The following is a 65,821-nucleotide window of genomic DNA, read 5'->3' as shown; positions in this document are numbered from 1 at the left end:
TTTGTGAATTGTGTGCGCAGTAGCCGCACGTGCATCAACAAAGTAGTGCCAAGCGTGCGCCTGTGTCATAAGTAAAGGGCCGGCTGGCTTGACCGTTAAAGGGTGCTGTAACCCCCAAAGTACACTCCAAACCAAATAACAAAATATTTTTTCTGTGTTTGTGAATTGTGTGCGCAGTAGCCGCACGTGCATCAACAAAGTAGTGCCAAGCGTGCGCCTGTGTCCCATAAGTAAAGAGCCAGCTGGCTCATTTCTTAAAGGGTGGTGAAACCCACAAAGTGCACTACTCTCCAGCAAAAATAAAAAAATATTTTCTGTGTTTGTGTGCGCCTTAGCCGCACGTATATATCAAATCGATATAACATAAATGAAGGACCAAACTTTCTCCGATAAAAATAAAATAGGGAAAGATCAAGAACCACTTCCTCTTAGTGCTGAAGCTGCTGCCACTAGTCATGACATAGACGATAACATGCCATCAACGTCGTCTGCCAAGGCCGATGCCCAATGTCATAGTAGAAGCCACATACAATCCCAAATGACAAAGTTCAGGAAAATGACCTTAAAAAAAACATTTAAATCATCTGAAGAGAAACGTAAACTTGCCAATATGCCATTTATGACACGGAGTGGCAAGGAACGGCTAAGGTCTTTCCCTATGTTCATGACTAGTGGTTCAGCTTCACATGACGATGGAAGCCCTCCTCCCACTAAAAAAATCAAACGAGTTAAGCTGGCAAAAGCACAGCGAAGAACTGTGCGTTCTAAGAAGATATCACAAATCCCCAAGGAGAGTCCAAGTGTGGTGGCGGTTGCGATGCCTGACCTTCCCAGCACTGGACGGGAAGAGGTGGCTCTTTCCACCATTTGCACGCCCCCTGCAAGTGCTGAAAGGAGCACCCACAGTCCACTTGCTGATATGCAAATTGAAGATGTCACTGTTGAAGTACAACAGGATGAGGATACTGGTGTAGCTGGCGCTGAGGATGAAGTTGGCGAGGAGGATTCTGATGGTGATGTGGTTTGTTTAAATCAGGCTCCGGGGGAGACGGTTGTTGTCCGTGGGATGAAAAAGCCCATCACGGTCATGCCTGGGCAGAAGACCAAACATTCCACCTCTTTGGTCTGGCAATATTTCTATCCAAATCCGGACAACAACTGTCTTGCCATATGTACCTTATGTCAGGGCCGGATTTCACGCTGTCCATCTTAGGCGCTCGCCTAGGGCCCAGCGGGATCCAAGGGGCCCGTGGACGGGCCCCTTTTCCTGAAGATATCCCCGATCACAGCGCTCCCAGAGGAGCACTGTGATAGTACCGCGTGACGTCATGACGTCACGCGGTCCCGCCTCCACTCCCAGAGAGTGCCGCGCGGCTGACGGAGAGAGAGCCTGTGTGTCCGCTGCCGCTTGCGCGCGGCAAGAAGGAATAGTGTGTGTGCACACTGCAAAGGTTAGCTCAACGGGGACCCGCCGCCCTGTCCCTCCCAGCTGATCCATGCTCATCTAGCTAGCCCCGCTGTGACCCGCCCCAGCAGCCACTCTGTCAGCCTTCCAGGCCCTCCGCCGCCCACCAGCAGCAAACAGCAGCAGTGGAGCACCCAAGGCCAGGCAGGTAGGGAACTGTATTACATATACAGTATATATGTACTGTATGTATATATATATATATATATATATGTGTGTACTGTATGTATATACCTATATTAATGTGCACTGTATGTGTATATGTATATATACATATGTATATATTTATGTGCATATATATATATACATATATGTGTGTGTATGTATATATATATATATATATATATATACAATGTGTACTGTATGTATACACATGTGTACTGTATGTATGTATATGCATATATGTATATGTGTACTGTATGTATTATGTATATATATATATATGTATATGTGTACTGTATGTATGTATATATATATATGTGTGTGTATATATGCATGTACGTGTGTATGTATATATATATATATATATGTGTGTGTGTGTGTTTGTGTATATATGTACGTATATATATTTATATACAGACGGATAGAATCCATTAAGTGCATGGAGTGCTGCACCATCCGTCTGTATTTGTGAGTAACATGCGCACCCTGCCACTTAGATGTTCGTTTAGGAGAGCTGGACCACACGACTATGTGTATGTGTATATATGTATATATATATATATGTATGTGTGTGTGTGTGTGTGTGTGTGTGTGTGTATGTGTATATATATATATATATATATATATATATAATGTTTTTGTTTTTTTTCTCTCATCTAGTGACATTGTAAAGACCGTGTATATCCAGTAGGTATCACTAGGTCAAGACTTAACCTAGTGACACCTACTGGATATAGGCACAGTTTTTACATTGTATAAATATATACATATATCACACACACATAATATATAATGTTTTGATGTCCGTAATGTTTAAATCTTTAAAAAGTTCAATATAAGGAGGAAATGCTAAAAAAATTATGTAAGGGCATGAATCATTAGCTCACAAATAGTGGTATGGATTGTTTGAGGGAGGGGGCCCCAAACTAGTACCTTGCCTAGGGCCCCATGAGGTCTAAATCCGGCTCTGCCTTATGTAAAGGTGGAATAAGTAGGGGTAGGGACGGTAACCACCTAGGAACATCCTCCCTTATACGGCACCTGCAGCGCGTTCATAATAAGTTACTGTCAAGTTCAGAAACTTTGGCTAAGACCGTAAGCAGTCCAGGGACACCTAAATCCCATTGTCCTGTTGTATCCAAGCGCCTGCAAACCACACCGTCAACTCCCTCCTCGTCAATTTCCTCCTTAGTCAGGATCGGAAGTAGTCCTGCAGGCCATGTCACTGGCATGACTGACTCTCCTATCCGGGATTCCTCCGGAGGATCCTGCATTGCTACGCCTCCTGCTGCTGCTGCTGCTGCTGTTGCTGCTGCTGGGAGTCGTTCATCAACCCAGAGAGGAAGTAGGAACACCACTACTTTTACTAAACAATTGACCCTCCAACAGTCCTTAGCGAGGAGGATGAAGTACGACAGCAGTCATCCTGAAGCAAAACGTATAACTGAGGCCTTGACTGCTATGTTGGTGTTAGACGTGCGTCCGGTATCCGCCATTAGTGCAGTGGGATTTAGACAATTGATGGAGGTAGTGTGTCCCCGGTTCCAAATCCCGTCTAGATTCCACTTCACTAGGCAGGCGATACCGAGACTGTACAGAAACGTCAGAAAAAGTGTCCTCAGTGTCCTGAAAAATGCCGTTGTACACAATGTCCACTTAACCACGGACATGTGGACAAGTGGAACAGGGCAGACTAAGGACTATATGACTGTGACAGCCCACTGGGTAGATGTATCACCTTACGCAGCAACAGCAGCAGCATCACCAGTCGCAGCATCTCAGAAACGCCAGCTCGTTCCAAGGCAGGCTACACTGTGTATCACCGGTTTCAGTAAGAGGCACACCGCCGACAACCTCTTAGAGAAACTGAGGGAAATCATCGCCCAGTGGCTTACCCCACTTAGACTCTCCTGGGGATTTGTGATATCTGACAACGCCACCAATATTGTGCGGGCATTACATCTGGGCAAATTCCAGCACGTCCCATGTTTTGCTCACACAATAAACTTGGTGGTGCAGAATTTTCTGAAAAGCGACAGGGGCGTGCAGGAGACGCTTTGGGTGGCCCGAAAAATTTCTGGCCACTTTCGCCATTCAGCGACTGCGTGCCGAAGACTGGAGCGCCAGCAAACACTCTTGAACCTGCCCCGCCATCACCTGAAGCAAGAGGTTGTGACGCGGTGGAACTCAACCCTCTATATGCTTCAGAGGATGGAGGAGCAGCAAAAGGCCATTCAAGCCTATACATCCACCTATGACATAGGCAAAGGAGGGGGTATGCACCTGACTCAAGCGCAGTGGAGAATGATTTCCGTGTTGTGCAAGGTTCTCCAGCCCTTCGAACTTGCCACACGTGAAGTCAGTTCAGACACTGCCAGTTTGAGTCAGGTCATTTCCCTCATCAGGCTTTTGCAGAAGCAGCTGGAGAAAGTGAAGGAGGAGCTAAGATGGAGCGATTCCGCTCGGCATGTGGGACTTGTGGCTGAAGCCCTTCATTCGCTTTGCCAGGATTCCAGGGTGGTCAATCTGTTGAAATCAGACCACTACATTTTGGCCACCGTGCTCGATCCTAGGTTTAAAGCCTATGTGGTGTCTCTCTTTCCAGCCGACACAAGCCTGCAGAGGTGCAAAGACCTGCTGGTGAACACACTGTCAGCTGAAGCGGAACGTGACACGTCAACAGCTCCTTCTTCATTTTCTCCCGCAACTGGGGCTGCCAGGAAAAAACTTAGGTATCCTAAGCAACCCGCTGGCGGTGATGCAGGGCAGGTAGGACCAAGTTTGGACATCTGGTCCGGACTGAAGGACGTGGCAACAATTTCTGACATGTCTACTGTCACTGCATATGATACTGTCACCATTGACAGAATGGTGGAGGATTACATCGGTGACAGCATCCAAGTAGGCATGTCAGACAGTCCATACCTGTACTGGCAGGAAAAAGAGGCAATTTGGAGGCCCCTGTACAAACTGGCTCTATTTTACCTGAGTTGCCCCCCCTCCAGTATGTACTCCGAAAGAGTGTTTAGTGCAGCTGGGAACCTTGTCAGCGAAAGGCATAGGAGGTTGCTTCCACAGAATGTGGAGAAGATGATGTTCATCAAAATGAATTATCAGCTCTTCCAGGGAGACCAGCCTCCAGAACGTACAGAGGGACCTGTGGTGGTGGATTCAAGTGGGGACGAGTTAATACTTTGTGAGGATGAGGATGTACACACTGAAGAGGGTGAGGAATCGGTGGATGAGGAGGATGAGGATGACATCTTGCCTCCGTAGAGCCAGTTTGTGCAGGGACAGATTAATTGCCAGCTTGTTTTGTGGGGGCCCAAACGAACCAATCATTTCAGCCACAGTTGTGTGGCAGACCCTGGCGCTGAAATGATTGGTTTGTTAAAGTGTGCATGTCCTGTTTATACAACATAAGGGTGGGTGGGAGGGCCCAAGGACAATTCCATCTTGCACCTCTTTTTTTTCTTTGCATTATGTACAGTTTGGGGCCTAGTTTTTCAAACTGCCATCCTGTCTGCCACTGCAGTATCACGCCTAGATGGGTCACGTGTTTGTGCCGCCCACTCGTGTCGCTTAGCATAGTCATCCAGCTACCTCAGTGCAACCTTTTGGACATAAAAACACTATTGTGAGGTGTGAGGTGTTCAGAATAGACTGGAAATGAGTGGAAATTAAGGTTATTGAGGTTAATAATAGCATAGGAGCAGAAAAACCTACAAATTCTGTGATTTTAGCTGTTTTTATGCTTTTTTTCAAAAAAATACAGATCCAAAACACAAAACCCAGAACCCAAAATACGGAAGGGTGGTTTTGGCAAAACCAATCCAGATCCAAAACACGAAGAAAGATCCAGATCCAAAACCAAAACACAAAACACGAAAAGTGGCCGGTGCACACCCCTAATATATATATATATATACACATATACATATACTGTGTATATTATAGTCAATAGCACATTGAAATCTTGTAATACTTTCTAGTACTTTGAGTGCAGATTTTAATGAAGCTGGAAGCTGTTTTGTTTATCAGGCCATGAGAATTGTGCAGGAGGGACATATACAACCATGGCCAAAAGTTTTGAGACTAACACAAGTATTGGTTTTCACAAAGTTTGCTGCTTCATTGTTTTTAGACCTTTTTGTCAGATGTTACTATGGTATACTAAAGTAAAATTACAAACATTTCATAAGTGTCAAAAACTTTTATTGACAATTACACTAAGTTTATGCAAAGAATCAATATTTGCAGTGTGGAAGATAGCAATTTCTGAGTAAGGTCAGAGCTTGTGCAAGTGTGCATGAGGCTGCGATGGTGCTCGATTGTACCGATGGTCTCGCAGTCTTGCTAAACATTACGGATGTGTGCTAAGTAGATTGGCCGTCCTTGTGTAGTGCTGCGATGGCATAGTGATCGCAATGGATTAGCATACTATTGCAGTTGAACTGCGAGCGTAATCACAATTGCATTCGCAGTTGCGTTCTGTAGAGTATCAGGCCCAGTGTCCCCTGCTAGGAACTGCAGCGCCACCTTCTGGTACACCTAAGAATGTTTGCAGCAAATGATTTTCTTGTGTGATGCAGGAAAGCTGGATTTATTCTTTAAGAGGAACTCCTATGTGTCTGGACAATACTCAGATGAAGCCCTTTTTCAAAAATCTTGATCGACATCTGCAGTCACTGCCCAATGGGTCAAAAGCTAACCGCCTGTTCTATTTAGCAGTACCACCCAGTGTGTATCATGACTTGACATGGAACATCAGAGTGACCTGTATGAACATGATGTAAATGATTCAGGGGCCTATTCATCATAACTAAAGTTTCCCAGGAGGTAATTAGGTTTAGAACTCGCATGGAGTTCTACCTAATTACCGGTGGAATTCATCATTCCTCCTCCCTATAACTATCTATTCTGAAAAGCTGTCATTTTTGCGATGACAGCTTTTCGGGAAATAGATATTTATCCCTCACTACTCTAACTTACCGCAGCTGGAAGCAGTTACATCCATAAAACCAGCGCATGCGCAGCACTGCCTACAGATGCGGTAAGTTTGTGTCTCCCCCTCTGCTCACCTGCCCCCCCTCCCCCCCGCTCACCACCCCCCCCGTTCAGCACTTACCTGCTCGCGCAGCAGCCTCTGGCTCCATCTGCTATGTGGTCATGTGGTCTCCCAGCAGAGCACACAGTACTGCAGTAATTTTTTTTTTTTTCTAAACTTTATTGTGTTCTGCCGGTAGAACACATTACCGCATAGCAGACGGAGCCAGAGGACGCACCAGAGCGCCGGAGGGAGACGTCGGGGGACCTGTCCAGCTGTAAGCAGGTAAGTGTTACCTGCTATTCGCCACCTCACATAATTTTCGGAATTTAATGAATACCATAATTTCCATATCCCCATACTAATGTATGGGGAGTGTGGAAATTAACGCAGGGGGACTTAGCAAGGAGATATCAGTGTTATCTCCTGTGCTAAGTGTCATCATGAATACTAAAATAACGTTAATTAAGGAAAATGTCCTTAAAACGTTATTTTAGTGTTGATGAATAGGCCCCTCAGTTCTATAATTACCCTTTATTTTATTGTCTTTATTAATTGCTACATGGTTAAGAAATAACGTTTTTGTAAGAGAACAGTGCGTAATAAACTACAGGTGTCAAGTGAGGTCTATTTTAGTCAAATCTATGTCAAATCTATGTCATTGCTTTTATAATGACCCAATGGGTAATTTTAAACATATCTCTGATAAGACTTTGGGGTCTATGCACTAAGCCTTGGAGAGAGATAAAGTGGCTGAAGATAAAGTACCAACCAATCAGCTCCTAACTGTCATTTTTCAAACACAGCCGGTAAAGTGACAGTTAGAAGCTGATTGGTTGGTACTTTATCTCTCTCCAAGGCTTAATACATAGACCCCTTTATGATTTAAACTTTATGGCAACGACAATGCATACTCTGTTGTGATATCGACGAATATTCAAACTATATGACACATGCAGATCCTCACTCATCTGTTACAGTAATAATCATATTTCCACATTTGTTAACTTTTCCTATTTATCTTATTGTGTTTCTGGTCCTGCGGCGGTTGGAATCGGGTGATTGTGGAAAAGCTGTTTGGGAAGGACCTGGACAGTTCAAACAAGTTATCTGAGCACATCTCCTCCCTCTACCAGGAGAACCAGATCTACCGTATTGACCATTATTTGGAGAAAGAAATGGTGCAAAACTTCATGGTGCTCAGGTTAGACCCATGCACTATTGTTCTACTTTTACTGACTTAGTGTAACACTTTCCTATGCTTACTCTAGATTTAGCAACTGGATATATATCCCCCTGTGGAACCGAGATCACATCGCCTCTGTGGTTTTGACTTTTAAAGAACCGTTCGGCACCCAGGGGCGCGGAGGATACTTTGATGAATTTGGTATTAGCAGGTACAAATAATATCACTGAAACTATTCTATGAGCCCGTCTGGCATTTGCATGATCCTCTCTCTGTGTTAAGTTCATCCCACCTTCTCCTGAAGATTAGAGAATACAGGTATGTTACTGTAGAAGATCCATGTGAGGAATAGTAGTAGATGGAAAAGTTCCCCTAGATTTCCGGATACACATGGGAAATAGTTTGTTTGTCTTGTTGTATAAATGAAGCCAAGGAGAAAAAGACAACCCCTTGTGCTGGAACTGTGATATATCTTTCCTGCACAGAATCGGATTCCTGCATTGGTCTAATTCATTTTTTACCTTTCAAAAAGTTGCCTTGGCTGGGTTTTAATTCTACTGTGATCTCTCTGCATATGAAGGTACGGAAGTGCATGCCCACGCTGTCCCTTACCAATATTGTTTTGGGCCAGTATGTAGGGGATCCAGAGGGGCAAGGAGAGGCTCAGAAGGGCTATCTGGTTGACCCCACAGTACTGAAAGGATCCCTCATCCAAACATTTGCCACTGCTGTGATGTAAGTGGAGAACAAGCGATGGGACGGTAAAAAAGTCCATTAGTTAAACTGGTTAGAAAGTACAAAAAGATGGAAGTTGGTTCATGCATGGCCGTAACTAGGGGTATGCGGGTGGTGCTGTCACACAGAGCGCAGGGACCTGTGGGTGGTACCATTGCTGCCTCACAGTTTTTGCTTCTGGCTAGCGTGGCCTTGAACGGCACCCTACAGCCAGGAACGCTGCTGCAGTGCCACCCGGAACGTCCATGGAGTGGTATATAAGGCAGATATTCATCATGTTGCCATAAACATAAAATGTCGACATACTTAGCATGATGTCATACATACTGTGGACATCGCTGAAAAGACATGATAGCAGGTTGCCAAACCATGTCCTGGTGGTCTAGCAGTGACTTGCCTTCCTCCAGCGGTCACATGTGGAGCAGTTTCTGGTGCAGACCTCTGCTGGGGCAGCAGTTCATGTTGCCTGTCGACATTTCAACAATGTAAGAACTGTTAACATTGTGGTGTCGACATTGTGACTGCATCCCATGGAATAGTCTCACAGGAGTTGTAATGGCTAGCAAACCTATTTGTATTGGTAAGATTTGAAAATACTGGAGGGTACAGTTCATCCTTCATAATACATCTTTGAGGTTTCAGAGTCAATGGAGTCCCGATTATTTTGAGGAGCAAATGACGCTCTCTCCCCCCCTATAGGAGTAGACGGCTCAAGCCTCTAGTTGTGAGTATAATGAAAGGTACATGGTACCTGCTCACATAGAACCCTTACTTCCAGTTGATTTACATTTGGGGAAAGATTACTGTCACAATATACGTTTGAGGCTGTCCCCTTTACACCATCATGTGGCCATCACATTGTCTGATAATTGAAATAGACACACTGATACTTTTATGTTTTGTTTTTTTATTATTATTATTATTATTATTATTATTATTATTATTATTATTTGTTTTTGTTTTATAGGAGTGTGAGTGATGTATAATGTTCTGCTATATCTGCACTTCCCTTCTTTTCTCTTTCTGCTCTGTGTGACTAATTCTCCTGTCTACAGGTGTTCCATTCAGGGCCGTAACTAGGGTAGTGCGGCCTGTGCCATGGCACAAGGCACCACAGGACAAGGGGCGCTGTTTGGACCTGTCAATTTTCTGTTTATTATCATTCTCACTTGTAGCTTCCTCTTATTTTATCCCCAGCGTCTCCTGGCCATTTCTATCTCTTCCCTGGCCCTTCTCCATGAGGCTAGGACCCTTTTTTTGGGTGCGTTATGTCCCTATTTGAAAAATGGGTGCCGCCCATGCTCTTTCTGGCATAGGGCACCAAAAAGTCTAGTTGCGGCTCTGGTTCCATTCATCATGCGCTGCGGGAAGGCTCTGAATGAGAGAAAGGCCGAGGTAAGGCTGCTATTCCGCGAGGTCCTAGGCGATATTTTTTAAGGACTGTGTAAGAGGTACGAACTGGTGATACGAGTTCAGCCAAACAAAGCCATCTACACTTAGATGATGACCAAGAAACTGGAATGTTCTTCAATCCTGAGGAGTCTGAGTTAGACCTTACTTATGGGAACAGATACAAGGTAACTGGGGACCCTACAACATGTACAGACAGGGCTGGATTAAGGTCTGTGGGGGCCCCTGGGCAACAAACATGTGGGGGCCCCTATTACGTGCCCTTTATGCAGTGCACCCAGTAGTAGTGCCCCAGTAGTGTTGCCCCTTATGCAGTGCCCCCTATGCAATGCCCCCTGTAGTTATACCCCCAGTAGTAGTGTTCCCAATAGTAATGCCCCCTGTATAAATACCCCCAGTAGTAATACCCCTGTAGTTGTGCCCCCAGTAGTCATGCCCCCTGTGTGTGCCCAATAGTAATACCCTCAGTAGTAATACCCCTGTAGCTGTGCCTCCTGTGGTAGTGGCACCAGTAGTAATGCCCCCTGTTTTAGTGGCACCAGTAGTAATGCCTCCTCCCCGAGTAATGTCACCTGTAGTAAGGTCCCCCCTGAGTAATGTCCCCTGCAGTAATGTTCCCCTCAAGTAATGCCCCCAGTAGTAATGTCCCCCCCAGCAGTGGAAAAGCCGCTTGCGGTAAAGAGAAAAAAAAAATCATACTTACCTTAAGCCCCGCTCCCGCTGCCTTCTGATCCGCTCGGCTGGTACTGCTCCTCTGCACTATGGGAGAGACGCATGACGTCTCTCCCATAGTTCACTGCCTGAGCCGGAGCTCACTAGTGAGCTTTAGTCTCCGGCTCTGGCTGCCACTGCAGGGAGGGAGCCGGGTGCCCGCTGGTTACAATCTCAGCGGGTGCCTGGTGTCTCCGTGCGGCACCGGGGTTAGGTGTCCGGAGGAGGCGGAACTGGTTCCATCTCCTCCGGTTCACTTTAACCCTGATGGCTGGGTATGAGGGCCCTTCAGGTTTGGGGGAGCAGGGACGATCGCCCCTGTTGCCCCCCCTTTAATCCGGCCCTGTGTACAGAACAGGTCATAGTAAATACAGGACAGATATAAAGTGCATAGCGCTCGCACAGTTTGTGTAGGACATGTCATTCTAAGTTCACAATTTACAATGTCCCTTGAAGTCCTGATGTCTGTATACAACAGGTGCCACATTAGAACATACAAACTGGTGACAGCAGTGAGTTCTGCAGACCGCGCTGGAGGCTGAAGACAGAGATGAATCTTGAACAGCGCTGTCCTTGCTGTGGTGGTTGCCAGCTCCAGGGCTGCACGCGGGATCTTGCAATGTTTGTGGATCCCGTGCATGCTCAGTAGAGCCGGCCGGCTCTGAGACACAACGCATCAGTGCTAGGCTGTTGCGCTGTGGTCTCTAGCGGGGATCGCCAGAGAGGGGAGTTATCACTCCCCTGCTCCAGCTGATGAGAAGGTAATACATCTCATCATTAGGGCTTCCTGCTTTGCCTTGGTAAAGAGGCGAAGCGGGAAGCGTTATAGCGGCATGATAAGTGCCGCTATAATACATCTCCCCCACTGTTCCATACCAGAGACACACTCCATACGTTACATAGACCAACCAATCATACTGGAAAGTAGACAAGATTTAGCAGTCCTTTAATATTTAAAAATATTTATTAACATAAACAAAAGGAAAGACAAATCGTTACCAAGAAAAGAGACCATATTATGAAGGAAATGAAAAGATTAAATTAATTGCATGGCCTTTACACAAGTAACCCCACCTGCAGGGATTACAGATCAGGTATGTCACCCTTGGCTCTGCAGCACAGCTTCAGAGGGAACATAACACTGCATAGCTGCATATGCTGTACTGGGAACCTGCACACAGAGGACACTATAATGCACATGCCATGAGAAATCCTAGACCAGAGTATAGCAACATCCCGGGGGTCCCCCACCCCCCTGGAGGGGGCATGGCCACTGCATGTTGGGGATGGCTGCACCTCTCTGTGGGTGGTCCTAGCATGTAAGAAGCACCTACTCACAGGAGCAGGGCATAGCATCCAGCAGCCGGGACTATAGTAGGGGTGAGCGGGTTCGGATTTCTGAAATCCGAACCCCCCGAGCCCCCCCTGATCCGAGGCCGATCCCAGTCAGGCTCGACTTTTCCCGCCTGACTCGGATCTGAAATCGAGGCAAAACGTCATCATCCCGCCTTCCGGGTCTCGCGGGTTTTGGATCCTATATAAGGTACCCGCGTCGGCGCCATTTTCTCACTCGGCTGTGGACAGTGAAGAGGGAGGGTGGGAGTTAGGGCTGGCTGGGCTGTGTAGTGTAGTGTAGTGTTGTAGTGTAGTGTAGTGTTGTGTTGTGTAGTGCAGTGCAGTGTAGTGTTGTGCTGTGCTGTGCTGCGCTGTGCTGCTGTTGTTCATAGGGGCTGTGTCCACTACTTCAAAGTCCATAGGGGCTGGCTGGCTGTGTTGTGCAGTCAGTTGTCCATAGGGGCTGTGTCCACTCCAAAGTCCTGTGCAGTGTCCCAGTCCTAAAGGGGTGCTGTAGTGTTGTCCAGGGGGTGCTCTGTCCGTCAGGGGTGCTCCCCCCAAGTGCTAAGAAAAATAATATTTTTTCTGTGTTTGTGAATTGTGTGCACTGGGGCTACAAAGGAGCAGCGCCAAGCGTGCGCCTGTGTCCCATAAGTAAAAGGCCGGCTGGCTTGTCCGTTAAAGGGTGCCTTAACCCCCAAAGGGCACTCCAAACAAAATAAAAATATATATTTTTTTGTGTTTGTGAATTGTGTGCGCAGTAGCCGCATGTGCTTCAACAAAGTAGTGCCAAGCGTGCGCCTGTGTCATAAGTAAAGGGCCAGCTGGCTTGTCCGTTAAAGGGTGCTGTAACCCCCAAAGTACACTCCAAACAAAATAAAAAAATCTTTTCTGTGTTTGTGAATTGTGTGCACTGTGGCTGCACGTGCATCAATGAAGGAGCAGCGCCAAGCGTGCGCCTGTGTCCCATAAGTAAAAGGCCGGCTGGCTTGTCCGTTAAAGGGTGCTGTAACCCCCAAAGGGCACTCCAAACAAAATAAGAAAATATATATTTTTTGTGTTTGTGAATTGTGTGCGCAGTAGCCGCGCGTGCATCAACAAAGTAGTGCCAAGCGTACGCCTGTGTCATAAGTAAAGGACTGGCTGGCTTGACCGTTAAAGGGTGCTGTAACCCCCAAAGTACACTCCAAACAAAATAAAAAAATATTTTTTGTGTTTGTGAATTGTGTGCACAGTAGCCGCACGTGCATCAACAAAGTAGTGCCAAGCGTGCGCCTGTGTCATAAGTAAAGGGCTGGCTGGCTTGTCCGTTAAAGGGTGCTGTAACCCCCAAAGTACACTCCAAACCAAATAACAAAATATTTTCTGTGTTTGTGAATTGTGTGCGCAGTAGCCGCACGTGCATCAACAAAGTAGTGCCAAGCGTGCGCCTGTGTCATAAGTAAAGGGCTGGCTGGCTTGTCCATTAAAGGGTGCTGTAACCCCCAAAGGGCACTCCAAACAAAATTAAAAAAAATATTTTTTTGTGTTTGTGAATTGTGTGCACAGTAGCCACACGTGCATCAACAAAGTAGTGCCAAGCGTGTGCCTGTGTCATAAGTAAAGGGCTGGCTTGTCCATTAAAGGGTGCTGTAACCCCCAAAGGGCACTCCAAACAAAATAAAAATATATATTTTTTTGTGTTTGTGAGTTGTGTGCGCAGTAGCCGCACGTGCATCAACAAAGTAGTGCCAAGCGTGCGCCTGTGTCCCATAAATAAAGGGCCGGCTTGATTGACCGCTAGACGGGTGCTGTAACCCCCAAAGGGCACTCCAAACAAAATTAAACAAAAAATTCTGTGTTTGTGAATTGTGTGCACTGTGGCTGCACGTGCATCAACAAAGGAGCAGCGCCAAGCATGCACCTGTGTCCCATAAGTAAAGGGCCGGCTGGCTCATTTCTTAAAGGGTGGTGTAACCCACAAAGTGCACTAGTCTCCAACAAAAATAAAAAAATATTTTCTGTGTTTGTGTGCGCCTTAGCCGCACGTATATATCAATATAACATAAATGGAGGACCAAACTTTCTCCGATAAAAATAAAATAGGGAAAGATCAAGAACCACTTCCTCTTAGTGCTGAAGCTGCTGCCACTAGCCATGACATAGACGATAACATGCCATCAACGTCGTCTGCCAAGGCCGATGCCCAATGTCATAGTAGAGGGCACATACAATCCCAAATGACAAAGTTCAGGAAAATGACCTTGAAAAAAACATTTAAATCATCTGAAGAGAAACGTAAACTTGCCAATATGCCATTTACGACACGGAGTGGCAAGGAACGGCTAAGGTCTTTCCCTATGTTCATGACTAGTGGTTCAGCTTCACATGACGATGGAAGCCCTCCTCCCGCTAAACAAATCAAACGAGTTAAGCTGCCAAATGCACAGCAAAGAACTGTGCATTCTAAGAAGATATCACAAATCCCCAAGGAGAGTCCAAGTGTGGTGGTGGTTGCGATGCCTGACCTTCCCAGCACTGGACGGGAAGAGGTGGCTCTTTCCACCATTTGCACGCCCCCTGCAAGTGCTGAAAGGAGCACCCACAGTCCACTAGCTGATATGCAAATTGAAGATGTCACTGTTGAAGTACAACAGGATGAGGATACTGGTGTAGCTGGCACTGAGGAGGAAGTTGGCGAGGAGGATTCTGATGGTGATGTGGTTTGTTTAAATCAGGCTCCGGGGGAGACAGTTGTTGTCCGTGGGATGAAAAAGCCCATCACGGTCATGCCTGGGCAGAAGACCAAACATTCCACCTCTTTGGTCTGGCAATATTTCTATCCAACTCCGGACAACAACTGTCTTGCCATATGTACCATATGTAAAGGTGAAATAAGTAGGGGTAGGGACGTTAACCACCTAGGAACATCCTCCCTTATACGGCACCTGCAGCGCGTTCATAAAAAGTTACTGTCAAGTTCAGAAACTTTGGCTAAGACCGTAAGCAGTCCAGGGACACCTAAATCCCTTTTTCCTGTTTTATCCAAGGAATCGGTGGATGAGGAGGATGAGGACGACATCTTGCCTCCGTAGAGCCAGTTTGTGCAGGAACACATTAATTGCCAGCTTGTTTTGTGGGGGCCCAAACGAACCAATCATTTCAGCCACAGTCATGTGGCAGACCCTGGTGCTGAAATGATTGGTTTGTTAAAGTGTGCATGTCCTATTTATACAACATAAGGGTGGGTGGGAGGGCCAAAGGACAATTCCATCTTGCACCTCTTTTTTCTCTTTGCAGTATGTACTGTTTGGGGCCTAGTTTTTCAAACTGCCATCCTGTCTGCCACTGCAGTGTCACTCCTAGATGGGCCACGTGTTTGTGCCGCCCACTCGTGTTGCTTAGCATAGTCATCCAGCTACCTCGGTGCAATCTTTTGGCCATAAAAACAATATTGTGAGGTGTGAGGTGTTCAGAATAGACTGGAAATGAGTGGAAATGAAGGTTATTGAGGTTAATAATTGCATAGGAGCAGAAAAACCTACAAATTCTGTGATTTTAGCTGTTTTTATGCTTTTTTTCTAAAAAATACAGATCCAAAACACAAAACCCAGAACCCAAAACACGGAAGGGTGGTTTTGGCAAAACCAATCCAGATCCTAAACACGAAGAAAGATCCAGATCCAAAACCAAAACACAAAACACGAAAAGTGGCCGGTGCACACCCCTAGACTATAGTACTATTAGGATGGCGGAGCAGTCCCATAATAGCCACATTTTAGCTGGATGTATTCTAAAATGTAACAGACAAAAAATTAAAGGGCAACAACTCTATTTTGTACATTTCTCATGCAAATAACACATAAATAAAATCTATATTTGTCATAGAGATAGATGAATGAAGGACTTCATTTTGACATAACACAAGGTCATCTTATACACATTCCGCGGCATATATCCTAACCCACTGCTCCATGCACCTTCCTCACTATCTACCCCATCTGTGTTGCCCCTGTCTGTCTGCCCCCCCCCCCCCCCTAGAATGTAAGCTCTCACGAGCAGGACCCTCATCCCTCATGTGCTTTTCCTTCCTCACTTATAGTATCATGTACTCGTAACTCCCCAATTGGCACCTAACATTTGGCTGCTTATGCCCAGCTGCTTGTGGTATGCAGCTATGTTTATAAACCATGTACTTGTCCTGCATGGTTTTGTACTACTATTACTGTTTTTTCTTGTGTGCTCATTTATGTACTGTGTAAGGCGCTGCGGAACTTTAGTGGCGCAATATAAATAAAGGATAATTATAATAATAATGCTGTGCAGGAAACCCACTACATCCAGCATAGGGAGCCCACTACACACCACCACTGAAACCTGCCTATGGAAAGGCTAAGCCAGTCCTCACCTGCTTGGTTATGTGCACCCTATGCACGGCTATGAGGACCCCGAGTGCCACCATCATGGACAGCAAGCTTCACCTTTCCCCCTGCATTGTGGGGACGTGGTATAATGACAAGCAGCCAATCGTACTGCGTAGCACACTGCTGACCACGGCTGGGCTGGCCTGGCACCTTAGGTGCAGGAGTCAGTGCAGGACCCATAGCAGCCACACCCCTGCAACCTACGGTAGTTACGCCGGTGATTAGCCAAATTAAACTTTTCCACAGGACTAATGCAGATGGTCCATCATTTGATTTTCAGCAAAGCATTTCTAATAGTGATGGGTGTAATTAAAAAGAAGTCCATTATTGTTCCACCTTCAGTGGACCCTTAACTAATGTGTGATTACCTCCTCTCCAGCTGAGGGCCCAGCAACACACCCAGTGGCCCTTAAAATCTGAAAGCAACACTAGGTATACAAAATGCAGAGGCATCAAGAAAAGTGAATACAACTTTTATTTTTAAGTAATGACCTTGGCTAGTAATACTATTATAGACCTATAGACATATTAGAATGTGTAAGGTAAATACAACTACATCTTTAGCTGTGTCTTTTGTACAAAAAAAATAATTATATATATATTAGGGGTGTGCACCGGCCACTTTTCGTGTTTTGTGTTTTGGTTTTGTATCTGGATCTTTCTTCATGTTTTGGATCTGGATTGGTTTTGCCAAAACCACCCTTCCGTGTTTTGGGTTCTGGGTTTTGTGTTTTGGATCTGTATTTTTTTGAAAAAAAGCATAAAAACAGCTAAAATCACAGAATTTGTAGGTTTTTCTGCTCCTATGCTATTATTAACCTCAATAACCTTAATTTCCACTCATTTCCAGTCTATTCTGAACACCTCACACCTCACAATAGTGTTTTTATGTCCAAAAGGTTGCACCGAGGTAGCTGGATGACTATGCTAAGCGACACGAGTGGGCGGCACAAACACGTGACCCATCTAGGCGTGATACTGCAGTGGCAGACAGGATGGCAGTTTGAAAAACTAGGCCCCAAACTGTACATAATGCAAAGAAAAAAAAGAGGTGCAAGATGGAATTGTCCTTGGGCCCTCCCACCCACCCTTATGTTGTATAAACAGGACATGCACACTTTAACAAACCAATCATTTCAGCGCCAGGGGCTGCCACACAACTGTGGCTGAAATGATTGGTTCGTTTGGGCCCCCACAAAACAAGCTGGCAATTAATCTGTCCCTGCACAAACTGGCTCTACGGAGGCAAGATGTCATCCTCATCCTCCTCATCCACCGATTCCTCACGCTCTTCAGTGTGTGCATCCTCATCCTCACAAAGTATTAACTCGTTCCCACTTGAATCCACCACCACAGGTCCCTCTGTACGTTCTGGAAGAGCTGATAATTCATTTTGATGAACATCATCTTCTCCACATTCTGTGGAAGCAACCTCCTACGCCTTTCGCTGACAAGGTTCCCGGCTGCACTAAACACTGTTTCGGAGTACACACTGGAGGGGGGGCAACTCAGGTAAAATAGAGCCAGTTTGTACAGGGGCCTCCAAATTGCCTCTTTTTCCTGCCAGTACAGGTATGGACTGTCTGACATGCCTACTTGGATGCTGTCACCGATGTAATCCTCCACCATTCTGTCAATGGTGACAGTATCATATGCAGTGACAGTAGACATGTCAGAAATTGTTGCCACGTCCTTCAGTCCGGACCAGATGTCCAAACTTGGTCCTGCCTGCCCTGCATCACCGCCAGCGGGTTGCTTAGGATACCTAAGTTTTTTCCTGGCAGCCCCAGTTGCGGGAGAAAATGAAGAAGGAGCTGTTGACGTGTCACGTTCCGCTTCAGCTGACAGTGTGTTCACCAGCAGGTCTTTGCACCTCTGCAGGCTTGTGTCGGCTGGAAAGAGAGACACCACATAGGCTTTAAACCTAGGATCGAGCACGGTGGCCAAAATGTAGTGGTCTGATTTCAACAGATTTACCACCCTGGAATCCAGGCAAAGCGAATGAAGGGCTTCATCCACAAGTCCCACATGCCGAGCGGAATCGCTCCATCTTAGCTCCTCCTTCACTTTCTCCAGCTGCTTCTGCAAAAGCCTGATGAGGGAAATGACCTGACTCAAACTGGCAGTGTCTGAACTGACTTCACGTGTGGCAAGTTCGAAGGGCTGGAGAACCTTGCACAACACGGAAATTATTCTCCACTGCGCTTGAGTCAGGTGCATACCCCCTCCTTTGCCTATGTCATAGGTGGATGTATAGGCTTGAATGGCCTTTTGCTGCTCCTCCATCCTCTGAAGCATATAGAGGGTTGAGTTCCACCGCGTCACAACCTCTTGCTTCAGGTGATGGCGGGGCAGGTTCAAGAGTGTTTGCTGGCGCTCCAGTCTTCGGCACGCAGTCGCTGAATGGCGAAAGTGGCCAGAAATTTTTCGGGCCACCCAAAGCGTCTCCTGCACGCCCCTGTCGCTTTTCAGAAAATTCTGCACCACCAAGTTTATTGTGTGAGCAAAACATGGGACGTGCTGGAATTTGCCCAGATGTAATGCCCGCACAATATTGGTGGCGTTGTCAGATATCACAAATCCCCAGGAGAGTCTAAGTGGGGTAAGCCACTGGGCGATGATTTCCCTCAGTTTCTCTAAGAGGTTGTCGGCGGTGTGCCTCTTACTGAAACCGGTGATACACAGCGTAGCCTGCCTTGGAACGAGCTGGCGTTTCTGAGATGCTGCGACTGGTGACGCTGCTGCTGTTGCTGCGTAAGGTGATACATCTACCCAGTGGGCTGTCACAGTCATATAGTCCTTAGTCTGCCCTGTTCCACTTGTCCACATGTCCGTGGTTAAGTGGACATTGGGTACAACGGCATTTTTCAGGACACTGAGGACACTTTTTCTGACATTTCTGTACAGTCTCGGTATCGCCTGCCTAGTGAAGTGGAATCTAGACGGGATTTGGAACCGGGGACACACGACCTCCATCAATTGTCTAAATCCCACTGCACTAATGGCGGATACCGGACGCACGTCTAACACCAACATAGCAGTCAAGGCCTCAGTTATACGTTTTGCTTCAGGATGACTGCTGTCGTACTTCATCCTCCTCGCTAAGGACTGTTGGAGGGTCAATTGTTTAGTAAAAGTAGTGGTGTTCCTACTTCCTCTCTGGGTTGATGAACGACTCCCAGCAGCAGCAACAGCAGCAGCAGCAGCAGCAGGAGGCGTAGCAATGCAGGATCCTCCGGAGGAATCCCGGATAGGAGAGTCAGTCATGCCAGTGACATGGCCTGCAGGACTACTTCCGATCCTGACTAAGGAGGAAATTGACGAGGAGGGAGTTGACGGTGTGGTTTGCTGGCGCTTGGATACAACAGGACAATGGGATTTAGGTGTCCCTGGACGGTCTTAGCTAAAGTTTCTGAACTTGACAGTAACTTATTATGAACGCGCTGCAGGTGCCGTATAAGGGAGGATGTTCCTAGGTGGTTAACGTCCCTACCCCTACTTATTCCACCTTTACATAAGGTACATATGGCAAGACAGTTGTTGTCCGGATTTGGATAGAAATATTGCCAGACCAAAGAGGTGGAATGTTTGGTCTTCTGCCCAGGCATGACCGTGATGGGCTTTTTCATCCCACGGACAACAACTGTCTCCCCCGGAGCCTGATTTAAACAAACCACATCACCATCAGAATCCTCCTCACCAACTTCCTCCTCAGCGCCAGCTACACCAGTATCCTCATCCTGTTGTACTTCAACAGTGACATCTTCAATTTGCATATCAGCAAGTGGACTGTGGGTGCTCCTTTCAGCACTTGCAGGGGGCGTGCAAATGGTGGAAAGAGCCACCTCTTCCCGTCCAGTGCTGGGAAGGTCAGGCATTGCAACCGCCACCACACTTGGACTCTCCTTGGGGATTTGTGATATCTTCTTAGAACGCACAGTTCTTCGCTGTGCTTTTGCCAGCTTAACTCGTTTGATTTTTTTAGTGGGAGGAGGGCTTCCATCGTCATGTGAAGCTGAACCACTAGTCATGAACATAGGGAAAGACCTTAGCCGTTCCTTGCCACTCCGTGTCATAAATGGCATATTGGCAAGTTTACGTTTCTCTTCAGATGATTTAAATGTTTTTTTTAAGGTCATTTTCCTGAACTTTGTCATTTGGGATTGTATGTGGCTTCTACTATGACATTGGGCATCGGCCTTGGCAGACGACGTTGATGGCATGTTATCGTCTATGTCATGACTAGTGGCAGCAGCTTCAGCACTAAGAGGAAGTGGTTCTTGATTTTTCTCTATTTTATTTTTATCGGAGAAAGTTTGGTCCTCCATTTATGTTATATCGATTTGATATATACGTGCGGCTAAGGCGCACACAAACACAGGAAATATTTTTTTATTTTTGCTGGAGAGTAGTGCACTTTGTGGGTTACACCACCCTTTAAGAAATGAGCCAGCTGGCTCTTTACTTATGGGACACAGGAGCACGCTTGGCGCTGCTCCTTTGTTGATGCACGTGCGGCTACTGCGCACACAATTCACAAACACAGAAAAGATTTTTTTATTTGGTTTGGAGTGTACTTTGGGGGTTACAGCACCCTTTAATTGTCAAGCCAGCCGGCCCTTTACTTATGACACAGGCGCACGCTTGGCACTACTTTGAAGATGCACGTGCGGCTACTGCGCACACAATTCACAAACACAGAAAAAATATTTTGTTATTTGGTTTGGAGTGTACTTTGGGGGTTACAGCACCCTTTAACGGTCAAGCCAGCCGGCCCTTTACTTATGACACAGGCGCACGCTTGGCACTACTTTGTTGATGCACGTGCGGCTACTGCGCACACAATTCACAAACACAGAAAAAATATTTTGTTATTTGGTTTGGAGTGTACTTTGGGGGTTACAGCACCCTTTAACGGTCAAGCCAGCCGGCCCTTTACTTATGACACAGGCGCACGCTTGGCACTACTTTGTTGATGCACGTGCGGCTACTGCGCACACAATTCACAAACACAGAAAAAATATTTTGTTATTTGGTTTGGAGTGTACTTTGGGGGTTACAGCACCCTTTAACGGTCAAGCCAGCCGGCCCTTTACTTATGACACAGGCGCACGCTTGGCACTACTTTGTTGATGCACGTGCGGCTACTGCACACACAATTCACAAACACAGAAAATAATTTTTTTTTTGGTTTGGACTGGAGTGTACTTTGGGGGTTACAGCACCCTTTAACGGTCAAGCCAGCCGGCCCTTTACTTATGACACAGGCGCACGCTTGGCACTACTTTGTTGATGCACGTGCGGCTACTGCGCACTCAATTCACAAACACAGAAAATATATATTTTTTTGGTTTGGAGTGTACTTTGGGGGTTACAGCACCCTTTAACGGTCAAGCCAGCTGGCCCTTTACTTATGACACAGGCGCACGCTTGGCACTACTTTGTTGATGCACGTGCGGCTACTGCGCACACAATTCACAAACATAGAAAATAATTTTTTTTTTGGTTTGGACTGGAGTGTACTTTGGGGGTTACAGCACCCTTTAACGGTCAAGCCAGCTGGCCCTTTACTTATGACACAGGCGCACGCTTGGCACTACTTTGTTGATGCTACTGCGAACACAATTCACAAACACACAAAAAATATTATTTTTTTAGCACTTGGGGGGAGCACCCCTGATGGACAGAGCACCCCCTGGACAACACTACAGCACCCTTTTAGGACTGGGACACTGCACAGGACTTTGGAGTGGACACAGCCCCTATGGAGAACTGACTGCACAACACAGTCCAGCCAGCCCCTTTGGACTTTGAAGTAGTGGACACAGCCCCTATTAACAACAGCAGCACAGCACAACACAGCCAGCCCCTATGGACTTTGAAGTAGTGGACAACAGCAGCACAGCGCAGCACAGCACAGCACAACACTACTCTGCACTACACTACACTACACTACACAGCCCAGCCCAGCCAGCCCTAACTCCCACCCTCCCTCTTCACTGTCCACAGCTGAGTGAGAAAATGGCGCCGACGCGGGTACCTTATATAGGATCCAAAACCCGTGAGACCCGGAAGGCGGAGCCTGTTATCCCATATGTTTATTCACACATGAACTATTGTTGTGACATGGGACATATTTTACATTGTGCACATTAGCCTGGTTATTTATGTTATAGTACTGTGCGCTGCTGCATGTTTGTTACATTGCTCTGTTGAGCCTATTTCCTGTGTTGTATTAGGTAGTCATGGTGATGGCACTTGGTGATTGGACCACGCCCCCCAGGCCTACACGCGCGCTGGTGTTTCCCGACGGTGACGTCATCAGCTAGAGCCGCGGCTGGGGTGATCGTGGAGGTGATGGACACCTGGGTGAGTGATCTGCTATATATTACACTACATTTTTGTTCTTATTCATGTCTTGATAAAAGCACCTTCTGCTGAAACGTTGACATTATATCTGGCTCTGCCTGGTTTCTTGATTGAATCTACATAGGCTGTGGAAGTCCTGTTGCGTGCCCCTCAGTTCTGTTTTCCCGTGTATATTCTACCTTATTGGTTTGTTGTGGCACCGGGGCAATACATATATCTTTAGGAGAGTGCCGGACTCCTACATGTTTTATATATATATATATATATATATATATATATATATGGATTCGGTATGATGCGGCCGTCGGTTCCAATCCCGGCAGCGGCAGCCCGACACAGGTGGAAATCCCGAACGTCGGAAGGTAGGTAAAAACTAACCTATTCTACCCCCTAACCCTCTCCTCCCCCCCAAGTACCTAATCCCCCCTCTAAGTGCCTAAACCTAACCCCCTCTTCCCCACCACCTAAACCTAAGTCCCCCGGAGGGGGGGCCTAACCCTAACCTCCCCCCGGGGGTGCCTAACCTTAACCCCCCTTCCCCTAGCCTGACCCTAACCTCCCAGGGGGGGTGCCTAACCCTAAGTCCCCCCGGGAAACCTAAGCCCCCCCCGCAGCGGTCCACACCCGGCGCCCGACATCCCTTCGATCGGGATATATATATATATATATATATATATATATATACAGGTTGAGTCTCCCGTATCCAAAATGCTTGGGACCAGGGGTATTTTGGATAACGGAATATTCCGTATTTTGGAATAATTGCATATCATAATGAAATATCTTGGAAATGAGACCCCAATATTCACACAGAATGCATATATGTGTTATATGCACCTTATACACACAGCCTGCAGCTCATTTTATACAATATTTTCAATAATTTTGTGGCTCAAGCAAAGTTTGTGTACATACATGAAATAAATTTATGTTTCATTTACACCCTATACACACAGCCTGAAGGTAATTTTATACCATATTTTTAAGAATTTGTGCCTCAGACAAAGTTTGTGTACATTGAACCATCAAAAATCAAAGGTTTTATTATCTCAGTCATGCCAAAATTATTCCGTAATTCAGAATATTCCGTATTTCGGAATATTTGGATATGGGAGACTCAACCTGTATTATATATACAGGTGCTGTGGGGCAGCACAGATGGTGTAATGGTAGCATTACTGCCTCACAGCACTGAGGTCGTTGGTTCGATACCCACTACGGCCCTAACTGTGTGGAGTTTGTATATTCTCCCTGTGCTTGCGTGGGTTTCCTCCGGGTGCTCCGGTTTCCTCCCACACTCCAAAAATATACAGGTAGGTTAATTGGCTCCTAACAAAATTACCCCTGGTGTGTATGTGTGTGCGCAAGTGGTAGGGAATATAGAGTATAAGCTCCACTGGGGCAGGGACGGATGTGAATGGCCAAATATTCCCTGTAAAGCGCTGCGGAATATGTGTGCGCTATATAAATAACTGACAATAATAATAATAATATGTATAGAGATATATATATAGAGAGATAGATATACATACATACATACATACACACACACGAAAAAGGATCAGTAAAGGACCTGAAACTTCAGAATATACTGCTGGCTGTTTGACTATTGTTTTGATTTATAGTCCCAGGAGTGCCGTCCGTGTTGCTTTGTGTATGTATATATATATATATATATATATATATAATATAACAGCAGAAACGGACGGCACTCCTTGGTTTTCTTACAAAAAAAAATCACCAATTATGGTCATACGTGATTCCAACGTTTGAAATGTTTAATCACATTTTTCATCAGGTACAAAGTATCAAGTAAACTTCCCTCTTTAAATATCATACACCCGATGCACAGTTCGCCCAGAAGTCTCAACTGACGCACGGGTCATGACGCACAGTGTGCGACGGGAATCAGGTGGTTCCCCTGGTAGCCATAGAAACAAGTGATAATCATCACCATAGAAATAGTACAACAATGCTAAAAAAATTAGTAGAACATCAATGCACAGTTCTACTCACAAAGTGCCTAAAAATACAAACAATACAATTGTCAGGGCTCTGCCGGGGATCAGCGCGGCCTTACCTCCTCGCCGGCTTCCTTTGATCTCCCGGGCGGTCGGGCAGCTGGCGCGGCGGCTGAGAGGACACTGAGCATTCTCCCCGTGCGTAGGGGACTGCGGGCGGTCCGGTGTCTGGACTCGGGGTTACCGGCATGGGCGCCGCCATGTCAGTCGGCCCATGTGACTGTACTTCTGGCCTGGGATAGGTGAGCGTCAGCTGATCGCTGTGCACCTATCAAAGGGTTCTGTGGGGTATATAGCCTGCTTCCACCTTTCTGCAAACTGCCTGAACAACGGTTGTCTCCTAGTTCCTAGTTGAGTTCCAGTCCAGGTTCCTGGCATTCTATTTCCTCTACAGTGTGTTCCATCTCTGCCTGTGTGCCAAGACGTTACTGTGATCCCTGTGCAACAGTTAGTTACCATCTGCCTGTGTGCTAAAATGTGTCTCTAGTGAACTTCTTGCAACAGTGTATTACCATCTGCCTGTGTGCTAAACGTGTCTCTAGTGAACCTTGTGCAACAGTGAATTACCATCTGCCTGAGTACTAAAACGTGTCTCTAGTGAACCTTGTGCAACAGTGAATTACCATCTGCCTGTGTGCTAAACGTGTCTCTAGTGAACTTCATGCAACAGTGTATTACCATCTGCCTGTGTGCTAAACAAGTCTCTAGTGAACCAGGTGCAACAGTTAATTACCAGCTGCCTGTGTGCTAAACGAGCCTCTAGTGAACTTCATACAACAGTGAATTACCATATCTGCCTGTGTGTTAAACGTGTCACTAGTGAACTTTGTGCTACAGTATTGCCAGACTTCTTTACGTTGTTTGTGGATCACTCCACAGTGCCTTAAACCTTAGGCATCTCTTATTAGGGCCACGGTTATTTGTGTCTCCAATTCCCACTGAGCTCGGGTACCTGGTCAAAGGACCGCGACCTGCTCACAGGGTGCAGCTAAGCCCAAATCCCGATTGGAGGGGTCACTGGCGAACACCATCCTGTGGGTTAGACTCCGCATCATTGCCCAGGTCTCGTCAACACTCGAGAGCTGTGGATGAGGAGAACATATATCCAGGCCCCTCGCCTTCGTTTCTTCCCACAACCCGGACCCAGAGTTTCCACTCCCCCAGCGCCAAGCGTGACAGTTTGTTCAGGCCACACAATGGAAGCCGCTGGGTCCCAAGGTACAGGGTCCCTTCAGGACCTGGCCTCTCGGATGGATAACCAGGAGGCAGCCCAACAGCAAGTGGCCCAGTACCTGCAGGAGCTCTCTAGACAGCTGGTCTCGATCCAAACTACATTGGCATCTATTCTCCCGGTTCCACCAGCTGCAGCCGCTGCACCCCCTCCACCTGTTTTGCCTCAAGGGGCTTCGGGATCTAAATCTCGTCTCCAGTTGGCAACCCCGGAAAGATTTGATGGTAATCCCAGGCGGTGCCGAGGGTTTATTAACCAATGCGAGATCCAATTTGAATGTCTCCCCCAGAATTTCCCCACCTCTCGAGCAAAGGTGGCATATGTTATTTCCCTGTTGACCGGGGCTGCTCGGGACTGGGTCTCTCCCCTGTGGGAACGAGCTGACCCCATTGTGTCAAATTATGAAGGATTTGTTTCAGCATTTAAAAGGATTTTTGATGAACCAGGCCGCTCCGCTTCAGCCTCATCCGATTTGCTTCGTGTGCGCCAGGGGACCCGATCTGTTGGTCAGTATGTAGTTCAGTTTCAAACCCTGGCATCTGAGCTAAAGTGGAACGAGGAAGCTCTCAAGGCATCCTTCCTCCATGGACTATCAGAAAGGATGAAGGACGAGTTGGCCTCCAGAGATTTACCAGAGTCCTTTGCTGATGTCATCTCCCTCTGCATCAAGATTGACCTTCGCCATCGGGAATGCTGGGCTAGTAGAGGCAGGGGGGAACGCTTTCAGGTCCGTACTCCTCCTGTGAACCAGTCTTCTCTCTCTCCTAGTAGTGAAGAAGAACCCATGCAGGTCAATAAGTCCAAGCTTACAGCTGTAGAACGCAACAGGCGTTTCCAAAATAAATTATGTATTTATTGTGCTGCTCCCGACCACATTTTGAAGAATTGTCCTCTGCTTGCGGGAAATGCGAGACCCTGACTGAAGTAGGGAGCATTCAGTTAGGGGTTATGTCCAAGTCATCCCAAATAACAGACAGTCTTCTACCAGTGTCGCTTTCCCATGGGTCCAGGACAAAGAGGGTTAAAGCTCTAATTGATTCCGGAGCGGCAGGCAATTTAATTTCAGATACTCTCGTTCGGACTCTAGGTATTCCTGTCGTTCCATTACCCAATAAACTAGTACTCTCCAGCTTAGATGGTAAAACAGTGCTAGGAGAATCTCTTTCTTCTCTCTCCCATCCAGTATCCATCAAGATTGGATGTCTTCATCAGGAATGGCTGGAATTATTTGTGTTACCTAAATCTCCCTATGAGCTGGTGTTGGGGCTACCCTGGTTAAAAAAGCACAACCCTGTGTTCAATTGGAATAAGATGCAAATTTTGTCCTGGGGATCAAGTTGTTTACAGAAGTGTTTGACCAAAGTGGTTCCTTTGCGTAAGTTAACCACAGTTACCTGTCCATCCGAGATGTTCTCTCCACCCTCTATCTCTGTGGGTCCCTCTCAGTCCAATTTACCAGAACCCTACCAGGATTTCGCTGATGTATTCTGCGAACAAGCGGCAGATAAACTCCCTCCGCATCGACCATGGGATTGTGCTATTGACCTGCTCCCGGGGAAGACCCCTCCTCGTGGCCGTGTTTATCCATTATCTGTTCCTGAGACTACCGCTATGGCAGAGTACATTAAGGACAACCTTGCTAAAGGATTTATCCGGCAGTCATCCTCACCTGCTGGAGCAGGGTTCTTCTTCGTAGGAAAAAAGGACGGAGGGCTCCGCCCTTGTATAGATTATCGGGGCCTAAACCAAATTACGATAAAGAATCGGTATCCACTACCCTTGATTTCCGAACTTTTCGACAAGGTCCGAGGAGCTCAGTTTTTCACCAAACTAGACTTACGCGGGGCCTACAATTTAATTCGAATAAAGGCAGGGGATGAGTGGAAAACCGCTTTTAATACTAGCGATGGACACTTTGAGTACCTGGTAATGCCTTTTGGACTCTGTAACGCGCCAGCTGTATTTCAAGGCTACGTCAACGAGATTTTTTGGGACATTCTCTATAAATTTGTGGTAGTTTATCTCGATGATATTTTAATTTTTTCTACAAACTTACAAGACCATCATCGGCATGTACTAGAAGTGTTGTCTCGTCTCCGAAATCATCGTCTCTTTGGAAAGTTGTCAAAATGCCTCTTTAATCAGACCTCGGTACCCTTCCTGGGGCATATAATCTCTGGAAAAATTCTTCAAATGGACCCTGATAAACTGAAAGCTATTGCCGATTGGCCTCAGCCTACTTCGTTGAAAGCTACTCAACATTTCTTGGATTTTGCAAATTATTATAGGAGGTTCATTCCACATTTCTCCACATTGGTCTCTCCTATCACTTCTCTCACAAGGAAGGGAGCCAGCCCATCCTCTTGGCCTGATCTAGCACTACAAGCTTTTTAAAAAATTAAAAATTGCATTTTCCACAGCCCCAATTCTCCGCCAGCCTCACCTGGATCAACCATTTATGGTAGAAGTGGACGCATCCTCGGTTGGAATTGGGGCCGTATTGTCTCAGATCGCTGAAGATGGGAAGATCCACCCCTGCGGATTCTTCTCCCAGAAATTCTCTCCCACAGAGAAAAATTATATTATTGGAGATCAGGAACTATTAGCTATACGCTTGGCACTAGAGGAATGGCGTTATCTTCTGGAAGGAGCTAGATTTCCAGTTACGGTCATTACAGACCATAAGAACCTAACTTATCTACAAACTGCTCATAGATTGAATGCCAGGCAGGCCCGATGGTCTCTTTTTTTTTTCCAGGTTCAATCTAAGGCTTCAATTTCGACCAGGCATTTTAAACAAAAAAGCGGATGCTCTCTCCCGTTCTTTTATGACTATGGTAGAGGAAGAGGACCATCCGCAGATACGTCCAATTCTTGATCCAATTGTTTTCGCTCCTACACAGATATTCTCTCCGCTTCCGGGAAAAAATGTTGTTATCCCCAGTTTACGTAAAAAACTGTTGGCATGGGCTCACGCTTCATTATTTGCTGGTCATACAGGAATCACTAAAACTTACCAATTCCTACTACGTTCCTACTGGTGGCCCACCATGAAGGGAGATGTCGGAGAATTTGTCCTGTCCTGTATTAAATGTGCGCAGCATAAGACACCTCGCAGGAGGGTGATGGGTCCATTACCTGTTCCAGTTGCCCCATGGACTCATATCTCTATGGACTTCATTTCCGAGCTACCTCGATGCAAGGGACACAATACGGTATGGGTGGTCGTGGATCGCTTCTCAAAAATGGCACATTTTGTTCCTCTGGTTGGTCTTCCATCGGCTCCTCAATTGGCTAAAATATTCATCCGGGATATCTTCAGATTACACGGTCTCCCTAAGGAGATAATCTCTGATCGTGGGGTCCAATTCGTGGCCAAATTTTGGAGAGCCCTGTGCAATACATGTGGAGTTAAATTAAAATTTTCTTCAGCATACCACCCTCAGACGAATGGTCAAACCGAAAGGGTTAATCAAGAACTTGAGACCTTCATCAGGCTTTTTGTATCATCTTCTCAGGATGATTGGGTGGACCTTTTACCATGGGCAGAATTTTCTCACAATTTTAAGTATCATTCGTCATCCAAGTCCACACCCTTCTTCACTGTCTTCAGTAGACATCCCCGAGTCCCTGACTTCGAACATCTTCCAGCGGTAGAAGTTCCGGCAGCAGTCAAGGAGATTGAGTCATTTTCAACCCTGTGGAATAAGATTCACCATTCCTTGGTACAATCCTCAAAGAATTACAAGAGATTTGCCGATAGGAAACGTTTGGCTGTTCCCTTTTTAAAAGTTGGGGATAGGGTTTGGTTATCTTCCAAGAACATTCGTTTGAAGGTACCCACGATGAAACTTGCTCCACGCTTTATTGGCCCCTATCGCATCATTAAGATAATCAATCCAGTAGTGTATAAGTTGGAACTTCCTCCACAAATGAAAATCTGCAATACATTCCATATTTCTCTTTTACGTCCTCTGGTGCTCAATCGATTTCAAATTGTTCCTCCCAAATTGCCTCAAGTACAGACTTTACAGGGTACTGAGTTTGAAGTGGAGAAGATCTTGGATTCACGCCTTAAGTTTAATACTCTTCAATACCTCATCGATTGGAGGGGCTATGGTCCCGAAGAAAGGGCTTGGGTCAAGGCTTCCGATGTGCATGCTCCACGGTTGGTCCGAGACTTCCATAGGAAATTTCCAAATAAGCCTATGGGGTGTTCGGTGCCCACCCTGAAAGGGGGGGTACTGTCAGGGCTCTGCCGGGGATCAGCGCGGCCTTACCTCCTCGCCGGCTTCCTTTGATCTCCTGGGCGGTCGGGCAGCTGGCGCGGCGGCTGAGAGGACACTGAGCATTCTCCCCGTGCGTAGGGGACTGCGGGCGGTCCGGTGTCTGGACTCGGGGTTCCCGGCATGGGCGCCGCCATGTCAGTCGGCCCATGTGACTGTACTTCTAGCCTGGGATAGGTGAGCGTCAGCTGATCGCTGTGCACCTATCAAAGGGTTCTGTGGGGTATATAGCCTGCTTCCACCTTTCTGCAAACTGCCTGAACAACGGTTGTCTCCTAGTTCCTAGTTGAGTTCCGGTCCAGGTTCCTGGCGTTCTATTTCCTCTACAGTGTGTTCCATCTCTGCCTGTGTGCCAAGACGTTACTGTGATCCCTGTGCAACAGTGAGTTACCATCTGCCTGTGTGCTAAAATGTGTCTCTAGTGAACTTCTTGCAACAGTGTATTACCATCTGCCTGTGTGCTAAACGTGTCTCTAGTGAACCTTGTGCAACAGTGAATTACCATCTGCCTGAGTACTAAAACGTGTCTCTAGTGAACCTTGTGCAACAGTGAATTACCATCTGCCTGTGTGCTAAACGTGTCTCTAGTGAACTTCATGCAACAGTGTATTACCATCTGCCTGTGTGCTAAACAAGTCTCTAGTGAACCAGGTGCAGCAGTTAATTACCAGCTGCCTGTGTGCTTAAACGAGCCTCTAGTGAACTTCATACAACAGTGAATTACCATATCTGCCTGTGTGTTAAACGTGTCACTAGTGAACTTTGTGCTACAGTATTGCCAGACTTCTTTACGTTGTTTGTGGATCACTCCACAGTGCCTTAAACCTTAGGCATCTCTTATTAGGGCCACGGTTATTTGTGTCTCCAATTCCCACTGAGCTCGGGTACCTGGTCAAAGGACCGCGACCTGCTCACAGGGTGCAGCTAAGCCCAAATCCTGATTGGAAGGGTCACTGGCGAACACCATCCTGTGGGTTAGACTCCGCACCATTGCCCAGGTCTCGTCAACACTCGAGAGCTGTGGATGAGGAGAACATATATCCAGGCCCCTCGCCTTCGTTTCCTCCCGCAACCCGGACCCAGTGTTTCCACTCCCCCAGCGCCAAGCGTGACAACAATACAAAAAGCTTCCAGTATATACATAAAACACTCGCAGTGCCTGGATGTATCTTATAACAATAAACTAGCTCATATAAACTCAGTATACTGTCAGCATATAAGACACCCGCAATGTCTGGATATAACTGGTACCAATATCATCTAGCACCAAAAAACAAACTAACTCATATAGCCTAAATGTATCAAGCACCAAATAACGGATAACTTCATATAACTTAAAACAAACCAAGGTGAAACACATATATACACACAAACGTGTGTATATATATATATATATATATATATATATATACATATATATATATATATATATACACACACATATAATTACACACTTATACATATATACACACATATGCATGTATACACATGTGTATATATACAGTATATACACACACACATATATATATATATATATATATATATATAAACATATATATATACACACACACACACATATACATAGGGCTCGATTCAATTGATCACAAAGTAAATAGCCCCGAGAGGGAGCTCCCGGCGCTATTCAATTCAGCGCGCTGTTAAGGATTTCTTCTCGCACTCCTCCCCCTAACAGTGCACAGAATTGAATAGCGCCGGGAGCTGTCTCTCGGTGCTATTTACTTCGCGATAAATAGAATCGAGCCCATATACACACATATACATATATACACATACATACACATTGACAATCGGTTACAGATAGCCTGACTGGTGAAACGGCCGTAGGCTATCTATAACCGATTGTCAATGTCATGTTACTAAATTCAAGGTTAAATATGTTGCTAAATGGATATAAATCCCAGCCATTGATGTCAAAGTAAAATGATATATGCACTATACATAGTGCTGAGACTAATTGCTATTGCCTACAATTATTGAAAGCTATGCTAAATATATGAGGCCTATGCTCCAGCTACTGATGTATAAAATGATACATGTACTATACACAGTGCTGGGAATGATTGCAATTGCGTAAAGGTTCAGTTGCACTATTGTATACATAGAAAGCAATAGATCAAACGTGTACAATCTCACAAGCGCTCTCCAATTAACACAGTTACATATATGGTTGACACCACAGTGTAGGAACACATCAATCAAATAATTGATTAAATCACCCTTAATTCAGCAGGTACTGGTAAGTCCATTCATATATATAGATGGATGTCCACAGGGTTCCCTTTGCAGGGGATAACTGCAATAAAATAATGCCTTTCCAGCCCTTAAATTCTCACATCAGGCATGGAAAGGCACATAAGAAAGAAAGATATAGTGTAGATTCCTTTTAAAATGAACACCTTTAATTACAAGTTGCACTTACAATAGTGAAGTGGTAAATAGGCACATAACAACATCCCATATGCAGGCAGCATCAGCAAACAGATGGTTTCAAATAAAGTTTCAAATTCAGGATAAAAGCATGTGACTATATGAAAGACTGGGCGTGGAATGCACTGCGGAAGCTCCAGGTACTATGGAATACATCCTGGTACCAGGTATCATGTGACTGTATAAAGGATTGCCTGCTGTACCTGCTGAATTAAGGGTGATTTAATCAATTATTTGATTGATGTGTTCCTACACTGTGGTGTCAACCATATATGTAACTGTGTTAATTGGACAGCGCTTGTGAGATTGTACACGTTTGATCTACTGCTTTCTATGTTTTGAGTATTTCCTGGGTGTATACTCATTTGTACCATTCCAGCTGCACTCCCATTTTTATTGCGCACTCTCTCAAACCATTTTTTCTGAATTACTATTGTATACATGAATACCCAGAGCTGCAAAGGTTAACATTTTTACCTATAAAATCTCTTTTTTTATGGTATGTGATTCACGCACACATGATATAATGGGAACTACTACTATTGTATATTATATGTAGTGGAGACCCATTAATACTAGGTGTGTTGACCAAATACATACTAACATATACCTGCTGTGTGGGATTTAACCTTACAGCTAAGAGACTCAGAACTACAACATATATTTGTGTATACTGCATAGCTAACAAAGATTCACTATAAGCATTGTATGGCAATACATAAGGATAAGGCATCTAAGTATAGGAAGAGAAGACATTGTATCAGTTTGGAAAACTGACTAGATACAATATTAGTCACTGCATTGTTTGATACAATTTACTACTTCCTTCTAGCAGCTGATGAAAGCATTTAACCTTAAGAAATAATTATTTGCAACATAAATAACAGAATAAACTATAATAAGTAATGAACCACTGTGCTACTAAACACTGATTATATTGAAAAAATGACAAATTGACAACGGTTTTGTTTTGCATATTTTATTGTACACATTAATTTTCATCTCTTTTGCACAATTCTATCTTTTTAAATTTCACCATCTTAGCAAATTTAATATAGTGAGATTTTAATGCATACCTATTAAAAATATTCCATTTTAAATTACCAACGTGGGTCCCAGTGCACCCATTAAAGCTACTTACTTTTCTTCTTTGTATATTATTTATTTATTTATTAACCGTTTCTTATATAGCGCAGCATATTCCGTTGTGCTTTACAATTGTAAGCATTAATAGAACAAAACTGGGTAATAACATACAGATATAAAGGTAGGAAGGCCCTGCTCACAAGCTTACAATCTATAGGGAAATAGGCATTGATACACAAGGATAGGTGCTATATATTGTATTTTGGTCCAGCCAGAATGCACAGTTTCTTGGTTGGCTGCATGATCCAGTCACACAGGAATGTCGACCAAATGTCATGAGGATGTGAGAGAAAGACGATGTGTGAGATTGTGTGTGGACTGTAAAAGGGGATGTAATTAGATATGAAAGCTATGAAGGTTATGTGGGAGGTTCTGGAATCTGATAAGCTTGCCTGAAGAGGTGAGTTTTCAGGGAACGCTTGAAGGATTGGAGACTAGAGGAAAGTCTTATTGTGCAAGGTAGGTCATTCCATAGAGTGGGTGCAGCATGAAGAAAGTCCTGTAACCGTGAATGGGAGCAAGTAATGTGTGGGAATGAGAGATGCAGATCTTGTGCTGAGCGGAGAGGTCGAGTTGGGAGATATTTTGAGATGAGTGAAGAGATGTATGTTGGTGTGGTTTGGTTAATAGCCTTATGTGTAAGTGAAAGTATTTTGTATTGAATACGGTAGAATACTGGCAACCAATTTAGGGACTGACAGAGCAAGGCAGCAGAAGAAGAACATTTTGCAAGGAAGATAAGCCTTGCAGCTGCATTCATAATGGATTGTAATGGTGATAGCCTGTTTTTGGGAAGACCAGTAAGGAGGCTATTGCAATAGTCAATGCGGGAAATAATAAGTGCATGGATTAGAGTTTTTGCAGTGTCTTGTCTGAGATATGGTCGAATTTTGAATATGTTTTTTAAATGTATGTAACATGATTTTGAGACAGATTGAATGTGGGGAACAAAGGACAGTTCAAAGTCAACGATGACACCAAGGCAGCAAGCTTGTGGGGCGGGGTGGATGGTCGAGTTATCAACAGTGATAGAGAGATCAGGTTGGTAACTGTTATTGGCCGGTGGAAATATAATTAATTCTGTTTTAGAAATATTAAGTTTCAGGTGGCGAGATGACATCCAAGATGAAATGGCAGAAAGACATTCAGTGACACAGACCAATACAGATGGAGATAAATCTAGAGTGGATAGGTAGATTTGAGTATCATCCGCATACAGATGGTACTGAAATCCAAAAGAGCTGATTAGTTTGCCAAGAGAGGTGGTATAGATTGAGAATAGCAGAGGACCTAATACAGAGCCTTGCGGTACTCCAACTGATAGAGGTAGCGAAGAGGAGGCAGAATCAGAAAAACGAACAGTAAAAGAGCGATCAGATAGGTAAGAATACAACCAAGAAAGAGCTGTGTCCTTAAGACCTAGGGATTGCAGTGTTTGTATGAGAAGAGAGTGGTCAACAGTGTCAAAAGCAGCAGAGAGATCTAGAAGAATTAGGAGTGAGTAATGGCCTTTAGCCTTGGCAGTGACAAGATCATTTACTACCTTAGTCGGTGCTGTCTCTGTGGAGTGTTGGGAATGAAAGCCGGACTGAAGTGGGTCCAGTAAGTTGTGTGAGTTAAGAAAGTGTGTTAGGAGGGTGTAGACAAGTCTCTCAAGTAGCTTGGAGGGGCATGGGAGCTGGGAGATAGGACGGTAATTTGAGAGAGTATTAGGGTCAGAATTTTGTTTTTTCAGAATGGGAGTAATCACTGCGTGCTTGAACAGTGATGGAAAGTTGCCAGTAGAGAGAGATTACAGATTTTAGTTAGGGTTGGCATAAGCACAGGAGACAGAGCTTTACTGATTTGTGAGGGTATAGGATCTATAGGATGTTTTTTTAAGTAGTTGGGTCAAAATAACATAATAAGTATTTAAAAAAAGAAAGAGAAAAACTGTGCTATTCTTTCTCATTGCCCCCTCCATCTTTCTCATTGCCCCCTCCATCTCTTCCATTGCCCCCTCTGTGTCTCTCCCATTGCCCTCTCTGTGTCTCTCCCATTGCCCTCTCTGTGTCTCTCCCATTGCCCCCTCCGTGTCTCTCCCATTGCCCCCTCCGTGTCTCTCCCTTTGCCCCCTCCGTGTCTCTCCCTTTGCCCCCTCCGTGTCTCTCCCTTTGCCCCCTCTGTGTCTCTCCCTTTGCCCCCTCCATGTCTCTCCCTTTGCCCCCTCCATGTTTCTTCCATTGCAATCTCCAGGGCTCTCCCTTTGCTCCCTCCAGGTCTATCCCTTTGCCCCCTCCATGTCTCACCCTTTGCCCCTCCATGCCTTATTTGCCCCTCCATGTCTCTCCATTTGCCTTTCTCCATGTCCCCCCCTTACTTACCTTAAGTTGTGATCGTCAGTGCCGTTCTGCAGCATCGCTCATCAGATCAGACCAGACGTTTCCTGTCTGATCTCCCACAATGCACTGTGTTGTAGGACTCCATTCAGCAACAGGCAGCCTCAGGATTCACTGCCTGTTGCTTTACAGTGACAGTTCTCCCCCCGCTAATTGCAACCCTCCCCCCGTCTCTTTCCTCTACACCGCGTTGCTAATCTCCCTGCCAAAAAAAAGTATTTTACACACAAAAAAACACACAAAAAACCAAACACTGGCTGGCCTCTTTAGGCCAACGACCACCGGGGCACCCTGGTGAGAGCCCCGCAGCGTACAGTTTGGTAACCACTGTATAATGATTTAAAGTTTTCCTTAAAAATATACAGATTAATTAATATTTTTGACCTGGTCAGTAATACAATAGAATACAGCATTACTGTTCCAGTTACTAAACAAATATAGTCAAACACAAAACTGAAATAAATGGAAAGGAGACCAGAATCCAGAATGACATGTTAGCTCATTAACTGGTTCCACAAGCAAATGAACACACACCACAATAATATCAGGTTTAAAAGATGCAAACAGTAGTTTATAAGTTATATAAGAGAAAGGGTACTGACGGATATGGAGTTATGTCACACATCTCTTGTTAGCTGAATACAACATGAGAGGAGGACATGGGTTTTATTCTGCTAGATCTTCAAGGGAAATCCCCAACTGTGATGGAGCATAGTCCTGAGGAAGGATAAAAGAAAAGATGAGAGGAAGGCTTCTCAGTGGGCCCAGATGCTGGAGCATAAACTGTTTATGATGAACACCTTTCACTTTCAGCCCAGCAGAGCTGCTGCAACAGGTTCTTTTTTTTTAATATATAACTTTGTATATTCTCAACATTGCAATGTTCCTTACCTGATTTTACTATCTTCCATCAGCGACCAAAGAGCACAAAGCTGTGGACACATGCATTTTTTTACCATTCAATCTATTGACTTAGGGCCTGATTCATCAGCGATTGCAACTGCGATTATGCACGCAATCGGCTGATTGTTGCATTCTGCGCATGCGTATGCATGCCAATGCGCCTGCGTATAGACTCCACTGTGATCGGGACTGCAGTGACTATGCAGACCCATCGCAGAGTGATTGACAGGAAGTACCGTTTGGGGGTGGTGACGGGGGGGGCAGCGAAACGCAGGAATGCCAGTGCATTGGCATTAGTTTCTATGAGCAGCATCTATAAACTCACTTCTAAAAACTATCACTTTAGTAAATTTACCCCATAAAGCTTCAATATTTGGACCAGATGCTAGCTCAGGGGGTGACGTTACATAGAGAGGAGAATTAGAGGGCTGCCCTTCTCCCACCAATCTGCACTCCTGTACCACCCTCGTCACTCCTCTGCCATGGTTAGGTTTCCTTGTTCTCCTACTTGTCCCATGTAATAATTGTAAGCACAGCTGGCTTTCATTCAGGGGTGCTACTGTGCAGCCCCTAGCAAGTGGTACCCGTAGGCATGTGCTTCATGAGCCTAGTGCAATATTCACCACCAGTACTTTAACAAGGTTTTAGTGTGGCTTGTGCTGGCCCTGTCCCTTTTGTGCATTATATCAAGCATAAAGTGCGGGCCAGCCAACGCTCAGAAGAGCTACAGTGTGTGGAGCATCTAAAAAATGCTCAGTGCATCTGTGTACATGACAGGATTGCCTGCCTATAACTTCCGAAACACGCTACAGGTAGCACTTCTACAGTGTTACTGGCTGCAAGGTGCCATTCTAGACACACTGGGGCAGCGGGCCATGGGGCAGCATATATTGTATTCATACAGTTTTAAGATTTCTTTATTAGACAGGATATATTTAGAAGTTTAATATTATATGCAGTATATGGTAGTCACTAATGTCTGTAGTATATGGTGATCACTAATGTTCTCATTAGTACATGGCAGTCATGGCTTTGGTATGAAATACCCGCTGGTTCAAATCCCAACAGGTCGTGGTAAGTATGCTATCTCTACTCCCCCCCCCCCAACCCTCCCTTAGTGGTGCCTAGCCCTAACCTCCCCCCAGTGGTGTCTAATCACCCCTCCCCGTAGCCTAACCCCCCACGGGGGTCTGTAGTATATAGTGGTCACTAATGCTGTCTGTATTTTATGGTGGTCACTAATACTGTCTGTAGTATATGGCCTGTAATATAAAGTAGTCACTAATGCTGTGTATAGTACATGGCAATCACTAATGCTGTGTGTAGTATATGGCAGTCACTAATGCTGTTGAATTATATGGAGGTCACTAATGCTTTCTGTAGCATATGGTGGCTACTAATGCTGTGTGTAGTATATGGCGATCACTAATGCTGTGTGTAGTATATGGCGTTCACTAATGCTGTTTGTATTATATGGAGGTCACTTATGCTTTCTGTAGCATATGGTGGCCACTGATGCTGTTTGTAGCATACAAGTCACCAATGCTGTGTGTAGTATATGGCGGTCACCAGCAGCGACTCCTTCCCTGTCTGGCCAGGGGACCTGCACATCATAAGCTGCAGTCTATGCAGCCCACTCCTCCATGCCATCCCAGTTTTTGTAGAAAAAGGAGGGGGGTTTAACCCCCTATTGTTCCTCAGCACACTGAATAGTACTTGCAACAATATATGAAGACTATATGGTCATAGAAATTCAGAGATATTAGTTGCATGCATTTGCAAATACATGGAAAGCTGCTAGGCCTCGTCACGGCTTCTCTGTCACTAGCAGTCCCTAACATTAGGAGGTTCACATCCGGGGCGCAGTGCACCCCGAAAAACGTCCAGCTCAGGACCCCCCCAGGGCATCACATGAAAAATGGAAAAAGAGTGACAGTGCAGTGCAAAGTATAGATGTGTAAGATTAATTAATGTGTTGGAAAAAGGGGTTAAAATATATGTGATGTAAAAAGCAACTATGTGTATTAAGTGGTGATGCCATGAGGGGGCCCAGCCAGACCAGCCCCGGGGGCACTACGCCCGAACACTCACCCCAAATGTAAAATATGCCAATTATAAGGCCTCATGATAAAGGCACATATAAATGTTGGCAAATGTAAGGCCTCCTGATAAAGGCACATACATACATGCATCCACATTGAGAGCCAGTGGTCATTAATGCTGTGTGTAGTATATGGCTGTCACTAATGCCATCTGTGGTATTTGTATTATTATTATCATTTATTTATATGGCGCCACAAGTGTTCCACAGCGCCTTACAAGGTACATAACCAAAAAGTGACTTACAGTAAAATACAATACAATGAAGGACAAGGACATGGATAATATACATTGATACATAGGTGGCCATAACACCCACATAAGCAACAAAGCATAGGCACCAAGTGTTAGGTGTCCTAATGAGGAGTAAGAAGTAGATGAACATAAAGTAAGGAGAAACACAAGAGGGTAGAGGGCCCTGCTCACAAGAGCTTACATTCTGAAGGGGAGGGGCAGACAGATGGGCATGATACAGATGGGGAAGACTGGGAGGAGGGAGCATGTAGTAGCAAGTTAGGATGAGAGCTGGAAAGCATTGATGAAGTAGTGGGTCTTGAGAGCCCGTTCGAAGGATTGTAGAGATGTCTGGAGAGTCTGATGGGGAGAGGGAGAGAGTACGAGTGGTGGGGAGCAGCACGGGCAAAGTCTTGGAGGCAGGAGTGGGAGGAAGTAATCAGTTGGCATGAGAGGCGGTGTGCATTTGTTGAACGAAGAGGGCAGACAGGAAAGTGAAGGGAGATGAGGTCAGAGATGTAAATGGGAGAGGAGTGTGTGAGGGCTTTGTAAGCGAGTGTGAGAACCTTGAATTGGGTTCTGAAGGGGAAGGGGAGCCAGTGGAGGGCTTGTAGGAGAGGGGAGGCAGCTTGTAGGAGAGGGGAGGCAGATTTGTAGGTCACTAATGCAGTCTGGAGTACATGGCAGATACTAATGCTGTCTGTAGTATATGTAGGTCACTAATGCTGTCTGTACTGTAGTATATGGCAGTCACTAATGCTGTCAGTGGTATATGTAAGTCACTAATACTGTTTATAGTACATTGTGGTCACTGAATCTGTCTGCATTTTATGGTGGTCATATATGTAAATGGTGATGGCTTTTCACTGGGATGGTGGTCAGGGAGATGGGGCACTGTGATGAGTGTTCACCACAAGGCCATGCAAAGAGTCTCCAATTTGGGGTTCGGGGCTAGGGGCAGGGAGCATATTGTTGCACCTGGGCCCACCACTCACTAGTTCCGCCACTGATCAGCATTACACTTAATTTTCCAGTCCCCACAGGATATACTCCTCCTAGAAATGTATATCTTATAAGTGTCCATGTCTAATTATGTTGCATCTCCAGGGGGTGTGCTACACTCACTGTACTGAAGTAAAAAATGGCAGTCCCAGTTTCACCTCACCTGGTGTAAGGGGGTGCAAGTGTAAAGTATGCACAAATCTACATATAGGGGGTGATTCAGCAGAGGACGGATATGTGTTAATGCAGAAGGAGGCGTCACGCCTCCTGCATGCATTACTAATACGAGCTGCTCCCAAGGATGCAGCATCCAGATCATCTGCGAACCTATCGGCCGGCTGAGCGACCAGGGGTCATGCAAGCCAGCCATTGCAGATGAGTAAAGGAGGCCAGGAAGTCACCATCGGCCGACGGAAATTCTGGCCTCTCCACTCCCCCTCGATGGTGGCGACATGCCTACGTTTTGGGAAACGAATGCTGTTGCCTTCCCATCCCTGCCCAGAAATGGCAGCTGACTGTTAATCACTGACAGTCTGTTGCCACACTGCGTGCGTCATTGCAGTATGAGTCCGGCGCATGTGAAGTTTCCAGATAATTGGGAATCTGCGTGATCCCTGTCACTGCGTCCTCTGCTGAATCAACCCCATAGACACATTTTAGTGCACATTCATAGTAGGGAAATGTAGCTATTCATACCACAAAAATTGGAGACTGAACAAGGTCAATTTGCTGAATTTGTACCTAACTGTAAATCATGCCCTAATAAATCAAAAAATAAAAAACAGTTTCATTTACTATTGTGATATTTTCTATACATACAATTAATTTAGATTTTTAGCACACCAGGTTCAATAAAATATGTTCTTTATTTCATGTATACATAAATTAAATTCAAGAACTGAAACTGCGAACTCTCCTCAAAAGAGACGATTAGCACTGAAATATTTCCATAGGCTTAAAGCCCATATTGTGGCAATCCAGGGCACCCATTTTCAGCAGTCTGCCCCTCCAAGCTTTGGCAACGCTAGATTCCCTCATTGCTACACAGCTAATGGGCCTCATAAGAAGGCAGGAGTAGCCCTCCTTATTTCCCAACATTTCTCATTCTCATTGATAGCACAGCACACAGTCCCGCAGGGAAGATATTTAATTTTGGTAGTACTATTAGACACCATGGAAGTCACCTTAGTTTCATGTTATGTCCTCAACACTAGGCAACTATCCTTTTGTAGAAAATTTTGTTTGACGCTGCAGAAATACTCTAAAGGAGCAATACTACTCCTCGGAGACTTTAACATGGTTCTCGATCCAACTATGGATAGAGCCCCTCCAACGACCTCCTGTTCAAGTAGAGCACAGGAGTTTTCCAAGGGTTTTCAGCAGCTTTTAGCAGAGTACGAACTGTTCGCCGTCTGGAGAGCCAAACACCCTACAGTAAGGGACTACTCCTTTTATTCACATGTCCATAGATCGTACTCTGATAGATTTGGCTCTCTCTGATAAAGGGACTTTGTTTTCTATTAGTAGTATTAATATTCTTCCCATGACATGGTCGGATCACTCCCCCCTTTTGTGAAATGGGATATAGGGAGTAGAAGAGTTGTCCCGGCCCCTTGGATATTAAGTAATTGTCTCAGCCGGAGGCTCATAGAGCAGTACAGGAGGCCCTTTCCCTTTTCCTTAGTACCAATAAGCCGGAAAAGACTTCTATATTTAATTTCTGGTGCTCTTTAAAGGCAGTCATCAGAGGTTCAGCGATCCAGGTTGCCGCTCGGCTTAAGAGAGAATATAAACAGCAATATGAGAAAGCAGAAGCTGAGGCGGCACACTTGGAGGAGGCCCATAAAGCAGACCCATCTAATAGAATGCTGTATAAACTACTTATTAATACCCTAGATAAAGTAAATGTTTTCTCCCTTAGAGAGGTACAGGGTAATATTGCCCATTTAAATAAAAAATGTATGTGTTTGGTAATTCAGCTAGTAGGTTGTTGGCTAGTAAATTGCGCGGATGAAGGGCTTAGGAACAGATACAGAGAATTTATACTCATCATGGGGCAAAGGTATCCGACCCGGTCGAGATAGCTAACGCTTTTGCTACCTATTACGTACAACTATATAATCTTAAAGATGACCCCATTACTACTCAAAAACTGCTGCTCTTATTGAGCAGTTTTTGAGTAGGCTCTCCCTCCAGTGTTGTCCTCTGAGGCTTGTCTGTCCCTTATCTCTCCTTGGACTCTGGATGAAATAGATGTAGCCATTGGCAATATGCAATCGGATAACGCTACGGGCCCAGACGGCTATCCTGCTAATTTCTACAAATCTTTTAAAACTGATCTAGCTCAAATTTTGTTTTCCATATTTAATGAAGCAACTGAATCTAAGCAATTCCCTAAAGAAATGTTGGAGGCACGAATAGTTGCCATACCGAAACCCGGTAAAGACCTTCATGTTGTAGCTAACTACCACCCTATTGCATTATTGAACACAGATATCAAATTGTTTGCTAAATTGGGTGCTAATCATTTAAACGCCCTCATTAAACCGGATCAGGTAGGATTTGTGATGGACAAACAGGTCCCATACAATACGCGTAGAGCTATTAATATAATAGAGCATTATGATTTCCTTACAGAGCCCTTGCTGATTTTGTCGCTTGAAGCCGAGAAGGCATTTGACTGCCTAAATTGGGGATATTTGATGGAGGTTTTGGTTTCCATCTCGGCTCTATATACTTTTCCGAAAGTGTTTGTAAATGGTTGTCTGACAGATTTGACATATCAAACGGCACACGTCAGGGATGTCCCCTTTCGCCACTCATCTTTGCGCTTGCCATTGAGCCTCTGGCTGAGACGATTAGATCCCCAAATAGCATACACGGCCCTTTTCTTGGGGGCTCCTCCCATAAGATAAGCTTATTTGCAGATGATATCTTATTATGTTTACTTCATCCAGAAGAGTCTCTTCCAGCACTACATGCTGTTTTGGATCAATATACAGCAGTGTCATATTACAAACCAAACACCACTAAGACAGAGGCCCTTCCCTTTAACATCCCACTTGCACTTTTGGAAAAGTTGAAGGAGACCTACAGATATATATGGAAATCTAAATCACATAAATACCTGGGAGTGCATTTAGCTACAGATCATAATCTGTGATGTCTTGGGGTTAATTAGCTCGGCAGAGGGTGAATGGGTGCAGTGTTTAGGTGCTTAATGAGGGTCCACACAGCTTTCAGGTGAAAATAAACGAGGTGATGCTTTACTTCCAGCACAAGAAATCAGGAAACAGAAAGTAACAAACAATCCTAGCCCTTGTTTAGGGCACTAGCTCACTTCTTCAACCCTCTCTATAAGGGAGCAGTTAGTCTGCCAACATAGTCTCTGAGATGGTGGTCCTTCCTGCCACATGCAGAACTGGACCTGGCCTCCTGGCCTGGTATAGCTTCCTCAGCTGTACAAACACAGTCTCTGTGCCTTCCCTGTATCCTCCAGGTATACAGAGGCCCTGGCTTCCTCAGCCTGCAGCTTAGCTGCCTCAATGTCACTCAGTCTGAGAGTTTGTGGTCCCCCCTTGCCTCCTGCAAAGTCCAGACACCAGCCCCCTGGCCCCCAATGGCTCGCTCAGCTTCACTGGGCTCTCTGCCACCACAATCCCACATGGACTGTTTCCCACAGCAGCCTGACTGGTCTGCCTTCACATCAGCCCACACCTGAGCTCTATCCACAAGGCAGCCATTAGGTATCTTCCCACAATGCTTTTCTAGTCTGAGTGGGTGGATCTCCCCTGCCCCACACAGAATCTGCTGCTCACAAGTGCCACCTCTGGTGATACTGCCACAAATCTCATTGAATGTAATTTTGGGCCATTATCGAAAGCCTATGAAACTTTAACTAAGCAATGGACGCTACATGAGGTATCCTGGCTTCTCCTAATCTGTCTTTCCAATCGATAGCTAATTTGATTCCAGATTTGTATTTAGGTTCATGGTTTGGGGCGGGCCTTTCCTCCCTGAGTGACGTATTCACAGAAAATGGACTTGCCCCATTTTTGCTCCTTCAAACTCAATTTGGACTAATGAAGCAGGGCTATTATAAAAACTTACAGCTGAGACATTGGTTGCAAAGCCACCTCCCTTCTCCAATTAAGAAACCTGCCTTCCCAGCATTGCTGTTGCTTCGTTTCCAATCTCCTAATCATAAAGGAGGTATCTCTTGGTGGTATCAGTGTCAAATAAGAATAAATAAAAAGGGGAAATTACCATGCCAGATCAAATGGGAGAGAGATTTAGCTGTAGATCTTTCTGAAGATGATTGGAATATTATTTTTTGTTCTGGTTTTACAGTATCCAAATGTATTAACCATTCAAAAATGTATTATAAGCTACTTCAGAGAGCATATTTTATACCTGAGAGGCAACATAAAATCTGGCCCTCTGTCTCCAATATTGTTGGCGAAACTATGGTTTGGTTGGAGACATTCTCCATGTTTTCTGGTCATGTCCCCTGCTTCGACCCCTATGGAAGGCGGTGTTTTCCATGATAAGTAAAGTAATATAGCTGGAACAACCATTCCTGCGGATCCCCTAACCGCTTTATTTCATTTTTATCCTGGGACATTATCCTGTGGTGAGAGATACATCATGGAAAATATTTTAATAGCTACGAAGGCAGCAATTGCTCAGGGGTGGAAAACTGCTTCCTTGCCCAACATCACAATTATAGAAAACAAGGTTCATAAGCACTTTGTTTTTGAAACATTGGATAGCAAATATTAGTCCTCTGCTAACTCCATCCATATGAAATGGTTTCAATGGGGAGAATATATTGAAAAACAAGGGGTCTCATTCAGACCCGCTCGCAAGCGGTGATGCACTCGCAAGCCGAGCGGCCGCACTGCGCGTTCACAAGCCCCGGAGCGAGAGAGAAATTCTCTCGCTCCTGGGCTTACTACAAAAGGGGCGGCTGTCGATGGTGATTGACAGCTCGCACCGTTTTGTAGGCGGGGCATGGGTGTGGCTTGCCAAACGGAGGCGTTCCCGACGGAACGCCTGCCATTTGGGGGCGGCCCCACTGACATCACTCGTGATGTCAGTGGTGAGCTTCCGGCTCTAATAGAGCTGAAAGCTCACTGGGGCTTGCGGAAGATGAGACCCTACCACAAGGGTCTCGTCACAAGCCCCGATGGTCGCGATGGTCTTGACCATCGAGACCATCAACCTGGCCGCTCGCTAAAGCTGTGGGTGGTCACCCACAGCCTAGTGAGTGGCCAGGAGGCCGGGCCGGAAAATAGATGTGGCCGCCCTCATTCAGAGCGAGCGCTCGCATTTTGCGAGCGCCTCTGAATGAGGTCCAAGGTCATTCCACTATTTATAGTGCTCCTGTTGATATAGGTGTTCTCTGCTCACCTCATTCAGACTCGGGGTAGTTCTACTCATCACTCCTTTAGTATCTTGTTTCTAATTACTCTTATGGTGCATACACACTAGACGATATGCTCCCTGAGCGATATCGTCTAGTGTGTCCCCGGCAGGCTGTGCTCAATGTCGTTCATGACATTGAGCACAGCCGCTGAACGATATCATTAACGATATCGTTCAGCGCCGGGCTCTCTCCCCCATTCCCTGACATGCAGCAACCTGACGAGATCGTCAGGTTGGCCTGCATGTCAGCCCGATGAACGAGGATGACGAACGACCCGCGGGAACGCGCGTCGTCGTCATCGTTCATCTTTTTGGGCTTAAAAATGGACGATAAAGTGGATGACTGAACGATAACGATATCGTTATCATTCAGTCGTCCACTTTATCGCCCAGTGTGTACGCACCTTTATGTGTATTAGAAGTTTTATTTTATGTCTGTGAATCAAATGTTTGTAAGCTGACCAATGATATTTTGTTTTGTGATATGCAATATGTCTGGCTTCCCCCTTTTCCCCCTTTTTTCATTCTGTATCCTCATTTATTTTTCTGTACTAAATTTTCAATAAAAACTGTTATGGAAGAACTGAAACTGCAAAGCTTCGACAGAATCAACCTGTATAAGAATATAGAATAATAACCAGACATGTTCAAGGTTCTTTTAAAGGGTTTCACTACTTCAGATGTAATAATCAAAGAGACAGACAAATATGCAGTTTTAAAACTTTTCTTATTAGATAAAAAAAACAGTTGGTAATTGTGCTACTTATAGTAACTGTTCAGTACTCCACTAGTGTTCACGCTAGGCTGTTTTAGCGGGGCGCCGTGTCCTGCCCAATTTTTAAAGGGCCACCGCGTGAGTAGATGCCGTCGCGTGAATAGATGCCGTGCGCATGTGCGCAGCATCCATTCACATTAAGGTGCCGGGCACTCCCACATTAGTTCTGCCGCCGGTTGGGCATGCCCCCAACAGTGATGTCGGCGGGGCTGCACCACCCCCAAAAGTGATGTTGATAGGGCCGCGCCACCTTTTTGGGCGAACATGCACTAGGGCCCGCTTACTCGAGTGCCCTGCCCGCCTCTACTCCTAGCAGGAACACTAATCCACATTATATAGCTTCTTTACCCAGATGAGACCTTTCCCCATAACATACAGTACTTTAAGTAGTTTAGGGATGAATATTAAAAGCCGATAGTTAGCAACCATCTATGTTCCCAGCTCAATGGAATTTATATTTCCATTCGATGCCAGGATTGCGATGGTCGCAGGCGCGCATGCAGAGGGAGTTTCTGAGTACCTAGAACTCCCCCCTGGCCGCCGATTTATTTGTCTCAATCACAGTATTATTTGTCTCAATCACAGTGAAAGTGAGAGAGAAAGGAGAGGGGACTGACACTCTGCAGCAACATAAATATCCCATCTGAAAACAGTATGTGGTACGTTCTGTGGGGAGCAATGTGGTATGTTCTGTGGGGAGCAATGTGGTACGTTCTGTGGGGAGCAATGTGGTACGTTCTGTGGGGAGCAATGTGGTACGTTCTGTGGGGAGCAATGTGGTACATTCTGTGGGGGAGCAATGTGGTTTTTTCTCCTGTGGGGGGACAGGACTAATGGTGTGCTTTAGAACAAGAATCAGGAAAACAGCAGTTGGGTTTGCTGTCCCTAATCCTATGGCTATGTTAATGTAATTTAGTCATAAGAAAAGTCTTTTCGTTTGAGGCCACGCCCCTTATTGCTAGACCATGCCCCTTACAGTGAGGCCACATCCCCTTTACGGCGGCACCCGATTAATTGGAAACACCCCTTTCAAAATCCTGCGTTTGCCACTGGGTTGAGCCTCCTTCCTATGGCCATCCAATGTCTGCATTACTTAAATTTAGCTGCAGACACCAGGAAGGGGTGTCCACAGCACACATTTGCGCATGCATGAGTTTCTGCCATCGACTGCGCATATGCAGAAAATAACCATAAATGGGTTAACAAATATTAGTTTTCTTGCAATGACTACATTTCATCGCCAAGCATGTTGTTATGGTGGCATCACTGTCATTATTCAATGTCCATCTTGCAAACGGCAACCCTATGCAAATTCGCCATAAGTGTGAATAGTGCATAAACATTAGGGCCAGCTCGAGGCACGTTCGACCAGTGCGGTCGAACAGGGGCGCCACTCCATAGAGGGCGCACCGCTCCCAACCATTCCCGATTTCAGCAGGACAGTCCCGTTCTTCGGGCACTGCCCCGCTGTTCCACCCGCAGGGTGAAGTGTCCCTCAGTCGGGAGATTGGCCACCTCCACCACCCAAGATGTGAGGAGGTGCCGGCCCCGGAGAAGAGGATCAGTGCAAGAAGAGTGCTGGGGGCACCCCAGCTACTGACGTAGTGCTGGGCTCACCCCCAGCCTGATGTTAACGGGAGGCGTGCCATACGGGCAAACACCCAAATAATGTAATTTAATTACCATAGGCCATGCCCCCGTTTTCAGTCGTGCACGGCTTTTCCGCGCACAGGTAACGGGCGCCTAGGTCCCGTCCCTCACAGGGCGCGACTCCCCCTGGAGCCAACCCTGATAAAGATAATTTTTTTAGGGGTGACATGTTGTATAAATGTAAAACTTCAGTTTCTGCCACTCTAAGGGGTATATTTACATTGTGATATTCACTGTGTTCAGGCGTGTGCTTGTGCACTCTTATTGACCCATAATCACAAATTAATTTGCAAATCCCGGATACGTCAAAACTCGCAGAGCAAATCTCAAAATGTGGATGCAACTGAACACGCACCAAAAATCTCAATACAATGGTGAATTCACAACTAGTTTGCAAAAATATTCCAATTGGTCCAAAGTCACACATGCTATTGTGTCATTACCATGCGCTAATACATACACCCCAAACCGCGGAAACACGTGCATTGATGGGGTCTGCATTGGAAGGAGTGTGCACTATGGGCCTGATTCAGAGCCGGACGCAATTAGCGCTCGCTCGTCCAGAAAATAGGGGTGGCTATTCAAATCAACCGTTCGCTCTTTGCGGTCTGTTCACGCCTCTAGGTCTGAACGAGCGAACCAAACTTGCGGTCATTTATTGAAAAAATACGCCCCCTGGCCGCTCGCATCCTACGTCATGTCCGCTATTTATTAGATTAATCGAGTACATCGATCAGGGTATGAACTGCTCGCTATTCTTGGGGTTGGTTTTTCCTACCACAATTTTGCGAGCAGCTCTGACTATAAAATAACCCAGTGGCGTGGTCAATGACGCTGCTGTTTTAATTATGCAAACCCATAAAACGCCCGTTTTGACCTTTAAGCACGCCTGCGTTCGGATCTCCACTCCCCGTTTTCAAGCACCGTCCCCCGTTACCACCCACATACGCCTCTTTCTGTCACTCAAATGATCAGGCATTCGCTATTTTGCGAGCACATGAATTTCGACTACACTGACTGGTTCGCGCATGCGTATAACGATCCGAACGTATGTGCAGTTGGGCAAACATCGCTCGGAGCGAACGAGCGGCCGCTTACGAGCGGCTCTGAATCAGGCCCTATGTTTGGAGAGGAGAGTTGTTTGAATATTTGTGTGATTGCTAGTTGGTTTTATACATTGCCTTGTCTTATTCTGCTGTCTTGTTTGGTTTTATAGTCTGTCTTCATTTTTGTCCTGTGTCATTTTTTTATTTTGGTCTTGTCATTATTTGTGTGTGTCTGAGGTGTGAGAAGTGGTGTTGGAGTTGTTGGTATTTTTTTTCTTTTATTTCTCTGTGTTTAGTGTAAATGGAGCTGGGGACTGTTAGGAGGTCGCCGGTGGATTCGATGGTGTGTGAGTCAGATGTGAAGGACGAGGAGGTGTTTGTGCAGAAGCCAGGCCTGCCGAGAGCCACGGCGGGCCTGGGTAAAGGGGGCGTGGCCTTATTGTGGGAGGTATGGCCACGCCCCCTTTGAGGGGGAAAAAAAACAAAAAATATTTTGAGCCCCCTCAGCCTGACACATAACCAGTGGGGGACTGCTGTGGCTGCTTCATAGCAGCCGTGAACAGTCTCCCAGTGCAGCCCAGCACACAGCAGCGTGTGCTGGGCTGCTGTGATGAAAGAGGGGTGGGAGCGGTACCAGACCCCGCCAAGCCCCTCCAGCAAGCCCGGGCCCGTGTAATTTGTACCCGCTCCCCCCCCCCCTCTCAGCACCCCTGGCAGCAGCCTTTGGAGGAGTCTGAGGCTGATGATGATGGGTCTTTGGTGTGGGCAAAGGGTTAACAGCTTAATATATTTGTAGCATTTGAAGCTTTTTAACTATTGCCAAAGTGGCACAGTGGAGAAGTTCACCATAGCCAAGAATCTACATCTACCTACCATTTTTTTTAAATTGTCCTTGCCAAATGCTTCTATTAAGCTATATGGTTGCTATGGGAAACTTCTCAAATGCAACACTTAACCACTATTTTCAAAACTTCATATGTTAAGCTTTTATCATTTGATACACAAATCCAACACCTGCATATTAGCCTGCTAAACTGTTTTATGTTGTTTGGGGGTATTTGCTATTACAAATGGAGGGCCAAAGGGATCGTAATACTGCTCTGAAGCGGGATGCACTAAAGGGGCAAATGCGGTAAACCCCCCGAAAATGCAATTTTCAGGGGTTTTACAGCATACCCCATATGTACTAAGCATCTTCAGGTGGAGTTACCTAATAGAAACCTATGAGCTTATTTTTGGGACACCTCTCCTGAGACGGATCCAATCTGATCCCTCCCATCACCTCCCGCGGACCGCTTCCTTCTGTGCATGTGCAGAAGGACACCAGAGGGACTTCTGGGTGTTAAAGTCCCTCTTTCCAGAGCCATCACAAAGGACAGCTCCTATCGGGAGAGCTGTCCTTTGCGATAATCTAGGTACATACTGCGGTAATGAACCGTGGTATGTACCGGATGAGAGGCAGGATGTACCGCATCACGGATATGATGCTTAGTGCAGGGGCGCAACTAGGGGGGGGGCTAGAGGTGCACGTACACCGGGTGCCAAAATGCAGGGGGTGAAAAAGGGCTGACTCACGGTGGCTTGGGGGATGCAGATTCAGAAAACGGCCATTAAAAAATGGGCGCCGCCAAGGAGGAGACAAATGCTAGAGGTCCTTACTGGACCTCTAGTATCTGTCTCCTCCTTGGCGGTGGCCATTTTTGGATGGCCATTTTCAGCAGATTCCATGTGGTCTAGCCGTCCGCATGGACTCTGCTGAAAACGGCCATCCAAAAATGGCCACCGCCAAGGAGGAGACAGACACTACTTGACCTCTAGTGTCTGTTAGGCCAGCACAAGTGCTGGTAGAAGGTGCTGAAAGCTGCATCTTCTCTCTTGAAACCCCCTGGCAACGAGCATGAAATTCCATGGCAACGAGCATGAAACCCCATGGCAACGAGCATGAAACATCCTCGCAACGAGCATGAAACCCCCTGTCAACGAGCATGGATCCCCCTGGCAACAAGCATGTATGTGTCACTATACCAGGGACGTTTAACTAGTGCACTGCCTTATGGAGGAGCAAGGACAAAATCCAGGTACGGGAAGGGAGGGGCGCAAAATTGCTGCCTTGCATCGGGTGACAGATATCCTAGTTTCGGCCCTGCATAGTGCATCCTGCCCATGGTCAGAACTCCTTATCTATATATTTTTAGTGGTGTGTCCAAGAAGAACTGAACTGTTCAATACAATCACATACTTTGAGTCATTGTTAAAGTTAAGTGGGTGTGTTATATGATGTCGACATTCAGAATGACAACATATTCAGTAATTCAGTGTAAAAATATTGGTAATAATATTTTTTAGTAGACCTCATTCAATGCCTAACCCTAACCTCTAAAATCATGTGTCCACATTATCAAAGTCGAATTTCTGACAATGTTGACAACCTGTACATGTCTACATCTCGAATGTTGATATTAAGGCCATGTCGACATTGTGAATGTCGACATAATGCATACCAGTTAATCAGCTTCTATCAACTCCTCTGCACTGTAAACAAAAGCCACCACATTGGCTACAGTATATTTAGAACAGTTGCATCTATGAATTGTTACAATTTATACAAAAATGTAAAATATGAGAGAGTTTTGCTATGAAATTGTTTTTTTTTTTACTAACATTGCTTAAAGGTGCAAAGCTCCACTAACATCTCACCAACCAATCAGAATCAACCTTTATCTGTAGTGCAAGTTAGACGAGATGAATAAATGTCTAGTTAGCTGCTATGGATTTGGTGGAAATGTGCATTTTTAAGGAATGTTATTAAATACTTTAACTCAACCGTTCATCTTATACACGGTTTTATTAACTCGTGAATTTCCTCGGTCTCAGTCCCTGACCCTGGTACAGAGCAGAGTCGTGGACGCGAGACTTCAACCCGGTTCCTTTGCATTCACACCCAGCAAAACCCTGGGTCGATGAGTGTTCACTTGCACTATGTGTGAAAGGGGGTTACAGATCAATAAAATTTTGCAAGAAAATAATGGTCTGTTGGTGATTCCTTTTCTTTCAGGAATATCAACCATCCCAGACACACACTAGTCTTATATTATTTGTGTAATTGGAGCAACCACCTGAGACCTACACCAATAAAGATGTCTACAACTCCTGCCCTATATGCCCCATGCAGGGCGTCACAATGTATTTAGGTTGGGGCGGTCAAGATATCATTTCATTTCGGCGCCCCTAAGTCGCCCACTAAGAGGCAGCTGGAGTAACCCGCCACACCACCTATCAGATGACAGAGATCAGTAAGCCTGAGGGGTCTTTGCTTTTGCTGATTTGGCCTCTGTATACGGACATCACTGCTCTCTCCCAGTCTCCTCACTTACAGACACAACACTGGCATCAAACTACCACGCAGCTTTGGGAACACATGCTGCCAATAGTGGGTCACTATACAGACAAGTTATCCAACCAGCGCCGGGAGAGGAGAGCGGTTGCCCGCATGCTGCCGGGAGTTAGAGTTTGGCATAGGTTTAGGAGCTTACTGCTACTGCACACTGAAGGTCGCTCTAGGACTACAGTGACCATCATGCAATGTGAAGCCAACTGCTTTGCTAACTTTATTAAACCGGACAAATGAATGAAAGGCAGTCTAATAATAAAACCTGTGTGTTATGTCCATCTCTGCATCAGAGCCAGATTAAGATCTCGTGGGCCCTAGGCGAGATTGTAGTTTGGGTCCCCCTCCCCTCCAATATATCTCTGCAAAAATAATTTTTCCAGACAAATGAAATAACTCCCCTAATTGAACCAGAGTAAAGTGCAGACATGTGCTCAGTAATGACGCAGCATGGGCAGGCCATGTTACAGTGCACGGTGCAGTCCATGACTAGGATCTTCAACTTATAAAGCCTCCATAGTCCCCTCTCTCCAGCAATCAGCATCACACAATCAGCCATAGACCAAACACAGTGGGCCCAATCCTGTTAGGTGAGTTTGTTTCATGAAACTCGCAGATACCACATGTGCACCCGAGAAATGCGAGATTCAATTACAAAAAAAAAGGTGTTAAATGTCTAATTTTTGCACTTTTTTTATTAATGGTTGAAAATTGATAGATAGCAAGAGTTTTTCAGCAAATTAAAGTTTTTCCAGTATTTTGAGGTTCAGAAAAATTTATGTATAGTAATTTTGCTGTATTTTTATACAAGCTTGTAAAAAGTGGGAATAAACATTTATACCTCTCATCTGCAACTTCAAAAACCCCTCTACTATAAACACAACACCCCAACATACCTGTCCCACATCTATTTACACCTCATCGTACCTGTCCCACATCTATTTACACCTCCACATACCTGTCCCACATCAATTACACCTCATCATACCTGTCCCACATCATTTACACCTCCACATACCTATTCCACATCATTTACACCTCCACATACCTGTCCCACATCATTTACACCTCCACATAACTGTCCCACATCATTTACAACTCCACATACCTGTCCCACATAATTTACACCTCCACGTACCTGTCCCACATCATTTACACATCCACATACCTGTCGCACATCATTTATACCTCATCATAACTGTCCCACATCATTTACACCTCCACGTACTTGTCCCACATCATTTACACATCCACGTACTTGTCCCACATCTATTTACCACGTACCTGTCCCACATCATTTACATCTCCACATGCTTGTCCCACATCATTTACACCTCCATGTACCTGTCCCACATCATTTACACCTCCACATACCTGTCCCACATCATTTACACCTCCACGTACCTGTCCCACATCACTTACACCTCATCATACCTGTCCCACATCATTTACACCTCCACATACCTATTCCACATCATTTACACCTACACAAACCTGTCCCACATCATTTACCTCATCATACCTGTTCCACATCATTTACACCTCCACATACCTGTCCCACATCTATTTACACCTCCACGTACCTGTCCCACATCATTTACACCTCCACGTACCTGTCCCACATCATTTACACCTCCACGTACCTATCCCACATCATTTACACCCCCACGTACCTGTCCCACATCATTTACACCTCATCGTACCTGTCCCACATCATTTACACCTCCACGTACCTGTCCCACATCATTTACACCTCATCATACCTGTCCCACATCATTTACACCTTCACGTACCTGTCCCACATCATTTAGACATCCACATACCTGTCCCACATCATTTACACCTTCACATACCTGTCCCACATCATTTACACCTCTACGTACCTGTCCCACATCATTTACACCTCCGCATACCTGTCCCACATCATTTACACATCCACATACTTGTCCTACATCATTAACACCTTCACTTACCTGTTTCACATCATTTACACTTCCACTTACCTGTCCCACATCATTTACACATCCATGTACCTATCCCAACTCATTTACATCTCACCATACCTGTCCCACATCATTTACACCTCCACATACCTGTACCACATCACTTACACCTCATCATACCTGTCCCACATCATTTACACCTCAGCGTACCTGTCCCATATCATTTACACCTCATCATACCTGTCCCACATCATTTACACCTCCACATACCTGTCCCACATCTATTTACACCTCCATGTAACTGTCCCACATCATTTACACCTCATCATACCTGTTCCACATCATTTACACCTCCACATACCTGTCCCACATCTATTTACACCTCCACGTACCTGTCCCACATCATTTACACCACCAAATACCTGTCCCATATCATTTACACCTCCAAATACCTGTCCCACCACATCATTTACACCTCCACGTACCTGTCCCACATCATTTACACCTCCACGTACCTGTCCCACATCATTTACACCTCCACATACTTGTCCTACATCATTTATACCTTCACTTACCTGTCCCTCATGATTTACACTTCCACTTACCTGTACCACATAATTTACACTTCCACTTACCTGTCCCACATAATTTACACCTTCACTTATCTGTCCCACATCCTTTACACATCCACGTACCTGTCCCAACTCATTTACATCTCACCATACCTGTCCCATATCATTTACACCTCCACATACCTGTCCCACATCATTTACACCTCCACGTACCTGTCCCACATCACTTACACCTCATCATACCTGTCCTATATCATTTACACCTCCACGTACCTGTCCCACATCATTTACACCTCATCATACCTGTCCCACATCATTTACACCTCCACGTACCTGTCCCACATCATTTAGACATCCACATACCTGTCCCACATCATTTACACATTCACATACCTGTCCCACATCATTTACACATTCACATACCTGTCCCACATCATTTACACCTCCACATACCTGTCCCACATCATTTACACATCCACATACTTGTCCTACATCACTTACACCTTCACTTACCTGTCTCATATCATTTACACTTCCACTTACCTGTCCCACATAATTTACACCTTCACTTATCTGTCCCACATCCTTTACACATCCATGTACCTGTCCCAACTCATTTACATCTCACCATACCTGTCCCACATCATTTACACCTCCACATACCTGTAACACATCACTTACACCTCATCATACCTGTCCAACATCATTTACACCTCCACGTACCTGTCCCACATCATTTACACCTCAACATACCTGTCCCACATCATTTACACCTCCACATACCTGTCCCACATCTATTTACACCTCCATGTACCTGTCCCACATCATTTACACCTCATCATACCTGTTCCACATCATTTACACCTCCACATACCTGTCCCACATCTATTTACACCTCCACATACCAGTCCCACATCATTTACACCTCCACATACCTGTCCAACATCATTTACACCTCCACGTACCTGTCCCACATCATTAACACCTCCACATACCTGTCCCACATCATTTACACCTCATCATACCTGTCCCACATCATTTACACCTCCACGTACCTGTCTGACATCATTTACACCTCCACGTACCTGTCCCACATCATTTACACCTCCACGTACCTGTCCCACATCATTTACACCTCCACGTACCTGTCCCACATCATTTACACCTCCACATACTTGTCCTACATCATTTATACCTTCACTTACCTGTCCCACATCATTTACACTTCCACTTACCTGTAACACATCACTTACACCTCATCATACCTGTCCAACATCATTTACACCTCCACGTACCTGTCCCACATCATTTACACCTCAACATACCTGTCCCACATCATTTACACCTCCACATACCTGTCCCACATCTATTTACACCTCCATGTACCTGTCCCACATCATTTACACCTCATCATACCTGTTCCACATCATTTACACCTCCACATACCTGTCCCACATCTATTTACACCTCCACATACTTGTCCTACATCATTAACACCTTCACTTACCTGTCTCACATCATTTACACTTCCACTTACCTGTCCCACATAATTTACACATCCATGTACCTATCCCAACTCATTTACATCTCACCATACCTGTCCCACATCATTTACACCTCCACATACCTGTACCACATCACTTACACCTCATCATACCTGTCCCACATCATTTACACCTCAGCGTACCTGTCCCATATCATTTACACCTCATCATACCTGTCCCACATCATTTACACCTCCACATACCTGTCCCACATCTATTTACACCTCCATGTAACTGTCCCACATCATTTACACCTCATCATACCTGTTCCACATCATTTACACCTCCACATACCTGTCCCACATCTATTTACACCTCCACGTACCTGTCTCACATCATTTACACTTCCACTTACCTGTCCCACATCCTTTACACAGCCACGTACCGGTCCAAAATCATTTACATCTCACCATACCTGTCCCATATCATTTACACCTCCACATACCTGTACCACATCACTTACACCTCATCATACCTGTCCCACATCATTTACACCTCCGCGTACCTGTCCTACATCATTTACACCTCATCATACCTGTCCCACATCATTTACACCTCCACATACCTGTCCCACATCTATTTACACCTCCATGTACCTGTCCCACATCATTTACACCTCATCATACCTGTTCCACATCATTTACACCTCCACATACCAGTCCCACATCTATTTACACCTCCACGTACCTGTCCGACATCATTTACACCACCACATACCTGTCCCACATCATTTACACCTCCACATACCTGTCCCACCACATCATTTTCACCTCCAAGTACCTGTCCCACATCATTTACACCGCCACGTACCTGTCCCACATCATTTACACCTCCACATACTTGTCCTACATCATTTATACCTTCACTTACCTGTCCCACATCATTTACACTTCCACTTACCTGTCCCACATAATTTTTACCTTCAGTTATCTATCCCACATCCTTTACACATCCATGTTCCTGTCCCAACTCATTTACATCTCACCATACCTGTCCCATATCATTTACACCTCCACATACCTGTCCCACATCATTTACACCTCCACATACCTGTCCCACATCACTTACACCTCATCATACCTGTCCTATATCATTTACACCTCCACGTACCTGTCCCACATCATTTACACCTCATCATACCTGTCCCACATCATTTACACCTCCACGTACCTGTCCCACATCATTTAGACATCCACATACCTGTCCCACATCATTTACACATTCACATACCTGTCCCACATCATTTACACCTCCACATACCTGTCCCACATCATTTACACATCCACATACTTGTCCTACATCACTTACACCTTCACTTACCTGTCTCATATCATTTACACTTCCACTTACCTGTCCCACATAATTTACACCTTCACTTATCTGTCCCACATCCTTTACACATCCATGTACCTGTCCCAACTCATTTACATCTCACCATACCTGTCCCACATCATTTACACCTCCACATACCTGTCCCACATCATTTACACCTCCACATATCTGTACCACATCACTTACACCTCATCATACCTGTCCAACATCATTTACACCTCCACGTACCTGTCCCACATCATTTACACCTCAGCATACCTGTCCCACATCATTTACACCTCCACATACCTGTCCCACATCATTTACACCTCCACATACCTGTCCCACATCTATTTACACCTCCATGTACCTGTCCCACATCATTTACACCTCATCATACCTGTTCCACATCATTTACACCTCCACATACCTGTCCCACATCTATTTACACCTCCACGTACCTGTCCCACATCATTTACACCTCCACATACCTGTCCGACATCATTTACACCTCCACGTACCTGTCCCACATCATTTACACCTCCACATACCTGTCCCACATCATTTACACCTCATCATACCTGTCCCACATCATTTACACCTCCACGTACCTGTCCCACATCATTTACACCTCCACATACCTGTCCCACATCATTTACACCTCCACGTACCTGTCCGACATCATTTACACCTCCACGTACCTGTCCCACATCATTTACACCTCCACATACCTGTCCCACATCTTTTACACCTCCACGTACCTGTCCCACATCATTTACACCTCCACATACTTGTCCTACATCATTTATACCTTCACTTACCTGTCCCACATCATTTACACTTCCACTTACCTGTCCCACATAATTTACACCTTCACTTATCTGTCCCACATCCTTTACACAGCCACGTACCGGTCCAAAATCATTTACATCTCACCATACCTGTCCCATATAATTTACACCTCCACATACCTGTCCCACATCATTTACACCTCATCATACCTGTCCCACATCACTTACACCTCATCATACCTGTCCCACATCATTTACATTTATCATACACCTCAATCTTTGCACCATTTGGCCGTCCTACTGTATGTACAGACATGGACACGCACATGTACTGACTGCTATGGCAAGCTGCACCCAAATATATACATAGGGTCTTCCAATCCCTCCAATCCAGCAATTTATGCAACAACTAATAATAAATTAAGTCCCCTTGCCGGCATTCTGGCTTACCCCTTCCAAGAGGGAGCAGCTAGGTTGTCAGAGCATCGAGGGGGGCATGATGCGGCAAATGAGGGCATGGCGAGAACAATACCCGTCATTGTTGTCTGACTGGGGGGTGTGACCACACAATTGTGTCATCGTGACCCCACCCCTTTTGCACAATGTCGAAATTACTGCGTGTGTGGGGAGGATTCGGGGAGGTCCAGGGTTATGCCAGTTTTCATAGCGTAGGCAAGTATGCATTAAGTTTATCACAATAGGTGTACATTTAAGTTAGTTTTGTTTAGTCATAAACAATAGTCCAGGTGTTAATAGTATGTACAGTATTGTGAGTTGGCAAATATGGTAAAAAATAAACAAATATGCAAACTCAGTTTTCCCTAAAAATGTTATGCTCTAATAAGTGAGACATATTACATACAGAAGTAAATGTGTATCCAACATAGTAATTACCTCACTGCTTCTGTTCATGATGAGCTCCATGATTCTTCATCTACATTCAGGAAAGGTCACACAGACCCAGCCCTGCCTCACTCAGATGCATCCCTCCCATGAGGCTAGGAATGGCCATCAACCGTCAAATTTTTTTCCCATTGATGGGGGAGAACCAAATTGTTTCCCTTCATCGATGGAAGAGCATAGAGTAGTTTTTTGGGTTTTTTTCAAGGGGCTGGGACACAGAGCATAGCTTCACCCCCCGACAACCGTGAAGCCACGCCCCCACTTCTGATTGGCCGACAGGCCAGTCAGTTATAGAACAGGGATGACCATCGATTGGTGAAACCATGGACGGTCATCCATTGCATAGTTGGTTACCATCGATAGCCACTTGCTATTTTGCCATCGATGGTAACCATACTGATTGCCATCCCTACATGAGGCCGCTACTGCTGATCTCCTCTACAGGTCAGAGGAGCATGTGATGAGCTCCACCAATCAGAGCTCAGCACATGCCTCTCTGACCTTTTGTGGTGTCTCATGGGACTTAACCAGCAATGCACTGCTGGCACCTCTCTCAGATGTTGGGGGGGGGCAGTTACTCCCTTGCCCCTCCAGTTCTGGCACCTAATGCCCCATGTGATGCACATACTGACCAGGACTTTCCTTAAATCATAGACTGACTTCCTGCTCATCTGGCTGCAGTCAGCACTAATGTGCGGCAAATGGTTCAAGAAGAGCCATAATTGCAGTGAACTATGGACCTCATTCAGAGCCGCTCGTAAGCGGCAGTACACTCGTTCCGAGTGATGTTCGCACATCTGCGCATGCGTACGGTTTATAATACGCATGCGCGAACCAGTCAGTGCGGCCGAAAATCGTTTGTTCACTATATAGCGAATGCCTGCTATTTTGAGTGACAGGAGGAGGCGTATGTGGGTGGTAACAGGGGAAGGTGCTTGAAAACGGGGAGTGGAGATCAGAACGCAGGCATGCTTAAAGGTCAAAGCGGGCGTTTTATGGGTGTGCATAATTAATACAGCAGCATCATTGACCACGTCACTTGGTTGTTTTATAGCCAGAACTGTTCGCAAAATTGTGGTAGCAAAAACCAGCCACAAGAATAGCGAGCAGTTCATACGCTGTTCGATGTACTCGATTAATCTAATAAATAGCGGACATGACGTATGATGCGATCGGCCAGGGGGCGTTTTTATCAAATAAACGAGCGCATGTTTTGTTCGCTCGTTCAGACATGGAGGCGGCAACAGACCGCAAGGAGCGTACGGTTCATTTGAATAGCCACCCCCTTTTTCTGAACGAGCGAGCGCTAATTGCGAGCGGGTCTGAATCAGGCCCTATGCACCTAATTGCATATGGCTCAAATACAAGGTTCTGCCCTGGTGCCTCAGCCTTCTGGTGAAAATGTATCCTGGGGTCCCAAACACCTGTTGCCAGTGTAATATGGCCCTTGGAACTCCGCTGCACCTAAGGTGGGAATGCCCTATTCTTCACCGATTCTGGGATAAGGTGATTGCCGCTGACAGCATTATACTTCAGGAACACTTACAGTGTTGTCCCAGTTTTTGGATGCTACGGCTGGGATGTACTAAGGCTCCGGTGACCATTCCGACAGTCACCGCAACCATACTAATCGCATATGTACTAACATATGCGATTAGAATCGCAAAGGACATCTCTTGCAATAAGAGCTGCCCTTTGCAAAGCAGCCGATGCTGGGTGATGGAGTCTCCGTGGGACCCCTCCCCCTCTGAGCCCCAGGAACTTCCTGCTGGTGACCTGTGCAGGAAGCCCCGTGCTCTTCCTCCTCCCTGCACCCGGGAGATTAGGAGGAGTCGGAGGACCCAGGAGGAGCGCGGGCCGGTGACCATGGAGAGCAGGTGAGTGGGGGCCAGCGCTGGGTGACGGCGGGGCGGCGAAGTGGCAGCAAAGCGTTAGGAGCGGGGTGCGGTAAGAAGCCCATAGGCTTCTATAGGGTAACGCCTGGTTTTTCTGGCGTTACCCTCTGCACCGATAAAAGTGCGCCTGGGGCTTAGTACATATGGAAATGCGGTAATAACCACGAAAACTGGGTTTTTACCGCATTTTTCCTTCAGTACATCCCGGCCTAAATCTGTTACACAGGCCCCTTGCTCATTACAAGAAATCGCTGCTGTATCATATTTAAGCGCCTCTAAAGCAGTGATTCCAGTTCACAGATGATCCACCTGTATTCAATTCCTGACTGAATGGTGTGCGATACTTGATCATTATACAGATATAACCTTCCTTGTCTATCCTCCTTGCATTATGAGTCTCATTACACAGGGAGCAATCGGCCGGCGCCGGGCGTCTTTCTCACCGCAAATGCATCTCATCATATTCGCAATGCGATGTGAATAAGACGTACAAGCAGACTTTGCTGATTAAAATGATATTTGACATGTGTAGGTTCTGTGTGCGGCTGAGTCTGTAAAATCATCACAACGGAACATGGTATGGAAAACAGCTGACACTGTAATGTAGTATTTCATATACAGATACAGCTGCAGTCACACACAGAATATTCACATGCTGCATATCATTTTAATCAGCAATGTCCAGTGCTGCTCTACTTTTTTTGTGCCCAAAAGCTTGAACTTTTGTTGACCCCTTTACAACCAGCAACAATAGGGCAACATCCAATAAGGTCCAAAGGGCCTTGCTGCCCTTGTAAGGACCTTGAGGCCCAAATGGCAGAGATGTAGAAACCACCCTGAGAGTGAGCAACAGTAGATAGATAGATAGATAGATAGATAGATAGATAGATGTAGAAACCCCCTAGAGAGTGAGAGACTGTAGATAGATACATACTGTAGATAGACGTAGAAACCCCCAGAGAGGGAGACATTGTAGATAGATGTAGAAACCCCCAGAGAGTGAGACACTGTAGATAGATAGATAGATACATAGATAGATGTAGAAACCCCCCCAGAGAGTGAGACACTGTAGATAGATAGATGTAGAAACCCCCCAGAGAGTGAGAGGCTGTAGATAGATAGATAGATAGATAGATAGATAGATAGATAGATAGATAGATAGATAGATAGATGTAGAAACCCCCTAGAGAGTGAGAGACTGTAGATAGATAGATAAATACTGTAGATAGATGTAGAAACCCCCAGAGAAGGAGACATTGTAGATAGATGTAGAAACCCCCCAGAGAGTGAGACACTGTAGATAGATAGATACATAGATGTAGAACCCCCCCCAAAGAGTGAGAGACTGTAGATAGACAGATAGATAGATAAGATAGATAGATAGATAGATAGATAGATAGATAGATGTAGAAACTCCCTAGAGAGCGAGAGACTGTAGATAGATCGATAGATAGATAGATAGATAGATAGATAGATAGATAGATGTAGAAACCCCCTAGAGAGTGAGAGACACTCTAGGCTTTTTAGCCAATTACTTCCGTGGGTCCGTCCACAAGGACGGGGCCTTCCCCGTTCCTCTTTTTCTCCTCCTTTCTTTCCCTATCTTCTTTTTTTTTCTTCTTTCCCTGAGACTGAAGTCCGGACTTTCTGGTACATTACTCACCTACTCTCTTTTGACCATTACACGTTAAACATTTTATACACACCCCCATGACTACCAAACTCATCACATTCAACGTTAGAGGTTTGAATAGCCCATAACGTCGATCCACCCTGTTCCATACTCTTCGCCAGCTTCAAGGTGATGTTATTTTTCTTCAAGAGACCCATTTCGCGGGCGCTCGTCACCCCGAACTGAAATCCAAATACTTCCCCTCCACTTACCATGCTTGTGAGCCTTTCCGTAAAAAGAAGGGTGTTGCTATATTATTCTCTCGTCGGGTCTTCTTTACCCCCTCCTTAGTTGTTCGGGATCCAGAGGGGCGCTATCTTCTCTTGGTTGGGGAACTAGATGGTACCCTTTTTACGTTTCTTAATGTTTACGCCCCCAATTCTGCACAACCACGCTTTTTTCGAACTCTAAATTTGCTGTTGTCCCAACATAGAAGAGGTAGAGTGGTTGTGGCAGGTGACTTTAATACTACCTTAGATTCCCGGCTTCATAGATCTAATCTAAACCTCCCCCACGATCGTCGGTTAGCTCGGTTCGTGCTAATTCTGATGCTTTACAACAGTTTCTCTCCCACCACCTCCTATTTGATGCTTGGCGCATGAAAGAACCCAATGCTAAAGATTTTACCTTTTATTCACCTGTCCATGATGTCCATACAAGGCTGGATATGATTTTTCTTGGGATTGACCCCGCACAACTAATTCTAGACGCCAGCATTCACACCAGCACTTGGTCAGACCATTCTCCATTCTCAGTAGACATTGAATCTCCCTTTCCTCGTAATAACTCTCATACTTGGCACCTTAATGACAGGCTCCTTATGAATCCTGCCCTGCGTTCACAGCTGGCCTCTGAGATTACAGAATACTTCTCTCTTAACACTAATCCTACCATCTCTCCCCAGCTTCTATGGGATGCTCACAAAGCAGTGATCCGAGGGTCTCTGATTAAGTCTGCAGCTCTTGCTAGGAGGGCCAGAGGCAAGAGGCTTCTTGAACTCATGGATCTGGTTGCTCGTCTAGATAAAACCCACAAAACATCAGGACTGGCGGATGATTACCGTAACCTTGTAGCCACCAGGGGTGAACTTGGCCTCCTTCTTACAGCAAAAGCGGAGACCTCTCTTAAATGGATTAACCAAACATTTTACGAGAAGGGGGATAAAGCTGATAGAATACTGGCATCTAGATTATGATCTAAACTCTCACAGAACAATGTTCTGACAATTAAATCTAGCTCAGGTGAACCTATTAGAGATCCCTCACACATTACTGAGGAATTTTGTAAATTTTATACTAATTTATATAACCTTTCGTCTTCTTCAGGTAGTTCATTACCTACTAAGGACTCAGTACAAAACTTCTTAGCCAGTTGTCATTTACCTAAATTATCCTCATCAGTCCTTGAATCCTTAAACGTTCCAGTTGAGACGCAGGAGATCTCAGAGGTGATAAAGAACCTTAAAGCCAATAAATTCCCTGGCCCTGACGGCTTTACAGCTATCTATTATAAATCCTTTGCCTCCCTGCTCTCCCCCCATCTTGCCATGGTGTTCAATTGGTCAAAGAGGCCCTTGAGGCGAGGATTATTGTTATTCCCAAAGAAGGTAAAGACCATTCCAACTGTGCCCATTACAGACCCATCTCGCTGTTGAACGGTGACGTCAAGATTTATGCAAAGATACTTGCCAACCGCCTAAATTCAGTACTGCCTGACTTGGTCCATAACGATCAGGTTGGCTTTATTCCGGGGAGGCAAGCCAGGGACAACATCAGACAAGTTGTTAGTCTCATTCATTCCATCAATTCTACTCGAACCCCAGCTCTGGTGCTCTCCTTGGATGCTGAGAAGGCCTTTGACCGGATCTGCTGGCCCTTCATGTTTCACACTTTGAGGGCCTTCGGCTTGGGTGGCAATTTTCTCCAGGGCATCTTGGCCCTATATTCTATCCCTTCAGCTAGGGTCTCCGTCAATGGTCTTCTCTCGTCCTCTTTCCGTATAACTAATGGCACTAGACAGGGGTGCCCTTTGTCGCCCCTGATCTTTGCTCTTGTCATCGAACCCCTTGCAGCGCAAATACACGTTGGCTCGGATATTAGGGGTACATCCCTTGAGAAAACTGAATACAAAATATCTCGCTGATGACATACTCCTGACCCTAACTTCTCCTCATACATCTCTCCCAAAACTTTTCCAAGTTTTGACTGTTTACGGCTCACTTTCGGGCTATAAGGTCAACTTTTCTAAAACTGAGTCTCTTGCACTCAATATAACACCTTGGGTCTTGGATCTCCTGCGTCACAATTATAACTTTGCCTGAGCCCCTCTAAAA

At 45.5% G+C, this 65,821-nt stretch overlaps 1 pseudogene; it reads left to right on the top strand.

Moving 5' to 3' along the window:
* The first annotated feature begins 6,197 nt into the window (after positions 1–6,197).
* LOC148516686 (glucose-6-phosphate 1-dehydrogenase-like) lies at positions 6,198–52,434 on the top strand (annotated as a pseudogene).
* Positions 52,435–65,821: the final 13,387 nt, after the last annotated feature.

The sequence above is a fragment of the Taudactylus pleione genome, unplaced genomic scaffold (genome assembly GCF_031769625.1).
Source record: "Taudactylus pleione unplaced genomic scaffold, aTauple2 ptg000244l, whole genome shotgun sequence".
Taxonomy (NCBI): Eukaryota; Metazoa; Chordata; class Amphibia; order Anura; family Myobatrachidae; genus Taudactylus; species Taudactylus pleione.
Note: the sequence above shows the minus strand (reverse complement) of the source record. Positions and strands in the feature narration are given on the sequence as shown.